Genomic DNA, 72,089 nt, shown 5'->3' with positions numbered 1-72,089 from the left:
TTCATTAAATTTAACCGAGTTAGATTAATCATATATGTATGTCATAGTTTTTTCTTTAATGTTCTTTGTTTTGGAGAAAAATATATCACCTTCTTTCTACATTTCTCTCCCTATGTATCACCCTCTCTTGTTCATGACATTGTCTCTAGTCCAAGAATACTTTCTTCAAGCTCTCGAGGTACGCCCTTAGACTTAGACAACGTACTTTACATGCGTTTTTATTTGAAGGTTGTAGTTGTGGCTTTGCATCCTTAATTATTTGGAATTTCAACATTTTTATAGATCTCTCATTTCCATCGTATTGATATAATGTGAGGTTTCGTTTGGTCACCATTTATGGTTCTACTCTCACAAGAATTTTTTAGGGAAAATATCTTTTTATTTTTATTTTTTTAACTTTTATATATAATGAAAATCAAGAATTGAAAATATTATTGGTAAATAAAAAATTTCCATTTTTTTTATCTTACAACCCTTTTGACCCATTTGACCATCAATTTTTTATTTTTTTACTCAAACAATATTAAAATGATACCCTATCCAAACTCCATCTCTCTCTCACGTCACGCTCCACCCTAACCCAAACCCCATCAAGGTCCACCCTAACCCAAACCCAAACCCAAACCCAGAGAACCTAATACCATGCAGCTAGATCCAATTTTTGGACCCATGCCGGACCCGGGTCAAGTCCTAATCCCCTGCTGCGCGCGGTAGAGAGAGAGAGGTGTAAACTCTTCTCAGGCGCTCGCTGTACCCTACCATCATCTCATCTCCGTCCCTAACACGAGGAGAGAGAAACTGTGAAGGAAACATGGCATAAATGGTTTGATTTCGCAGAAGAACAGAGGCTAGGTCACCATGGCCATGTAAATAGAAGAGAGAGAGTAGATTTACGTGTAACCGTATGAGGCCTCCATGTGTCAATCCATGAAGCAGGTGTCACTCTTCTCGCAAAGAATCCTTCCCCCATATTTCAAATTCCTCTCTCTTCCCTCTCTCTCTCCATGGATTCTCAGACCATGACAAGCCCCACCTGTCTTTCTCCTCCCCCACAAGAGAGCGACCCCCTCTTGCTCAAACCAGTGGATTGGCTCATCGACCTTCTCTCTATACACCTCAACTTCATTTCCCATTTCTTCTCTGTAATTTCATCCACATTCTATGCCTTCTTATCCATGGTTCTCGAGTTCTTTCACTCGATTGGTGAGGCCAAACACAAGGCTGACGAGACCGCTCACCAGGAGCTCGAAGCCATTTCAAGAGCTCCCTTGGCCGTGGCTGAAGGCGGGGGTCGATTGGCTCCTGGCTTTTGCTGAACTTTTGGGAGTTGGGTTTGTTAATCTTTGGGTTGAAGAACCTGTGGTGGTTAAGAAACCTCCATTTTGATTATACTCAGCCTCACCCTGTTGTTGTTCTCTTTTGATGATTTGGGGAATTTCAAGAGTTTGGTTCGTGGGAAGAGAATTAAACCAGCCGGTCACACCTTTGTGTCTGTGGTTCTAGTAAACTCATCGGCTAGTTTTTCCGGCTATTAGATCAGGCAGAACTAGTATTGGGCGATCCCCTTGGTGAATAGAACTCATCCTTGGATTCGCCAGATTCTGTCAAAGACCTACCATAAAATGCCACGTTCTCGCCGGAAAAAGCCCCATTATTGTTGGGAAAAGCCACATTCTCACCACAAACCGGCCTGGATAGAGGCGGCAATGGCTTGATTAGGAGTCTTCTTCACAATACCCAAGGAAGAGAGATAAAGTCCACATGTTGGTGCTTTGACAGCAAAAAGAAGAGTGAGGACTGAGTTGAGACTTGAGAGTGTAGAGAGAGAAAGAGAAAAGATGATGGGAGATGAGAGAAAGACATTGTGGGTAACAGAAAGGTAGAGTAGGCAAAGGCATGGAAAGGTCAGGAATTAATTGAGAAAGATAGCAAATTGAGATTTCTTTTAGAAGAAACTGGAAAGGTGAGGAAGGGAGAGAGAGCACCGAAAATAGAAGAGAAAGTAGAGAGAGGACGATGAGGAGAGACGACGATGACCAGAAGTATGGTTTTAGAGAAGCTAAGAGAGAGTCTGTAATGATGAGGAGAGAGATAGAGTTTGGATAGAATGTCATTTCAATATTTGTTTGAGTAAAAAATTTTCGGACAAAAGGTAGAGGGGATTGTAAGATGGAAAAGATAAATTTATTTGTAAGTAATACTTTCAATTTTTGAGTTTAATGAGATTTGGAAGTTAGAAATAAAAAAAAACGATATTTTTCCAAATTTTTAACAAGGAGAATTAAATTGGATCTACATTATGTGTTTCTGAGTTTGTAAATAGCTTTTTTTTTTTCAATAGTCGAAATTTGCAACGGTAGGCATTTGAATTCTGCATCCTGCATTTTGAACTATTACGATTCACATCATGGATGAATTTTATTTGTTTAAACTTGCATGCTTTTGTTGCAGCCATATTGTTAACCCACAGATTCAATGAGTTGTTGGGTTTTCTTATTGTAGTTAGAGTCATTCACCTTTTGAATTAATGGGCCATATGCTATAGAAAACGGCTAATTTTTTGTGCTTACTACTGGATTTTAGTTGAGATATGGAAAATTGTTTGAACCCATCATCTACGTATTTTCGACGGGACATATGTGTATAAGGTTAAAGTACTACTTCTCCTCTGACTTTCTCTTGCTATTTTCCATTTTGATCTCTTAAAATTTGAAATAATAGTTTTGTTTTTATTTCATAAGGTATTACCCTCAAGTTTTTTTGATAATCATTACTTTTATTGTTGAATATTTCTAATTCTTTATTTATTTTATTTTACTATATAATGTTTTTATAAATTTATCAAAGAGATCAACCATTTAATATTTTACCAATATATTTCAATTTAATTTCAAAACACATAGGAAAATAAAAATAAACATGAGATGAAATAATTAAAAAAAGGTAAAACGTTAAATAGTTTAAAACTTACGTGATTTTTCCTAAATTTTACTCTTTTTTTATATCAATGTGTAGCATATTTTTTATTAGCTCTCGTTATATTTCATCGTATGCATGTAATCCAACTAGCTAACATAAAAAATTAGAAAACATTAGAATCTCAAGTTCCTAAGTTATGGCAATTTGGCAAAAACACAAATTTGCAAAAAAAGGGTACGAACATAATATTAACATTTTCTAGGGGGTTTTCTTAATAAATTTCTCAAATTTTTAATATATAAGTTTTATTTATTAATTAAATTATTGTATAGAATGCATTTTCAACCAAGGGAGTTTCTAGCATATGACAATCCCTCCCTCTCATTCCCACTCCCACTTCCAACAACCACGAAAAACACTATATTATAAGTTTATAAACACCTCGTCAAATACATGTTGTCCGCTTCTAGTCACACTCCAGATGAATATGAATATCCCTATGGATGTGTTCCAACTGCATTACATCCAAGACAGCTTTCATGCTTATCTTTTCAAATGGATCACCCCTTCTAAATTTCTCAATAATAATAATACATATATAACAACTATTTTCAAGGCTCACAATAATAATTATATAACAACTATTTTCAAGGCTCACAATAATAATTATATAACAATTATTTTCAAGGCTCACAATAATAATTATATAACAACTATTTTCAAGGCTCAGGCAAGTCAAAAAAACTCCCATGTACTGCTTCCGATTGAATGTATTAAGTTGTCGAGTTGTATACTATGTATCGCAAGTGATATATACTTTATGCTCTCTTCATTTATATGATATCGAAATTTCATCATTGACAATTAATCCTTGTACATACATTAACCATTATAATATAAATTGTATGTGTTTGAGGAAAAAAATACAATGAAACCGTGATTTTTACAACCATTTTTCTCATGGATCCCTAGTGTTCTCTATTTTACATATCATTCAACTAAGACCAGTCAAACCATGTGGAATGTGTCTTTTTTTGTCTCTTATTCTAGATAATTACTTTCATTCTTACATTATTACAACCAGTTTAACCATATTAAGAGTGGGCTCTAGGCACCTGCCTTAACTGCCTAGGCCTATATTAGGCATGAACATTGAGTTCGATTCCTCTACTTTTGAGAAATGACAAGGTTTGTTAGCCCGAGAAAAGTTGTTGATTCACTTGTGAGACAAGGTATGTGCTGGATTTGTTTCTGATGCATTTATGGAAATGACAACGGAGAGTGGTGAGGTTTTCTCATGGATAGTGTGCCTTCATCTTCTTGCAATAACAAATTATTTCATGGTGGTTTTGTCCTTCACACTCTTGATATCATCCTCAGCAGACCAATAGAAGGTTGTCCAAGTTGACATGGTACCGTAAATGGTTATCACTATTTGATTTATAAGATATTACACCTCATAGAGGGATTTAGATGACCAAATGGAGGAAAAGAAAATCAGATACTCCATAAGGAAGCACACAAGCAAGACCATGGGGGATAATAGGTCGCAAGCTCCTCCATAAAGTTGTACGCTTGGTACGGCACTCGTCTCTTGTAGATTACTCGTGATGATTTTGCTATGGCATGCTTGACGTGGTAAAGTTCAGCATTACCTTAGGATTAGGATTTTGTTGCTCTACTTGATTCCAATAGTTTTCTTAGTCACTGGCAGGTTGTAACAATGTAAGAACGGAAGTAATTATTACTTAAAATCCGAAGAGACACATACCATATGGTTAGACAGGTCCCAGTTGGATGAGATAGGTAAATTAGATAACACTAGAGCTTCATGAGAAAAAAAGTTGTAAAAATCACAGTTTTATTGCATTTCTTTCCTCAAACACATGCAATTTGTATTATAGTGGTTGATGTATGTACAAGGATCAAGTGTCAATAATGAAATTCCGTCATCATATGAATGAAGAGAGCATAAAATAGATGACTTGCGATACATAGTATATAACTCAACAACATTGTACATTCAATTAGAAGCAATACATGGTATTTTTTTTTTCCTTGCCTGATCCTTGAAAATGGTTGTTATATAATTATTATTGAGAAATTCCGTCATCATGTGAATGAAAAGAGCATAAAGTAGACATGACTTGCGATACATAGTATACAACTCAACAATATTGTACATTCAATCGGAAGCAATACTTGCTTGATCCTTGAAAATGGTTGTTATATAATTATTATTTTTTTAAAAAAAGAAAATAAGACCGACACTTGGTCATTACATAAGGAAAATTGATCTATTTTGATTTTTATTATTTTGAGTAGTTGGTTTCCTTTTGTTAGACTCTTAAACCTCCTTAGGATAGATAGATCAAATATCTTCATTTTAATGAGTTGAAGTGCTGGGCATTTCTTGTTCACATCCCACCCAAGTTAGAGGTTTGGAGCTTCAAAATTATATAAATCAATGTAAGGCCCTAGGTCAAATGTGCAGAGAATGAAATAAAAATTATACAATTGGAGATGCTGTCTATTATTGGCGTTGTTTCCAATGGAGAGTTTGTCCATTATTGGTGTTGTTTCCAATACGAGGCATTGATTCCTCTATTTCATGTTGTTGAACGCCACGATTCCTTACCTTGTTAAGTGCTCCCTCCCTCCCATGACACTTTTAACATATTTAGCTCTCTTAGCCACCTGACGTGAACTAAACTCTAAATCACCACCCCTGCAACCTTCCTCTGTTACAACTGGCCTATAAATTTCCTACAAGGTTTTTTTCCTCGCCAACCAACTACTCCACTTTAAACCCTACTTTCCCTTTTTTCTTTTCTTATTGTTTTTTTTTTTTTTTGAGTGATGAAGCTGACTGTAATCCATCCTAAACCTTCATGGTACTGTTGAAAAAGCAGATTTGGCATCTGGACTAGTACTAGTTACCTAGGTAGCCCAAACATAGAGGACAGGGGTTGGGGGCCTCAAGGATGTTGGTGGGGGTATTGGGATGGATACCAACAACCCACCCCACCCCCACAGCCCCCACCCTCCGCCAAAAAATAAATCTGAAAAATCATCTCGTGACAACTTTTTTTAAGGTGTTTTGTGTGTTGTACTACTTCAAAATCATACATAAATCAGTCTGAAACTTAAAATTGAATGAGAGTTGCCCAAAATTCACACAAAACCAAAACTACAACCAATATTAAACAATTTATCAAACCCTAAACTAAAATTTGGTACGAATCAATGAGCTTTGCAAGCCGAAAGACCTTGTTTGCCACTTGTTTAAATCTAACAAATAATCAGATTGTATAATTTTGGGTCATTTTCCTGGTCTGAGAATTTCAGAGTATTTGTTTCATCATATATTGCCTTGAGTAAGTTCATAATCATCCCATCCAAAGCCTTATTCCCTAAACACCCAACCCTACTTCATTCTTCATCAAAAAATCTCTCACCAAAGCTTCCTAATCATCTGCTTCTCTCTGTACTGATAAAATCCATCGGGCCTTAAAAGTAAACAGTTTAAAAAAAAATCCATCGAGCCTTTCTTCCCAAAAAGTCTTCTTTGTGCGCCAATTCCATCCAAACTCTATTTCCCTAGCTTCTTCCCTCTACACTTAGGCATCCTTTTACTTCTTCCTCCCTTCTAAATTTCAATTCGCTTGCCACCAACCCGAACTTAATTGCCACATCAAACCCAGACTACTCAAGCCCACCAGATAATGTTTAGACTTGTGTAGGAGCCACTAAATTTACACCGAACCATGAAAACTCAACTTCCAATAAAAGTCTAACATGACTTTCAATGGAACTCGTATGAGTTTATTTGAACTTCAAAATGAGTCCCATTCACCTATCACTTCCTGAATGCTCAGTCAAGTAATAACCTTCAAGTGAAACATAGAAGTCAAAGATACTGTGATATGCAAGTATTTTCAGAGGTGGTGCACCCAAGAAAAGTACCAAACTTATGCCCTTGACGTTATTAGAGAAACTAATATACTTTGTAAACACATACGGATTTCCTTATGCAACAAAAGTCAAATATTCTTTTTTGATGTTTAACATAGCAAAAAATCAAGTATTTTCTAAGAATTCTTTTTTGATGTTTAACATAGCAAAAAGTCAAGTATTTTCTAAGAAAAGAGAAAAACAAGTTGACAACCGAGGTCAAAATCGATGTTTGATAGGCAAACTAATCTACATCATCACACCTCCTGACATTGACTTTTGGATACAGTTTTATAAATGATCCTAGAAAAAACACATCTCGATGATATGCATCATATGCTCAGTTATAACAATGTCGATCAGGACAGATGCCCACAAGAAAGAAATCCACCATGGGAGAGAACATAGTTGTAAGGTCAATTCAAAGAATTAGGCAATGGATTTGACAGCAAGAACTTATCTGGCTAAAATGCCATCCAAGACAAAGGAATTGAACGCAAGGAACCAATGACATTACATGGTGAGAATCACCTGACTATTGATATTGCAACCAATTCTACATTTCATGAGAGATCACAGCACATCCTGGTGAACTGGTTCACGAAGAAATTGCCTTGGGGCTCATTTCAACACCCATTGTAACAAGTAAATGGTCAAATTGCTGATCTCTTGAGCAGAGGTTTAGCGAAAGAGGAATCAGTTTTAAATTTTAATCCATGCTCCTATGACGCCTGACTTTATTTTATGAAAGTTGACAATCCTAAGTAATCAGAAATACTTTTATTGTCCAAGTTGATTAAAACATACCACCAATCGCAATCCGTACCTCAGTCACAGAGTGAGACACCATAAATACTTCTCTATCACTGTCCAAACTTGACAATCAATTATGGGAAAATGGTGGATGTGCACCAAGAAGCATAGCTACAAATACACTCCCTAGTGAGCACAGTAGATCGATAAATGGCGGATGCTCGCTAGGCAGCATAGCAACAAATACACTGCCTAGTGAGCACAGTAGTTTCCCTTTGAAAACAAATATCCATCCTTAAATATTATGGAAAATTAACTGGCCAAACTAGCCCCAGTATCCATGCAAACCCAAAACCAAGCAAAACACAGCTTACAGACGATAAGTAAAAGAAAAAACAAATTTATTTCTATAGAACAAAAGCAATTTTCTAGAGAAATACACATTTCACAAGGAATACAAATGGCAAAAAGAATCATGCACGCATGCACATGAGTCCAGATGATACACTCAAATTAGGATTTCCAGATTAAATTGTTGGATGAAAAGCTATTCTTAGTTCAAATACATGGTTTCAACTTTTAATCAACAAAATATGTTGGTTATATCTTTTGGGTATTTTAGAAACACGAAAATTTCTTGGATTATCAGAAATATCATTGCATATGCAAGTGAAATTACAAGATTTCCGTCATTTTACAAGGCCTGTCATGAATGTTGGAATGGAAATCCTGGTGAGCCAAAACTTGCCTTAAAGAGAGTTAAAAAGGAAAAAAGACAAATCTGTAGGCACTTTAGTACAATTCAATTTACGAATCAAATTATTAGGAAATAGGAAGAAATGGGTACCAATCCCTGGAAAGTACACACAATTGCATGATTAACCGAAGATTATACTTTCTTGGTAAGTGACATAGCATAAGATGCAGTTCAGTTCCTCACAAAATAGATATCGACATATGGTGCTCTAGATGTGGTAGCTGTGAGACATAGCTGGTAGTTTGCACATGGGACTTATTCAGCCATGTCAGTAAAACCCACAGAGGAGAAAAATATTAATCCTTTTTTAAATTAAAAAGTTCTTGTAGCCGCTAGAAGGTTGTAATAATGTAAAAATGGAAGTAATTATTATCTAAAATCAGAAGAGACACATGCCATATGGTTAGACTGGTCTCAGTTGGATGAGATAGGTAAAATAGAGAACACTATGGATTCATGAGAAAAATGGTAGTAAAAATCACGGTTTCATTGCATTTTTTTCCTCGAACACATGCAATTTATATTATAGTGGTTGATGTATGTACAAGGATCAAGTATCAATGATGAAATTCCGTAATCATACGAACGAAGAGAGCATAAAGTAGACATGACCTGGGATACAGAGTATATAACTCAGCAACGTAGTACATTCAATTGGAAGTAGTACATGGGATTTTTTTTGACTTGCCTAAGCCTTGAAAATGGTTATTATATAGTTATTATTGAGAAATTTAGAATGCAGTGGTTCATTTGAGAAGATAAGTATGAAAGTTGTCTTGGATGTAGTGCAGTTGGAACACATCCATAGGGACATTCATATTCATCTAGAACATGATACTATGTATTTGACGAGGTGACTATAAACTTTTAATAGAGTGTTCTTCATGGTTGTTGGAAGTGGGAGTGGCAATGGGAGGGAGGGAGGGATTGTCACATGGTAGAAGCTCCATAGGTTGGAAGTGCATTCCATACAATAATTTAATTAATAAATAAAACTTATATATTAAAATTTTGAGAAATTTACAGAAATATCCCTTTAACTTACCATTATCAAGAAAACCCCCTAGAAAACTTACCAGTACTTTTGCCAAATGCCCCACAACTACAATTGTCCCCTCAACTAAACACTAAATTTATCATATATAATGCAAAATCATAAATTCATAAAACACCAAACCCCCAACCTCCCAATCCCCCCACCCCTCCCTTCAATCTTTTTTGTAACCTTTTCCGTTTTCTTGAACAATGTATTCAAGAGCAACACAACGGCCACCACAACTTGGTTCCTTAAAAAAAAAAAAAAATTCTTAAAAATAAAAAAATATGGTTCTAGTTCATCTCTTTTTCCATACAAAATTGAATCTATGAACAGAAGACTCTAGACATGGACCTTCTATTAGAAGAATGCCATTGTCAACTCAATTTGGGAGACTCCCATCTTTCGCAAGAGAATCAGCTTCTTCATTGGACTCAGGCAATATGTGATGAAACGTGGTTTCCAACCTCCTAGCCCATGCCCATATTTCTTCAAAACCATTATGAAGACACCAAGGACAGGTCCTTGGTCCACTTCCCCAAGCCATAACACTGGCAGACTCCCTCTATAACAACAACATTGTACAACTTCTGGTCAATGTTTCTAAGCCCACTGAATAAAGCCCAAGCCTTGGCTTCATTCAAGTCACACTCATGAAAAGGCCCCGAGAAAGTAATCAACACTTTGCCTAAGTGATTCCTCAAAATGCCTCCTGCGCTTGCAGGTCAAGGACTTCCATGGAGAAGAGGCATGCAATAAGGGGAAACCCGAAAAGAGGGTTAAAATCCAAGATTAGTCCCTTTGTGAGATACCTAGGGATGCCAAGGAGGGACAAATTATTTTTTAAAAAAAATGAAAAATTAAAAATTAATAAGGCCCACAATTGGTCATTAAATAAGGAAATTGAGTCAATTTTGATTTTTATTTTTTTTATTCTTTTGAGTAGTTGGTTTCCTTTTGTTAAACTCTTAAACCTCCTAAGGATAGATAGATCAAATATCTTCATTTTAATGAGTTGAAGTGTTGGGCAATTCCTCCTAGCCCATGCCCATATTCAATGATTCAAAAAGTGGGACTGCCTAGCGCCTAGACGGTCCGGAAGGCTTGGGCGCATCACCCAGGCCTAGACGGCTGACCCTGGGCGGCAGACTAGGCGGTACAGTACCCACCTAGGCGGGCGTCCAAGGGAGAAAATTTTTTTGTTTTTTTTAAGTTGTATTGATTTTTTTTGAAATATAAAGGGTTTGAAGGATGGGTTTTAGGTTCATTTCAAACCTAAACCCACAAGAACCCATTTTAGAGAGAAAGAAACCTCAAGAAAACTAAATTTTGTGACTTTCATTGGATCGAAGTGCTTCTCAAAGTTACAAAAAACGAACCCAAACATCACCCAAGTAGATTTGATTTAGTTTTGGAGATTTATAATCCTATTAGAGGGTGTTTTTTATTATTTTAGCAACAAAAAACATCTCAGAGGTGGTAGTTTAGAGTTCGAGCAATCAAAATAAGTGCAAAAATTTATTTTTTAGATTGCTTGTTTTATTTTGAGATGTCTTCTTCAGGATCTAATCAAAGTGGAGATCCGGGTTGGAAATATGGATATAACCCGAATGCAAATGACAAAATTGTATTAGATGAAATTTTGGTGAAAAAGATACGAAAGGGGGAATAAACCGGTTTAAGAAGCATATTGCCGGTAGTAAAGGGGATTTTGCCCCTTGTAAAAATGCTCCTGAAGTTATCAAAGAAGAGATTAAGCAATATATGAGTTTTGTAAAACAAAAACGGGAACAAAATCCTTGTCATTTGAATAGATCTATTTCTGCTACTTCTTGAAGAAGTGATCCGGGTTGGAAGTATGGTTATAACCCAAAACCAAATGATAAAAATTATATAAAGTGTAATTTTTGTGAAAAAGATACCGATGGGGGTATTAACCAATTCAAGAAACACCTTGCTGGCATTAAAGGGAATGTTGCTTCTTGTAAAAAGGTTCCTGAAGCTATTCAGGATGAGATTAGACAACTTCTGAATTTAAAAGAACCAGAAAATGATGAAAATGAGCCTTGTTCTACAGAAATATCTTCTCTAGGTTCTTCTAGAAGTGATGATCCAGGTTGGAAGTATAGTTATAACCCGAATCCGAATGACAAAAATCGTATTAAATATAATTATTGTGAAAAAGATACTAATGGGGGCATTTACCGGTTTAAAAAACACCTTGCCGGTATTAAGGGGGATGTTGCCCCATGTAAAAATGTTCTTGAGGCTACCAGGGAGGAAATTATATAATATTTGAGTTCAGGGAAGCACAAAAAGATAGAAAAGGGTAGAGTAGCCAAGACTCCTAGGGCCTCATCTACACATACTAGTAAGAGGGAGGTAAAAGAAGAGGAGGAAGAGGCAGATTCAGAAGAAACAGATGAGAACGAGTCTTATATTGAAGAGGGAGGTGACTCTGATGATGATGGCCTCGATTTTGATGCATATGATGAAGCTGACCCTATTCCTTCTGATGATGATGATGATGATGACGACTGAAGACTCTTGGTGTTGAGTGTTGACTATTAACTATTGTGTTGAGTGTCGACTATTGACTGTTGTGTTGAGTGTTGACTATTGTGTCTGTATATTTTCTGAATTTTTGCATATTTTCTTTTTCTTATTTTTAGTTTCTACTTTCTAGTTTCTAGTTCTACAATCTAACTTTTGTGTGTGGAGTCTACAGCGTATCAGACTATCAGTGTATGCTTGTATGGTTTTACTGTTTTAGTATTGTATGAAAAATATGAATTATGGTCTAATGGATTATCAAACTACTGCGATTATGGTCTTAGATTTTTTATTTTTTTTTTTTATTTTTTTATTTTTTTTTTTTTCAACTGGGCCACCCAGGTTCTGGGCGCCCACCTAGGCGCTAGGCGGCCTGAACCCCCATGGCCACTTGGGGACCGCCTAACGCTTTTTGAAACACTGCCCATATTTCTTCAAAACCATTATGAAGACGCCAAGGACAGGTCCCTGTCAACTTCCCCAAGCCATAACATTGGCAGACGCCCTCTATAGCACAACATCGTCCAACTTTTAGTCGATGTTTCTAAGCCCACTGAATAAAACCCAAGCCGGGCTTCATTCAAGTCACACTCATGAAAAGGCCCTGGGAAGGTAATCAACACTTTGCTTAAGTGATCCCTCAAAATGCCTCCCACGCTTGCAGGATGAGGACTTCCATGGAGAAGAGGCATGCAATAAGGGGCAACCCGAAAAGAGAGTTGAAATCCAAGATTCATCCCTTCGTGAGATACCTAGGTTTGCCAAAGTGGAACAAATTATTTAAAAAAAAAAAAAAAGGAAAAATTAATAAGGCCCACAGTTGGTCATTAAATAAGGAAAATTGAGTCTATTTTGATTTTTTTTTTTTTTTTTTTTTGAGTAGTTGGTTTCCTTTTGTTAGACTCTTAAACCTCCTTAGGATAGATAGATCAAATATCTTCATTTGAATGAGTTAAAGTGTTGGGCAATTCTTGTTGACATCCCACCCAAAGTTAGAGTTTTGGAGCTTCAAAATTATATAAATCAATGTAAAGGCCCCAGGCCATCATCACACCTGACATTGACTTTTGGATACAATTTTATAGATGATCCTAGAAAAAACACATATCCGATGTTATACATCATATGCTAAGTTTCAAGGCAATCTAGATATAACAATGTCGATCAGGGCAGATGCCCACAAGAAAGAAATCCACTATGGGAGGGAACATAGTTGTAAGGTCAATTCAGAGCATTAGGCTATGGATTTGGCAGCATGAACTTATTTGTCCAAGACGAAGGAATTGAGCGCAAGGAACCAGTGACACTAACCTAACTATTGATCTCGCAACCAATTCTACATTTCATGAGAGATTAAAGCACATCTTGGTAAACCGGTTCAGGAAGAAATTGTCCTGGGCTCATTTCAACACCCATTGTAACACGTAAGGATCAAATTGCTGATCTCTTGAGCAGAGCTTTAGCAAAAGAGGAATCCGTTTTAAATTTTAATCCATGCTCCTATGACGTCTGACTTTATTTTATGACAGTTGACAATCCAAAGTAATCAGAAATACATTATGTCCAAGTTGATTAAAAGATACCACCAATCGCAATCCGTACCTCAGTCACAAAGTGAGACACCATAAATACATTCTTTATACACCGTCCAAACTTGACAATCAATTATGGAAAAATGGTGGATACTCACCAAGAAGCATAGCTACAAATACACTCCCTAGTGAGCAAAGTAGATGGAAAAATGGTGAATGCTCAATAAGAAGCACAGCTACAAATACACTGCCTAGTGAGCACAGTAGTTTCCCTTTGAAAACAAATATCCATCCTTAAATATTATGGAAATTTAACTGGCCAAACTAGCTCCGGTATCCAAGCAAGATGTTGTACGAATCTATCATTCTAGGGCATAGATGAGAGAAAGAGAGAGAGAGAGAGAGCTCAAATTATTTGTTTCTCAAAAAGAAAGAGAGAGAGAGAGAGACAGAGAGAGAAAGAGAGAGAGAGAGACAGAGAGAGAGAGAGAGAGAAAGAGAGAGAGATGGCTCATATCTGCTTCAAACACTCAATAACCAATAAACCAATAAAAAGGAAAGGAAAAATCATACACTCCATGAGTATAATTTAGAGAGTGTGTAGTGGTGTGTGTGTCTGTGTGTGTGAGAAGAGAGAGAGAGTGGGATTATCTCTGCTTAAAGTTTCAATATGGAAGAATCTAGACTGACTCTGATAAAAGCAAGGCAAAATCAATCACTCTGTGAGTATTAATTTAGAGAGTGTATCACTGCAGATAAAAAGGGAGCAAGAGAGGGCTTATCTCTGCTTTACAGGTACAAAATTCAAGAATCAAAAGTGTTTATCCCCGATAAGCACCAAGACAATATTATTCACTCAATTAATATAATTTATAGAGAGAGAAAAAGCTTACTTTTGCCTGGAATATTTGAGATAAACCATGAAAGCAGCAGCAGCAATTGTGCCCGTTGATGCAGCAGCAGCAGCTAGCCATGGGAACTTTATCCCCTTTTCCTTCAAATCCGCTCTGCTCTTTTCCAACTCCAGTGCCCTTTTCTCCACTTCAATTCTCTCTTCTTCCATGTTAAATAACTTCTCTTCCAACTCCGTCTCTCTAGCTTTTGAAGCCATAAGCAAATCATTCAGCCTCTTCTGCTCCTCTGTCCACCCCTTCTCAGCCTCAGCACCATTGCTCCTCTTCTCCTCCAACTGCTTGAGCAACCTCACAACCTCTCCCTCCTTCTCACTCTTCTCTCTCTTCAGGTCTCCAACAATGCCTTTAAACTTCAGAAGCTCTTCTCTCTCTTTGCCATATTGCTCCATCAATGAATCATTTTCCTTCTCCAAGTTCCTAATCTGAGCATCCTTCTCTTGGCTACTCTGATGAAGCTGCTGGTATGCATCCTTTGCCTCCTTCAACTCTGCAACTATATCATCTCTTTCAGCCATGACTTGTATGAGATCATGTTGTAACCTAGAGACCTCGATCTCAAGCTCCGATGCCCTAGCAGTGATGATATGAAGAGCCCTATTGCTTTCCTCTTCGACGAGCTTTGAAGCCTCAGAAGATCTATCCATCTCTCTATGTAGTTCCTCCAATCTCGCCTTCGCTGCTTCCTCGGCATCTCGGACGTTCTCAATCGGCTTCTTCTGGCCTCTGTTCTCGGATTCGAGCGTTTCGATCTTACTGAGCAAATCAGAGACCTGTTCTTTGAGCCTTTTCGTGGATTCACCGTTTTCCACTGGCTTTGCTGCTACTTCATCTTCCTCGTATGCTTGTTGATCTTTTTCTGAAACTGTTCCATTAACCTGAACCTCGTCCGCCATGTCACCCTAACAGAGCAACAATGGATGATGGATATTCGCCGCTCTGTTCTTTCTTTAAAAGTTTGGAACGTTTCTGAGGAGAGAGAAAAATGGGAAAGCAAAGTAAAAGAAGAAGCCTTTTAAGGCGAAAAACCCTCTAATTGATCATATAAAGTTATAAACCAGCGTTTTAAAAAACGCCGCGTCGAACCGGACGAGTCCGGTTCGAATCGGAAATCGTAAAAAAGGGATTGGATTGGTGAAAAAATCAGAAATCATCCGGTTCTAGAGATAACCGAACGATTCCGCACAGTGACTCGCCGATTCACTGTGCGGAATCGGCGAGTCCGTGAAGAACACGGGTTGCACAGTGTTCTTCACGGATTCTTTGAAATTTGTCATTTTTTTATCATTTTTCTTCTTTTTTTTGGCATATGATCTGATTTGCAGGCTGTAAATAGCTTTATTCAGCTTTTTCAAGGATTAAATGGTGGAAAAATTTGTTGTTTTTGGATCACGAAAAATTCGGTGTTTAGGGTTTCTGCCTTTTCTGAAATTTCATGCCAAATAGGGCATGAATCTTTCAAAATTTGTAGGCATTTTGATCTTGAAGCTGTGAATCAAAACCTTTTGTTACTAATTTGTGATAATCGTTGAGAAAAACAGAGTTTTTTGGAGATTGAAGGCTTCGGTTCACAAAATCAGGTAAGAACTTTGGGTTTTTTTTTTTTCCGCCATTTGATTTATTTCACGGCATATTTTGAACATAATGAGTTCAATAATTAGGGTTTTTAATCTTTATTGTGTCTAGTATGATTTAAAATTTTCAATTTTACGTAATCTGGTCAATTACAGCAAGAAATTTGATATGAACACTGAGATGTCTGCGGAACCAAATTCCGCTGTTTTTTTTTTTTTTTTTCCGGCTTTTGATTTTGTTTTCATGATATATTAGAAATAATGTATTAAAAATTTAGGGTTTTGATTCCTTATATTGTTGTTTATCAGAAAATATACTCAATTGGATGTAATTTATTCACTTAGAGGTGAATTTTTGAGTTAAAATCGCTTATGTAAAACGACTCTGTGAAGAACAGAATTTTTTTTTTTTTTTTTTTTTTGTAGCCCATGATAGAATTTTTTGTAATCCATGATCGAATTTTTTGTAATCCATGATCGAAATGTTTGTTTTTTTTTCTTGTAATCCATGATCGAATTTTATTTTTAATTTTTTATTTTTGTAACCCATGATAGAATTTTTTGTAATCCATGATCGAATGTTTTGTAATCCATGATCGAAATGTTTGTTTTTTTTTGTAATACATGATCAAATTTTTTGTTTTTTGTTTTTTATGTAACCCATGATAGAGTTTTTTGTAATCCATGATTGAATTTTTTGTTATCCATGATGTAATTGTTTTTTTCTTTTTTTGTAATCCACGATCGAATTTTTTGTTTTTTTTTGTTTTTTTTTTTTGTAATCCATGATCGAATTTTATGCAATCCATGATCGAATTTTTTGTAATCCATGATAGAATTTTCTGTAATCCATGATCGACTTTTTTGTAATCCATGATCGAAATGTTTGTTTTTTTACTTGTAATCCATGATCGAATTTTTTGTTTTTTTTTTTTTTTTGTAACCCATGATTGAATTTTTTGTAATCCATGATCGAATTGTTTTTTTCTGTTCTTGTAATCCACGATCGAATTTTTTGTTTTTTTATGTTTTTTTTTTTTTTTTGTAATCCATGATCGAATTTTATGTAATCCATGGTCGAATTTTATGTAATCCATGATCGAATTTTTTGTAATCCATGATCGAATTTTTTGTTTTTTTTTTTTTTTTGTAACCCATGATTGAATTTTTTGTAATCCATGATCGAATTGTTTTTTTCTGTTCTTGTAATCCACGATTGAATTTTTTTTTTTTTTTATGTTTTTTTTTTTTTTTGTAATCCATGATCGAATTTTATGTAATCCATGATCGAATTTTATGTAATCCATGATCGAATTTTTAGAAAATTTGTGATTTTTTTTTTTTTAATCCATGATCGAACTTTTTGAAAATTTGTTAATTTTTTTTTTTAATCCATGATCGAATTTTTTGATAATTTGCTGTACTTTTTTTTTTAATTTCTTTTTATCCATGATCGAATTTTTTGAAAAATGATGATTTTTTGAAAAGATGTGAAAATCGTGATAAAGTTTTGATTATATGATGTATTAAACCCAATTTTTAATTTTTATTGTTTGAGTTTGCTGTAATTTTTTTTCTTTTTTTTCCATGATCGAATGTTTTGAAAAATGAAGATTTTCCGAAAAGATGTGAAAATCGTGACAAGGTTTTAATTATCATGAGGTATTAAACCATATTTTAAATTTTTCTTGTTAAAGTTTTTGTTGAAAAAATTATATGTTGATGGATTATTTATGCAAAAAAATGCATGTTATTATATTTTTAATACAAAACTGTATTTTTTTTATCTGTTGTTCATGGATTTTTTAGTTGGAATGACTGATGTTAGCCGGCTCTTTGAAGAATTGTTTTTATTATTAATTTTTTAATGCAAAAAATGTATGTTCTTGATAATTGAGTTGTAGTCATGTTTGGAGCTTGCATTTTGTATTATTCTAAATGTTTGTAATTGATATGTACGAAAATATTATTGTCAAAAAAGCTATTTTGTAATAACAAATAACAACGAATATGACTACATGAACTACCGCAACATATTATCACTATATATGGTAATTATTTTTCTTTTTGAACTGTCAGGTTAATTTAAACTTTTTACGTCTTAAAACAGTTGAATCATGTCAAGATCTACAGAAGACCCTGCATGGCAACATGGGGTCAGACTTGATCCCAACAAGAAAGACAAAATTATTTGTAATTACTGTCAAAGAGTGATAAGTAGTGGGGTACATAGGTTCAAGCAACACTTAGCAGGGGTTAAGGGAGAAGTTTCTGCATGCACTAGTGTCCCTAGTAATGTAAAAAAACAGATGGTGGCAATTCTTAATGCTAGCAAAGGTAAAAAAATTGCCAAACATAGGATGAATGAGGAGATAGCTAGTTTATATATACCATCAAGCAAGAATGATACAGAAGAGCAATATAATTATGACCTAGAAGAGCAATATAATAATGAGCTGAACATGGCCACAAGATTGAGTTTACATGAACAATATCAGAGGGAATGTGGGTTTAGAATGCCTGGTGGGTCTAGCTCAGACATGCATGGTGGGCCTAGCTCCGATATGCATGGTGGGCCTAGTTCAGATATGCATGGCGGGTCCAGCTCGAGCATGTATGGCGGGACTAACTCAAATATGTATGGAGGGGTTGGTGGCAATATGTATCAAGGAGAATCAGTTGTTGAAGAAATTGTTTCTAAGTTACCTAGGAGTGCCAGTATTGCAGGTCATGGTCGTAAAGACCCACTTCTCTCAAAGCCTAAGTCACAACAGATAACCTTAAAATGCATGGTTAAAGGTACAAGAAACATGTTAGGGAGATATGTTGGTAAATGGTTCTACGATAAAGGGATTCCCTTTGATGCAGCCAATAGCCCATATTTTTCACCTATGATTAGTGCAATCTAGAGAGTCGGGCCCGGGGTAAAACCCCCGACGGCATATGAGCTCAGTGGGCCAATATTAGATGAAGAGGTAGAGGAAGTTAAAAAGTGGATTGAAGAATATAAACAGAGTTGGCCAAGGACAGGAATTACTCTCATGAGTGATGGTTGGTTGAATAAAGTTAGCAAAAAAGAGTTTTTAAACTTCTTGGCCCATTCCCCAAAAGGTACAGCTTTTTTGTCTAGCAAAGACGTATCAGGGACGAAGAAGGATGCAAACTTTTACGTACGACTATATGATCAGATAGTGGAGGAGGTGGGAGATAAGCATGTAGTCCAGTTTATTACAGACAATGCGCATGCATATGTTTCTGCGGGCAGCAAGTTGATGGATAAGAGGAAGCATCTAGTATGGACCCCGTGTGCTACACACAGCATCGATCTTATGTTAGAGGAAATCGGTGAGATCAAAATTGTGAAGGAGACTCTAGATGAAGCAAGGTTAGTGTCGAGATTTATATACAACCACTCTAAAATATTATTTCTGTTTAGAGAACACTCTAAGAAAAAAGAGATAATCAGGCCTGCCATAACCCGCTTTGCGACCGATTACTTAGCTGTGGACTCCATTCGACAATCTGAAGGTGCATTAAAGAGATTGTTTACTTGTGAAGAGTGGTTAAATGACCGCCTCTCGAAGTCCAGTACCGGTATAAAAGTGGATAACATAATCTCAAATAGGCTGTTCTGGTCTCGATGTTAGAGTGTTGTAGAGGCCACTGCCCCTTTGGTCACGGTGTTAAGAATGGTGGATGCTGATAAGAAAGCTACCATGGGTATCCTTTATGAAGGTATTGAGAGGGCGAAATCAGCTATTGGGAAGAAGTGTAATTTTACTAGCAAAGTGATCGAGATTATAGAAAAGAGGTGGAACACCAAATTTGGACGTCCAATTCATTATGCTGGTAAATATATATTTATATCATTACAATGTTTCAGTTTAAATCATTTTTTTATGAAATTGTAAATGACATTTTTCTACCTATATATTTTTTAGGTTACTACTTCAACCCAAAATTTTTCTATTTGACACCTGAACAACTCCACAAGATTATGGAAGGGGTCAGATACATTATTGCAAGGTTGGAGAGAAGCCATCGAAACCAAGTAGCAGCAATACAATAGGTATTATTTAATGTTTGGGTAAGAACTTCATTGAGTTGTTATATTTGTGAGGAATGCACTAAAACGTAATATATTTGTTTTAGCTTGCTATGTATAGGGATGCTATAGGATCCTTCGGAATTAGACTTGCCAGAAATTCTCGAACTATGATGGATCCAGGTTATTCCCTCGCTAATATTTTGTTTATTCATATATTTAATCTTATGAATTGTTCTTGCCCTTACAATGCTTTTTACATTTTAATGCAGCTGAATGGTGGGAGATATATAGTACTGATGCACCTCACCTAAAGAAGATAGCAATCAAGGTGCTCTCCCAAACATGTTCTGCTACTGGCTGTGAGCGCAACTGAAGTACGTTCCGATGGTTGCACACTACTAGGAGGAATCGACTCGCTTCATAAACTAGTCTACGTTCATTATAATTTAAACCTCAGAGAGCGACAAATAAGAAGGAAGCTTGAAGACTATGGGCCGATAGACTTAGACACAATATTTGTCACAGACACAGCAGACCAATGGGTAGTAGAAGAGGAGGAGCCAGTGTTGCACAAGAGAGCGTTCCTTGAGGCTATCGGTGATGAAGATATTGAAGAAAGTGATGAGCAGCATGAAAGAAGAAGCAGCCAGCCAATGTATCCACAATATGTCGGTGATATTGCACCTAATGAGGGAGAGTGGGAAGGGGGTCTAAGAGAAAATAAGAGAGTTGATTCTGAGGCCACCCTATCCTAGCCATATTATTCACATATCGAGTCCCAACAGCAACAATGTAGGGATGAGCACGACAGTGCAGGTGAGCATGAAGGATGGACAAGCTTCGGGGATTTTGGATTGGGAACACAACAAAACACTAACACTCAGGGATTTGGGAATAGTTAGGCGCCCGCTAATATCGTTGATTCGTTTTTAGATCGAATCAATGAATTGTCAAACGAATTCAATCAATGGCACCAGTGTGACCAAGAAGAACAACAACGTCGTCTATCATTTTATTTTTAGATCGTATGTTACTAATTTTATGCTTTATTGTAGTCCATGTATATTGATATACTTATTCCATGATAATTCTATGTTTATCTTTTTGTGTGATGTAAATTAAATGTTGAATGGCGGTTCATGCAGGGAAAGAACATATCAATATTCGTAAATTCATTCAAAAACATGAAAATTCTTAATGGAGTACCCTCATTTCTTATTGAATTCTTAAAAATAATATTTATAATGAATTTTAATAATTTTTTCGGATTTTTTTGAAGCCTTATTCTGACCTATTCACCCGATTTCGGATCCGTATCGCCGATTCGCCGATCCGGATCGATTTTTTGAAAGCCCGATCCGAGTCACCAATCCGATTTTTAAACCATTGTTATAAACATAGAGATGTATAAATATGAAAGAATTAAAAAAAAAATAAAAAATCATGTCCTATGATATCTTGCATCACATTATCTAAACCGCCCATTTTCAAGATTTTCATATATTTATAAAACTACTTGATTTGAACTATTTTTTAGAGTTTAAAATTTATAATTAGAAATAGAAATAGATTCTCAAGCCATCTTAAAAAAAAATTTGTATTAAAATTACATTTATGATAAAATTTAGAGGTGCGCCGTACTTGAATTGTTTAACATTGCAACCTTATGTAAACCACACTTTTTTATGTTCTTTTATGTCTAGGGCTACCAACGGACCAGGTACAAAACCGCCCGGCCCTAGGTCTCGAAAGCCCGATTAGACTCGGCTCGAAAACTATGGAAAGGCCCTGCCTAGAAGCCCTGCCCGGAAACGCCTGGTTGTCCAGTGCTAAAAAAACCTTGATCTGCTTCTGCAACTCCCTAGGATTCTATCTCTCTCTTTTTTTTTTATAAAAACCATTAAAGATCCATTCAATTTCAAGACCCAACCATGAATTTCTACAAAGTTTACCATATCACAAGCTCTCATACCATATCACAGAGCAAATCTCCATTAGAAATACAAAGAAGAGAGGAAAGAACGCACCCAACAAAACGTATCACAAACTAATCATTTATCTCTCTAAAATTACGAAAGTGGAGTGAGAAAGGCTTCAAACTGGACTTGGGTCGACTCTATCAGAAACCTTCTCTGGGACTTCATGAGCCACTGGTTTGGTTAACATGAGGGGGCTATCTTTGCCTCTTCCTCGTCTTCCTCCATGTCCGTTCTGTTGAGGTTTATGGAGAAACATCTCTTTAGAGAGGTGAAGAAAGCAGAGGCCACGCTTGTTCCCACCTAGTTCACTATTCTATCGATCTTTTCGCAGGTGAAGAAAGCAGAGGCCACGCTTGTTCCCACCTAGTTCACTATTCTATCGATCTTTTCGCAGTTGAGGAAGCTGCAATTTTCCATCAATGAAGGGCTAAATCTCTACAAAACCTAGAGAGAGAGAAAGATGGAACGCTAAGAATGGGTCGGAAATTGGAGAGAGCAGAGAGGCGACAGAGAAAATTAGATTTAGAAAGTTAGGGTTTAGAGAGAGAAAGTTACTTTATTTGGGTAAAAGTAAAGTTCGCCAGAGAGAACGAGAAGGCTCTTTTTTTTCCGGCCGGCCCGAATAGGTCCAGCCCAAAAATAAACTATAAAAAGGCCCTGCTTCGAAGACCGACCCGGCCGGAAAAAGCCCAGTTGTCTGCTGCTAAAAAAACATTGATCTGCTTCTGCAACTCCCTGTCATTTGGGTTCTCTCTGCCTCTTTATTTTTTTTTTTATAGAAACCATTAAAGATCCATTCAATTTCAAGACCCAACCATGAATTTCTACAAAGTTTACCGTATCACAAGTTCTAGTATCATATTTCATAGCAAATCTCCATTAGAAACACAAAAAAGAGAGGAAAGAATACACCCAATAAAACGTATGGTACACTAATCATTTATCTCTCTAAAATTACTAAAGTAGAGTGAGAAAGGCCTCAAACTGGACTTGGATCGACTCTATTAGAGGCATTCTCTGGGACTTCATGAACCACTGGTTCGGTCAACATGAGGGGGCTATCTTTTGCCTCTTCCTCGTCTTCCTCCATGTCCGTTGTGTTGAGGTTTATGCATGAACATCTCTCTAGAGAGGCGAAGAATGTAGAGGCCATGCTTGTTCCCACCTAGTTCGTTATTTTATCAATCTTTTTGCAGTTGAGGAAGCTGGAATTCTCCATCAATGAGGGACTAAACCTCTACAAAACCGAGAGAGAGAGAGAGATGGAAACCTAAGAATGGGTCGGAAATTGGAGAAAGCATAGAGGCGATAGAGAAAATTAAGTTTAGAAAGTTAGGGTTCAGAGATAGAAAGTTACCTTATTTGGGTAAAAGTAAAGTTAGAGAGAGAGAACGCGGCTTTTATTTTTAAACAAAATATCTTCATACTCTATATTTTTAGGTTTCATTTCACAATAGATTTGAAATTTTACAAGATAGCTTGACGTATAAAAATTGTAGATTTTTTTTTTCTAACCCCTGAGTTAATTTAAACGGGTTTTTTAGGCCAAACAAATCTAAAAAGACATGTTTTTCTTAAAAGCCATCATTCGTAATTTTTAGAGAGAGAAAAGCTTCATGGAGGTGAGATATTATCGAGAGGAGAGAGAGAGGTATTTAGAAAAACATAGGAGGAGAGAGAGAGTGAGATAAACACGTAAAGAGGGAGAAAAGAGAAGTTTGGGGTATCCAAGTGAAGAGAGAAAGAATTGAGTTTAGAAATAGCACGTCTTTCTCATATTTGTTTAGGTTAAAAAATGAGTTTAAAGTAGCTAGGGCATTCAAAGATATTTTTTGATACCTTGGGTTTATCAAGAAATAAAACCTAAAAATAAAAGATATGATGATATTTTTCCTTTTTTTATTTTAGTGGTAAAGGAGAGATAGACACGACTGGAGTATACCGAGCATTTTTGGGTTGAAATATTTTTTAGCGAGTGAAAGAGAGATTGGGTTTTTTTAGAGAGAGATGTTTAGAGAGAGAATAGGTTTCTAGAGAGAGAAAAAATGAGCTTAGAGAGAGAAAAATTGGGTTTTTAGAGAATAGATTTTAGAGATAAAAAGAGAGAGGTTTTTAGAGATAGAAAGAGGTATTAGATTTTTAGAGAGAAATAAATATTGGATTTTTAGAGAGATAATGAGTTTTAGAAATATATAGATTGGTTTTAAATTTTTTAAAAATATTTTAGTATATATTATTATTAGTATTTGGCATACTATAAATAAAAAAAAATTGAAGAGTGAATATTAAAATTGCATAAATAAATAAATAAATGGGTTGGGCCGGTCGGGCTGGTATGGGCCATATTGGGCCAACCCAAGGCATTTTTGGGGTGCTAGGGCAATCATGCTTGTTGGGCAAAATTGCTTAGCCTTTTCCGGGCCAACCCGTTAGAAGCACGATAACAACAGTGGCCCACCCATTAGAGGCACAGAGCCCATTAGCAGCCCGTCAGCTAGCCTTTAGCAGCCCGAAACTTAGCCCAGCCTAGAAGCCCGAGGCCCGGCCCTGTCCATTGGTAGCCCTATTTATGCCTAAAAACCAAAAACCGGATTCTAAACCGCCTGACAGGTGTTGATCGGTAATTTTGAAGGTTTGAAAATTCACCGTTCTGGATTGAAATCTCTGATCCAAAGTAAAATAATTTATCGATAGCGATCCGGATGATCCACCTTATGGATTGGCAATTCCTAGCATTTGGATCGGCGATTCTCTGCCATGATTCGCCGAGTCAGCTCCAAGGGCGAATAGTGGAGTAGTTTTGCTCATGTGTTCCTTTTGGATGCTTTTTTCACAGCTTTTGAAGCTTTTTTTCAGTGCTTTTCGGTGCATTATTGAAGTGAATGATTGTGTATTACTGTAAAAGCATGACCTAACGATTGAAAAAATTATCTAAAATTTTTCATGTCGAATTTTTGAGCGTTTTACTAGGAGTTCTAAAAACTCTGCCAATTTTAGCCTCGATTTAGAACCATTTTGTGTGAGATTTTAGGCATCATGAAACAAATCCAGTTCTTCACGCGATCATTGGGTCCATTTATTCAAGTGCACAAAGATTCGTGGTCTTTGAAATTTTGTTCCTGAAAAGCATGACGGCGATCCAAATTTGAACAACCCGATCGATAATCAGGTTGATTTCGATCATATCAAGGTATGATTTTTTTATCCCCATAGCTTCAGTTCCCAAATCCAAGTTGATTTCTCATTTCATATTTGTTTTTTATGAATTGTTTCTTGCTTGAAAATGGGGTGAATGTTAGGGTTCCGCCATTCCTTTGATATTTATCTCAATTTTGAATCTAATCTGTTGAAATTTGATTCAAAATATTCACAATAAATCTATACATCTTATAATGGATCCAATTTAGTAGATCTAAATAAGATATAATGGATCCAATTTAGTAGAACTAAACAGAAAAAATCAAGAATTTTTGCCAAAATACATCTTGATTATAGGGTTTTTTTAAAAAATATTTTATAATTATTTTACTGAATAAAATTAGGGATTTTAATGAATATAGCCTCATGTTAAATATAGTATGAGAGGAAGTATTTTTTTGCAATTTTTTATAATTATCATCAATTTTATCCGATAAATTTGCAATTTTCATGGGAAAACACTAGGATTTTTCGAATTTATCTTCAATTGTTTTAATACTATAAAATCTAAACTTGTTGCATGTATGTTTTTTTTTGTTTATTGACTTATTTAGATAATATGGTAGTATTTTTTATTATCTTTTTTATCAAATTTTTTATGCAATGTTATTCTGATTTTTTCTTTATTATTATAAAATAATTGTTCATTTACTTAGATGCATAAATGTGCAGTTATGTCTTATATTTTAAAAGAGACAATAAACATATCTATAGCCAATTATGTTTTGTAGGCAATATGTAAGTTATATTTTTTAAGGAATATATCTCCTTATCCTTTAATTTTAACCTCTCTATCTCTTAGGATCTTAGGACCAAAGGATGAAAAATATTACTTATCTCCAATTTTTCTATCTCTCAACCCCCCGAATCTTTTTTGAAATAAATTTTTTACCCCAATAAAAATTAAAATAACACCATCACCCCGTTGTTGACCTCTACCCCACCATCTCTACCAACCTTTTTTGCCGCCTGCAACGAGGTTGCTATCCTCGCTCAGCCACACCACGACCCTGCAACTACTTCCCCTTCCCTCCGCTGTCCTCATCTTCTCCACCTGCAACCAACCATCACCTTAATTCCCCCTTTCTCCTCTATGCAATCAGCCACCATTTCCGCCTTCTCTCTCCATCCTTCTCTCCCATATTACCTCGCCACCCTGTCTCTCTCTAGAAAACACCCAAGACAGTCACCCCGACATCCTCCCTGTCGCTCTCGTTCTCTTCCTCACCACGCTTGCCCAATAGGAGATCTCTCTCTCTCTCAGCATGCTTACTAAATGGTTGATTTCCTCCTGTAAAATAAGCAGCTCCTCTCTCTTCTGCTCTCTGCTGCAACCCTTTCTCTCTCTCTGCTGCCGCCCTCTTTCCTTGCTGAAATCTCCCCATCTCGTCTCCACTGTGTTCCCCTTATCTCCTTCTTACCTGCAACCAGAGGCCACCGCCTCGTCCCACTCCCCCTCTTCTTCTGTCTTTGCCCAAAACAGGCGGCAACCTGAGGCCGCCACCCCTTTTCTCCCTCGCTCCATCTTTCCTCTCCCTGTCCTCTACCCACATGGCAGCTACCTGCCATGCCTTCTTCCTCTCTTGGCTTTCCCACCACCTGCAAACAGGTGGCAACCTGAGAATGCCGCCACCATCTCACACCATCTTTCCTCCTATTTCTCTTACCCTCTTTTGACGCCCCGACCTTCTCGAGCCACCTTCCTGTACTTCTCCAACCCACCTTGTTGCTCTCTCTCTCTAAAATCCCAACAACAATCCCTCCCTCTCTATTTTAATTTTGTCTCGTATTGCCCCCTTTCCCTTCTCTCAATCTCTCTTGCTCTCTAGCCCATTTACAAGCACCCCTTTGCAGCTTCCCTCTCTCTCTCTCTAAAAAAACCACAAACGAAGCTTTTGCAAGATAGGACGTCATTTTAATTTTTATTGGGATAATTTTTATTGAGGTAAAAACTTTATCTCAAAAGGGATTAAGGGGGTTACAAGATAGAAAAATGAAGGTTCTTTGCTTTCAAGTATTATTTTTCATCTTTGGCTCCAAAAAGATAGAGAAGTTAAAATTAAATGGTAATGAGATATTTTCTCTATTTTTTATATGTAAGTTATGTTTTTTTTTTAATCAAATAATATGACAGTATTTTTTATTATCTTTTTTTATTTGATATTTTATGCAATATTGTTCTGATGAATTTTTTTAATGTCACAAAATATAATAGTTCATTTACTGATAAGCATTAATGTGCAAGTGTGTACTGCATTTTAGGAGACACAATAAGCATATCTCTAGACAATGTATTTCCTTCTATTAGTAGTATGCTTTACTTAAAAATCCTATTACCTGCATATTTTTCTTAAAAGGTGCCGTTTGTATAAGGCTTAGGCCCTAAATAATCAAAGTAAAGCGCATCATCAAATAATATCAAAAGATGTCATTTTAGTATCAAAAGTATTTATGATGACATGAAATTTTATTTTTATCACCAATTATAAAATTTAAAGCTTAAAAAATAATGTAGATCAAAGAGATCTATAAACACTTGATCTTGAAAATTGACGGTCTAGATGATACATTACCTTATGCATTATTCCAAGACTTGAAGTCTTTCTTCTTTTTTTTATACGTCTATGTATCTCAAGGTCGAGATGATCGGACTCGAGGGTCTTTCGGCATCGAAAAAACTTTTTCTATTGAATTTTGAGGTGCGCCTTAAGTTGATTGTTTAGGGCCTCAACCTTATTTAAAATTTTGCCGTTCTTAACTCCCATGTACATCTCATGTTTTTTATTATGAATTCCATTTTAGAAGAAATTCCATATTCGTTTCGTGCTTCGCTCTTCATTAGCAGTTCCCATATCTCCTCCAAATTGTTACGAAGGGTTCATGTGCCTTATATATATGCCCTATGCACCATGAAATGACGTATTGTGAGAACTTTCATCATTGTAATGAGCAAAATTGTCATATTTTAGAAGGTGGGATGCATTTACAAAGTGGGAAAAGTAAACTAAAAATAAGTTAATTTTAGGAAACAAAAAGAACAAAAAAATGCAAAGAAAAAAAAGGTAACCCCTCTTTTAAAAATTTTGCCATTTTTAGTAACATTCAAATCTTGACTTGCTCCAAAGGTATAGTTGACATTAATTTACGCAGGGGGCGGCCCATGATCTTGTGAAACACATTAATAATAAAATAGAAATAAAATAGTTATTTTGTTAGGGCACATTATTTATAAAATAGTAATAAAATTATCTTTGCACATTAGTAATAAAATAGTTATTTTTACTATTAGAAGGGAAAATCAATATTCATGTCGAACATTATGTATGATTTTATAACCTTTTGCATAATCAACAGTTATCATCATGTCCAAATCTAAGGAAGACCTTGAATGACAGTATAGAGTTAGAGTTAATCCAAACAAAAGAGACAAAATAAATCTAATTATTGTTAAAGGGTCATAACTTGTGGAGCGAACCGGTTCAAACAGTATTTGGCAAGAGTTGGGGGAGGTTGCTCCATACAACAATGTACTTGCCACTGTCAGGAAATAGATGTCACCTCTTCTCAAGGGTTATAAGGGTAAGAAGATAGCCAAACAGAAGATGCATGAGGAGCTTGCCAGTTTATATGTGTCATCAAGTGGGATGGATCTAGACTAGCAATTTGACCACGACATGGAGCCTACGACAAGAGCCAGCTCAAAAGAAGTGGACCGACAGATGAGCAGGATGGGTACTCATAATGGTTACGGAATGGGCATGTATGGAGGCCTCGAGCCAAACATGTATGGAGGGTTTGGGCCAAGCATGTATGGAGGGCTTGGCCCGAGCATGTATGGAGCCCCTCGCTCAAGCATATATGAAGGGCCCAATCTGAGCATGTATGGTGAGAGCCCATCAGAGGAGCACCTGGTGCCAATTCAGTTGCAGCAGAGGAGTCATCTAGGGTAGCCTCATCTCTCATTTCAAATGAAGAGGAGATTACTTATGACTTGTCTAGCAATGAGAGGAGCACACAGTAAATCAGTGAGGCCAATGGTTGGGGGTCGCATTGATTCATTCCCTCGAAGCCTAAATCACAATAGATGACTCTCAAAAGCATGATCAAAGTTGCAAGGCATTTAATGGCAAGGCATATGAGGAGATGGTGGTATGATCAAGTCAACAACCCACATTACCTCGCGAAATTAGTAGATAAATTCCAAAAAACTAGGAAAAATACTTAGATAAATCCTATAAAATTTAGAAAAATAGGAAAATTCCCCAAAATATCAGAAAATCCAAAAATTCATAATAGAAAATAGAAACCCCAAAATCTGTTAGAAAATTAGGGAAAACCATCTCCAAACCCTAGGAAAAATTAGGTTAACCTTACCTCAAAAATCCCTAGTACACTCTAAAGCCTTAAGAACCCTAGATTTAAGTGAAAGAAGCTTATATCTATTAAATTCCAAAAATCAGAGGCATTCAAAAAAGAGGATATAGTGGCACAAGAAGAACGACCTGATCCAAGCCCGAAACTTCGAGTTTTGAGTACCTAAAGATAAGTAATTCTTCTTTTATCTTTAATTGAGTTATTTTTTTTAATTTTAGTTTATTTTCTCTGTAATTTCCTTATCTTAGAGTTTGTAAAATTTTAGGAGTGTTTAAAAGGTCATATACATAGATTGGTGCCGCCACTAAACTCAAAAGAGAACTGAATTTGTATAGATATGCGACGTTTATGAGCTTATAATTTGAGTAATCGCACTCTCTTTACTATTTCATAAATTTAATTCGTTTCGCATGGTATTTGAGTTGATCTCTTTCTAAGATCGGTGCAAATCTGAGTGTAAATAGTTTGGCACCTACCGTGGGGACGTCAAGCTTCAGAACTATGTATTTTTGCCTTGAACACACTTCCTGAAATTTTACAGTAGATTTTTTCCAGAAAGACAGAAACCATAGATGTCAAAAAATGCCAAAAATTGCCCAACAAGACCCTGAAATTTGATCTAGGGCTCTTTGTTTCGCATGACGTAGAGTGTGTCAGGCTGTGCGACATGGGGACACACCCTATGTCATGCGGCGCGATACTCCTTGTGTTGCGCAGTACGGACTATCGAAAAAATTTATGGCAGCCCGTTTCTAGTAATTTTTGACCTCCTATGAATTTTTGGGCTTTCTGTCCCCCTGTTTTCTCTTCTGTAAGTTCTCAAAAAAAAAAAAAAGAAAACAGAAAGAAAGAACTTAGGTCTTTCTTTCCCTTATCTGACTTGGTCTTATATGCTTTTAGTTTTATTTGCATAATTAGTTATTTTTATCTTATCTGTTTGAAAGGATCTTTATCTTTCACGTGATACAAAAAAAAAAAAAAAAAGCAAGAGAAAAGAGAAAAAGAGAAAAGATAGACCTAGGTTTTCTCTTTTCTTTTCTGTTTAGATTAGACTTGATCTTATTTGACTTAATCTTATCTCTTTGATATTTTTTTTTTTAATGTCATATATGCATAGCCTAGAATTATTTGACTCTATCTCCTTCAACGTATCTTTATCTTTTAAATAAATATAAAGAAAAAAAATAAAAATGATAGGGCTTAGGTTTTTCTTCACTCTATTTGTCAAGATTAGATTTAAAGTTGTTTGTTTAGCCTGGAAATATTTGATCTTATTTTATTAGATTACATCTTTTATTTCTGTCTTTATCTCTTGCATGAGTAGATAGGCTTGTTTGCATGTGCTTGTTTGATCACATTTACCATACACATCACCGAGTGTCGTTCTTACACGCTTACCTACACATGTTCAAACATACCCAAAGATATTCAAATTTTTGAAAACCCCTACAACAACACTTAAGTCGTCTGGGAACCCAGTTTCATGCAAGGAGAATTAGGAATGTGTTAAATGATTAAGAAAAGCATCCCTTTGGGGAAACTCTGACCATGAAAGAAGCCCACAATAGTAAGGACCGGCCTTCGCAAACAATTGTAGCCAAACCTTATGTGGGTTCCTATCAAGCCTAGTCAATTTTAGCTTTTATTTAATTTGGAAGCCCCCCCAGAATCGGCCTACCTGTAGTCTAGGTCAAGTCATTTCAAACTGTTTTCAATGGCTTACTTTGTTGCATCCTAGGTTTAGTAGTCATGTCTATGGTACCCGATGACTTAGATAACGTGTCCACTGCTTCTTCTAACCCCCAAAGGCTGGCTCGACCTATAGGATCTTATGATTCAATTCATGGGGCCTATCCTACTTCAAGTCAATCCAAATCTGGTTCCAACGGGTCCATAATCCCACGACCCAGGTCTAGCCCAGATGGCCTATCCAGTTGAACCTGTCAGTCTAGAGGTCTGCATGGCCCTACTTTAAATAGTTGTGGCATTTGACCCGAAACTAAAGAGATGGGGTTGCACTCTCCATAGGAGTCAAGGTCTAGGGGAAGGACAATCGAATTAATACCATCACTGAGCCCTCAGTTCCTGCAAACTTACTTGAGTGACATGGTTAACCCAACCTGGCATGACCTACCCAAGATGAAAGTCCGGCACAACAGGGTCAGGGTCCCTCAAAAACCCGCTCTAGAAATTAAAACTCAAACCATCATCGTTCAATCAATGGGGGCTTGCACCCTGACTTCCCTATGAGTGATTTAGAATCTAGTCCTGAGTTTTAGGAGTCTTTCTCGATTGAGTGTTTGAGGAACTTATCATCAGTCAAGATCTTCCTGAAGCGTTTTGACATGCTTGAGCCACACAACCCACCTCGGGTCCCGAGCTGCCACTCAAGTCAAGGTCAGGGGACCTCTCTTGTCCTTGAAAACAGACTGATGTTATCTCTACCCTATTGGCATGCCGACACCACCAAATCTCTCATCCCGAACCCTCTATAGAGGTGGCTCGACCAAGGGACCATCCATCTCACAATCCCCATCCTAGGCCTACCCTCCTTAGGTCACACAACCACCCACCAGGTAGTCTTACCAATCTGCCCTAGCTCCATGCCATCACTTGCAAGTGGCCTATTTAGGCCCTGCACCAACCCATTATCCCAATCAGTCGTACCACTCAGATCTACCACTCTCGGACCCTGCATCGGCCTCTAGTCATCCTTATTGGGGGCACCCTGCACACCATACCTTGGTAGTCCATTTTCAGTCCCCGGTCTTGGCATATCAACCCTCGGCTCCACCATTTCAGGTCTCCCTAAAACCTACCAATACTACCCTTTGGCTGAGGCACCTTCGTCTGCCCACTACTTATCCAGCTTCAGCCACCCCGGCCTAGGCCTCTTCACCTGTGCCACTCCTTACTCGGCTCTAGCTGTGTCGCAAGCTCAGTCTGACCCTGTTTCTAATCATGTGCAGCCCATATCAGCTGCCTCTCCTACAACCCAAACCATGCCATCAATTTCAAGCAATCAGCAACATACTGAGGCTAAGACCTCTAAGTCAGTTGAGCTTGCCCAACTGAAGGGCGAACTATCAGCATCTAAAGAAAATTTAGCTAAGATTGGAGTTCCAAATATACTCCCACCAAGGCTTTATGTTAAAGATTCCTTTGGGGATGTCGACCCCAGGGCTTGATATTTCTCAAATTTGAAAACAAGTTAAATAGGAAAGGTGACTGGTTGGACCTGATTTTTCTTTATGCGGACGATGAAAAAATCCTCTCTTAAACAGTCGCAGAGGGTCCACACACGTTGGGTGTGTGCTCTACTACGTGCGGATAAGAACCAACAAAGAGAGAAATTTTACGATAGGGGACGTTTTGGTGCTTACCTCGTCGTTTTTGGGGTTCGAGACACACCCAGGCAGTTTGCCCTCTTGGAACAATTACGAAGCCCTCCGGCTGTCAACCAGCACGGGTTGGACACGGACTCTCCTCAAGTTTTTCAACTCGCTGCTTCGTTCTTTCTCGCTGGAAACTACAATATAAACTCGGTTGTACTCCTTTGTAGTGGCTCGCTCGAGCAAGGGTAGGCTGACAAAATGAAGGGACAAAGGAGAGGGGTGATGAGGACTCCCCTCTCCGCACGAACGATGTACGCTCAGGTGATTAGAGTAATTGAAGGATTAGAACCCTCTTGACTTATCGGTTCAGGAAAACTCCTCCCGAGTGACTGAGGGAGAAAGCATATGCCTCTCTCACGGCTCAACTCGACTGTACAAAGAAGAAGTTAGAGCGATGATCTGATGGTTGGAATCCTTAGGCTGATTTCTGAGAGGTAAGAGGTCGAGCATATGTCGGATAGCAGGGTGCTATACGGTACCACAGGCTTGCTGCGCCTACACTAGAGATGAGAGGGGAGAGAGATGCGACCGTGCGTCCTCCAGTAGCACGGGTTACTGCGCGGAGCAAGTAACAAATGAAGAGAGATAAGAAAGAAAGAAGAGGGGGAGAGGGCTTTGAGCTGCGCGGTTAGCAAAGACTAGAGGTAATTTCTCTATCTAATAAAGTTTTCTCTCTCTTTGGCGCTAGATCCAAGGGTTATGAGCAAATGACAAGCAGAAACGAGCTTAATGCCTCTATTTCATTAATGAATGATCCGGCCCTTTTACAATTTCCCTAGGCTTGTATTTTAAGAGGATCCACAAAACAGGGGTGGATTCTCAAAACTAAACCTAATTACAATTAAAAGAAATTACAATAAAATCCTAAATTTTGAAATAAAGACCAAAATGCCCCTAAAATCTTTTGTGCTAATGACGAAACCATCCCTCTTTGAGGGGCCTTTTACCATTTCCAGATCTTGGAAGCTTTTTCAAGTGGTGATGACGGTTTTTGAAATGATTGATCATCGTAGTCTTGATGCTTATTTGATTATGAAGAGTTTGACTTCTTTTTATTGTCTTGCGACAGACTCTTCTCTGAACGGTGGAAACCTGGCTAGGTCGTGAACTTTTTGGCCTTCAATGCAACACAATCTATGGTGTTTCGAGTCTTTATTTAGATTGCAGATAAAAGAGGAGACTTCCACAGTCTTTTTGTACCAATTTTTATCCGTTTTGGTCCTTTTTTGAAGTACTTTATGTTTTCGGGAGATCGTCGGAAAAAGGGATTCCGGTGACTGGGCGATCATATTTTATTCTTCCTTGGAATTTGTGATTTATCCGACCTTGGATTGAATGTAACAATTATACTAGTTTGTAGTCCTTCGTGATACGGTCCCATCGGCCCTATCTTTTCGATGATCCGATGTACAATTCTTGAGTTTATTGCTTCACGAAGTTCGTGATACTTTTTTCTTCAAAAGCTCTATTTTTCATGGTTTTGGGCTCATCTTCTCTCTAGAAAAACTTTGATTCTGGGTCATGTCACGATACGTGCCATATGTCAAAATGACCGGGTCGTCGAGACCTATCTTGTGTCTGAATTTGAGCTTGATCCGACTTCAATCGAGCAACATGTGAGTGCTTGCAGGTCATCCCGAGAGGTGAATATCATGATCTCCACGATTGGGGACTGGTTTTGGTGAGGCCCCACCACAATAGCGTACGACTTACCCTTTCGAGGTAATCTGGGCATAAAATGTTCCTGAGAGGTCTGATTGAGCCCAAATTTGGTTCCTAGGGGTTTTATGACATTTTGGATGCAACGACAATGGTATGGTACTGTTTTGAAGCCTTTAGCATATGGTTGTTGTTGTAAGTTCTCGTTGTGGCATGATGGTACTCTTTCCTAGGTTGCCTAGTGTTAGGATTATTCTGCAGTATTCCCTTGCTTTAGCAGTTTCTTGAGCACCAGCAGGGCTAGGTTGTCACTGGAACTCTTCTTATTTGTGTCAGGGATGTAGGCATGTAAAAAATGACGTACAACAATTTGTCTCGATGGTTGTTGCACTTCGAGAGAAATGAGAAGTGCAACATTCGGAATGTGATTTTGTTGTCGAAGTTCATCTTTTGAATCCTTACCAAGACGTGTTTATTTCCTCTCAACGAAAAAATTTTCTTCTTGATCACCGACGTCACCATGATCCTTGAGGGGGAGATCATGGTAAGCGTCTTCCTGAGGAGCGACCGAAATGAACTCTTAGTCAAATGGGCATTTCGCTTAAGGCTCCCTTCCCAATGCTTCTGGATTCCTTTTCTTTTTTGGGAGAGTGCACTGATAGGCTGCCTCGTAAAGGGCTTACCACTCCATGTCGACAATGCCTCCTTAGTGGATCAGCTAGTGGGTTCCCTTGGTGACCTTTGCCCCAATCTAGCTGGTAGGAGATTTTTGGCTCTAGGGCCGGGGGATTTTTTATTTTTGGCTCTATGGATGGAATTTGGATTTTGGCACTGGGGCCAGAGATTTGGATTTGGCATTGGAGCCGAAATTTTGATTTTAGCACTGGGGCCCGAATTTTGGATTTTGGCACTAGGGCCGGAATTTGGATCTTGCCGCAGGGACCAGAATTTGGATTTTGGCACTAGGGTCAGAATTTTGGACTTTTGGCACTGGGGCCGGAGTTTGGATTTTGGCACTGGGGTAGGAATTTGGATTTTGGCACTTGGGCCTAAATTTTTTATTTTTGGCTCTAGGGCTAGAGTTTGGATTTTGGTGCCAGGGTCGGAATTTGGATTTTGGCACTGGGGCCAAAATTTTGGATTTTAACGCTGGGGCTGGAATTTGGATTTTGTCATTGGGGCCAGAATTTTGGATTTTTGGTGCTAGAGTTGGAGTTTGGATTTTGGCGTTGAGGTCAGAATTTGGACTTTGGCACTGGGATCGGAATTTTGGATTTTATGGGGCCAAAATTTTGGATTTTAGCGCTGTGGTCGAAATTTGGATTTTGGTGCTGGGGCCGAAATTTGGATTTTGGCACTAGGGCAGAAATTTTGGATTTCGGCACTGGGGCCAGAATTTAGACTTTGGCACTGGGGCCGGAATTTTGGATTTTGGTACTAGGATCGGAATTTGGATTTTTAGCGTTGGGACCAGAGTTTGGATTTTGGCGCTGGGGCTAGAATTTGGATTTTGGTACTGGGGCCAAAATTTTGGATTTTTTGTGCTGGGGCCAAAGTTTGGATTTTGTAGTCAGCGCCTTTTGTGATCTTTCTTTCTTTGAAGTTGGTTGGGGTCTTCTTCTTTTCAGGCGGTAGTTGCATCAACCTGCTTATTTTAATCCAAGCACCCTTACCGGTGTTCACTCGAATTGGATATGAGCGATGCCACAAGCGTGGTTTCTGCCAAGTCCTTTTTTCGGCATATTTACTCATGACTTTGGGCTCATGTCTGCCTTGTTTTCCATTCTTACTCATGTCGCTCTTGCGGGTTTTCGCCATGCCCGGTTTTCTTGTTTTCAAGACACTTTTGCTCATAGCTTCATGGCCATGCTCGCTTGTCTTTTTTACTCATGGCTTGTGGGTTTCACTATGCCCAATTTTTTTTTTCTTGTTTTTCAGGGCTTCTTCTCTTCGGAGGGATCCTGCTTGGATGGGGTTCACTGGAGCAATGAACACCACAGATGAGATGTAAGGGGATAGAAGTGCCTTTGTCCGCATGTAGCGTATGGGCACGAGGAGCGCTTTTTCTTTTATGATCTGATGATGGTTGAAGTGGGACTTTGTGAGGCGGGATGCATTCGCATGGAAGCAACATATTGCTTGGGAAGGCGGGTCGTTTTGATGATGAATCCATTTGCTTTTAGGAAGCGTTGCCAAGAAGGCAGAAGATTTTCTTGTAATCCTGTGAAAGTGATGCCTGGGAGGCGAGGCAGTGAAGAACTTTGACTTGCAGTAGATCAAGGCGTTATCGTAGTTACAGGTGTCTGTGTGGTCGAATGAAGCATTACTTGGGAAGCAAAGTGCTTTTATGACAGGCCTGTGGCATTTATAAAAAGGGGCTTAGGCCAAGAGAGCATGAGAGCAACTCCTTCTTTTTTTTCGAGAAGCTTCTTATTTCCCTATTTCTTTCTTTGTAAAGGGAGGGGGAACAAAAATCTCCTTTCTTAAAGCCTTCATTTGGGATGCCATGCCTTTTGCTGAGGCCGGATTTTCAGTCCCAGGTCTTGGAGTGCGTCCGAGCACTGGGATTTTGGGTGAAGATGTTCGATCCTGTGAAAGTATTGATGGACCTACGCTGGATGGTGGGTTTGTGTCTTAAGATCCCTACTGTTTGCTCGAGATCCCGAGAGTAAGGTTCGAGGATGTGCGTAAGGTTCTAGGGGATTGTGATGGTCTTCGCTTGCCCATTATATTCTTCATGTTGTTGGGACGAATGGATGATTTGGTTCACTTCAACATTCAATGTTTGGGTGGACTACCAACATGTCAAGCGGGAAATTTCCTGCTTGGCCTTTTGCTTGTTGCTGCTCCCCTAACCGCCTCCTGGTTCTTTGCATTCACTCGAGGGTAGAAAGGAGCAAGAGGGTATTTTCATTCTTTTAAAGCTCCCTTTTTAGAAAAGAATGACTGCTCGTCTTAAATGACACTACCTCCCTAGAAGGCGGCGGTGGATTTGGAGACCCCGTCTCTGGGTGAGAGACTCATTTCAGAACGAATTTATTCTCATCCATTTTTTTTGGGAGTTACAGATTCGTTGCAACCATAGCTTTGTAATCACTTATTTGTTCATTAAATAAAAATCTTCTTTTCTGGCTTGCAACCTCCTTCTCTTGTGGCTTGCACTTCTTTGTCTTTTTTGTGATTTGTTTTGCTCTTCTTTCCCTTCTGTGCTTGGTTCTTATCCCTCTTTGATGGAGGGAATAAGAAATGAACTAGGAGACTTGTTTCTACCTCGAGGGGGTTGTGCAGAGCATCTGGCTTGAATGGTTCGAATGCCTTTTCAGGTTTTCATTAGAGCCCTTAAGGTACGTGCCATTTTTTTGTTTTTGAGAGGACCTTATTTTTTTTTTTTTTTTTTTTTGAGCACTTTGACCACCGGGGATCTCGTGTGTGCGGATGCGTAAGGAAGATAGGTCGCTTGGCTATCTGGTGTAATGGTGCAAGAGTGTGTGCTGAACCCCTGGGGAAAATCCAAGAATTTTTGGGTTGAGAGGGAGTCTTGCGTACATGAGATGTATGGTGTCGTCACCAAAAGTGGGCGCTCTGTTTAGGTGAATAGAGACATGCGCGTGAGGTAGTAAGTGTTGAGCGAGGGGTCCGCACAGTATTTTTATATTCAGCTGCATTGGGATTGCGCGGCATCTTGATTGCATGTCCTCTATGCTTTCTCGAGACGGAGAGTGATCATTTCGTTCATGTGACATGTCGCTTCACGTTCCATTTGTACTTTCGTACCTCTGAATCACACGATGTTTCGCCTCGCGTGCCGCTCGAGCTTCTTCGTGATTGGGCCACCTGTCACCCCATTGGGTTTTACGTGATACGCTGTATTTTCTTCAGTTATAAAAAGGGGGTAGTTTCCTTTGCCTTTTTTTTTCTTTGAGTGTCGTTTGACAGCAATGGTGAGTGCAAGCTCTACTTCTCATGATGGGGAAAGATCTGCACAAGAGCAAGGAAAGATCTGGGTAACTAAGGGTCATAGAAGCCAATTATGCTCATGTGAAGGGCGAAGCATTTCAGCAGAACTCTCACCTTGCATCTTTCAGTGCTGCTTGCGTCTCAGAGTTGATGACCTTAACGCCAGCCATAAGCGCTTTATTTCATGAATTTAGTGAGAAGTGCGTCGAGCTGGATGAGTGCCATCAGGAGTATTTTGGACAACGTCGTAGCTTTGAAAGACCTTGAAGATCGTATAGCCGAAGTGAGAAGGCTTATCAATTGTTAGGCCTAGTAGTGGCTACTGTAAAAAGCTTTTTTCCAAAACTTAGCTCAACTTTGAGAAAAACACTTCTGCCTTGTTTTTTTTTTTTGCATCTTTTTGGGGCAATAGGCTCTTGTAACCTGTAGCCTCTATTTTTTCCATGTTTTTCTTATGGAATGAAATATATTTATTTATTTATTTATTATTATTATTATTTTGAAGGCAGATTAAAGATCATGCCGTTGGGACCATGGGTGGCATAGTTTTATTGTCGTATCGTCAGGACATGCACTAACAGTTTAGCAGTTGTGTAGCTTGGACCTTAACTTAGGGATAATACTTTTCAAATATCTTCCATTGATTAGTGGCATGACCTCTTGACCAGCACGTTGGCTCCATTGGGAAATGCCATTTTCACCACAAATGGACCTTCCCATTTTGGTTCGAATTTTCCCTTAGTTTGACCATGAGCGATGATAGGTCTCCTTACTGCTAAGACTAGCTCCTCTTTCACGAATGATCTTATTTTGGTCGATTTGTCAAAGGTTCGCTGCATACGATTCTTGTAAATCTGAAGGCTCTGTTGTGCTTGCAACCTCTTTTCATCAAGCGTGTCTAGTTCTTGATAGCGAAGGCTAGCCCGTTCTTCATCCGTCATTCTGTAGTGGAAGGCTATCCTGAGGGAAGGCAATTGAATCTTTAGAGGCAACACAACTTCACCCCCATATACCAGAGAGGGCTGTAATGCAGTTAGCCCATAGAATTTCAGAGAGTTTTTTGTGTCAATCTCTTTTAGTACCGGAGACAGACTTTCTCAGAGTGTTACAAAGAGTCTTGTTAAAAGCTTCGACCAGACCATTGGCTCTAGGATGGTACATGATCGAGTATTTCCATGTAAGCTCGAATTGATCAGCCAGCCTGTCAATTTGATTACTTCAAAATTGGGGACTGTTATAAAAAATGATTCGCTCAGGCATGCTGAATCTGTATATGATATGGTGACGCACAAAATTGGCCACTGCGAGCTCGAGGACTTTCTTGAGAGGGACTGCCTCGGCCCATTTGGAGAAGTAATTTGTGGCAACAAGTATGAATACTTGCCCCGAGGAGGAAGGTGGGTCAATAGGACTTATGATGTCCATGCCCCATTGAACGAAATGCTAAGATGCCACTGTTGGGTGAAGAGGTTCGGGAGGTTGCTGAATGAAGCTTGAATGAGTTTGACGTATTGGATAGCTTTTTGCAAACATAAGGGAGTCAGCATTCATAGTAGGCCAATAGTAGTAGCCTATCCTGACGATCCTGTAGTATAACTTAGGACTAGACTGGTGCATTCTGCAAACTTCAGAATGAACCTCTTTTAGCACACTGTTCGCTTCTTCTTGATCAATGCATGTAAGCTTCATATCGTTGTAGAAAGTTCGGAACAGGGTATCGTCACGACACACATATCATGTGGCTGACCTTCAGATCTTGTTTCTCTCTAAAGGATCTTTGGGGAGTCGATTATGCTGGAGGTAATATTTGATAGGGGCAGGTCAGTCAGTTGTCACCTCTATTTCCCCACATGTGTAGTCTGGTGGTGCTGATTCTTTTTCATCTTCTTTTTCCTCTTTGATCACGGGGGATTTTGGTGAATGGCATGAAGTTTGCGCGTCTCCCTCATCAACGCTGTCTATTTCAAATGGGCATTGTTCGTATGGTTGTTCATTGCCTTTTTCGTCGAGGTCTTTAATGATTTCAATGTATCTCCATTCTGCTACCCATACTGGTGTGGCCCATTATAGCGACATTTGAATAGTTACTGCTAATTTGGCTGGTGCATCAGCTTGTCCATTAAGCCTCCGCGGTACGTGCTCAAGAGTAACCTCTTCGAATTCGGCCATTAATGACTTAACAATATTGAAGTAAGGTTTGAGATTTTCTTTTCTTATGTCATATACCCCTTTGAGCTGTTTAATTACCAATTATGGGTCCCCATAAACATCCAAACACTTTAGGTCCATATGGGAGGTGATCTCCAAGCCTATGATGAGTGCTTGATATTCGGCTTCATTACGCGATTCTATCATGGGGAGGGAGAAGGATAGAGGAAGAAAGCCCATCACGAGGGGTAGAGAACACTACGTCCACACCTCCTTTCTCAGACTGGAATGCCCCGTCAAAATTCATCTTCCATCTGCCTGACACTTCTGCGTGGAAGACCTCTTCGTCTGGTAGATCATCGATCAAGGGGGTACCGGCTGATAGAGGATGGGCAGCCAGAAAGTCTACGAGGGCTTGGCCCTTGACAGCTTTTTGTGGCACATACATGATGTCAAACTCCATGAGAAGTATTTTGCAAGTTGGCCCGATAAGCAAGGGCGAGACATGAGGTATTTTATACGGTCTGCTCAACAAATGAGCTGAACTGGGTGAGCGAGCAGATAGTGCCAGAGCTTCTGTACGGAAAAGATGAAGGTTAGGCACATCCTTTCTATCGACGAGTAATTTTCCTCAGCCCCTTGTATCCTTCGACTCATGTAATACATAGCAATTTCTTTTCCCTCGCCATTATTTTGGGCTAACAGTGCTTCAACTGACTCGTCCAGCACCATAACATATAGAATGATTCCCTAAAATTGGGGTAGAAAGAACTGGGGACATCAGCAGATAACTTTTGATATCGTCAAAGGCCTTTGGACATGACTCATCCCATTCGAAGGGTGCATCTTTCTTCAAGAGATGGGAGAAGGGCTGGCATTGCCCTGATAGGTTAGAGATGAACCATCGTATATAGGCCAGCTGGCCTTGAAGCGATCTCAGCTCCGGTAGATTTCTCGATGGTGGAATTTCCTGAATGGATTGTAATCTTAATAGGTTCTATTTCCAGGCCACGATGCCTGACAATGAACCCTAAGAATTTTCCAGATCGTATGTCAAAGGAACACTTCAAAGGGTTCATCTTGAGCTAATGGAGGCAAAGTCTCTCGAAGCCTTTCCCCAAATTTTTTATATGACTGCTTCTTCTGTTAAACTTGACCACAAGGTCATCCACATTGCATTTTACCTCCTCATGGAGCATGTCTTCGAAGACAGTGGTCATGGTCCATCATTATGTAGCAAAAGACTTCCTTCGGAGTTAGGAAAGCAATGGACTCTTCATCTTCTGGGGCCATCCTTATTTGGCTATAGCCAAAACATCCATCCATGAACAGGAATGCTTGACAGTTGATGCTCAAGTCAATCAGCAACTCCGTAGAGGGGAGTGGGAAATCATCTTTGGGATAGGCTGAATTCAAATCACGGAAGTTGATGCAGCTCTTGATTTGTCTGTTGTTCTTCTTGATTGGCACGACATTAGCCAGCCATTTTGGGTATTTGACTTCTCGAATGAAATGTGTAGCCTTAAGCTTGTTGACTTCTGCTTCGAGCTGGATTTCTAAATCTGCTCTCAACCTTCGCGATTTTTGCCTGACGAGTTTGGAGGATGGATGAATCCCTAATTTGTGGACTGCTACCCAGGGATCAAGACCCGACATTTCTTTGTACTGGCAGGCCAATACGTCTCGATTAGCCCTCAAGAATTCTATGTATTCCTTCTTTTCTTTAGGAGGCAGATGGCTGAGATAAAAGTAGGCTTTGGGTTAGTTTCGTCACCCAAATTTACTTCTTTTAAGTCATCAACTGTAGCTTAGCCACCATCTTCTAAAACCTCTGGGGCTTTGTCTATCTCCTCTTCAACTAAGGGAGGTGGGTCGACAGTCTGCTGTTGAGTTTCGAGTACTTTGACCGTCTACTTGGTGAGTGATGTTTCTTTCTCTATTTCCTTTGTCTCCGTAGCGGTACATTCTCGATCAATCTGGTTAACCCTTGTCATCACTTGAGGTTCTTGAGGAACAACTTCCTCAACGGTAAGTTCTCGTGGGGACAGTGGCAGCTCTTGTGAGACCGTCACATGGGAAATCTCAGTGAAGAAGAGGCACGAGGGTAGGCATGGGTGCCTTGGGTAACTAAGACCTTCTTTTTTATTATGCCGAGACCCCGTAGTTTCGATGACGGCGAAGGGTGCTATCATTCCCTTTCCATCATTCAAACCTAGGTTGTTAGCTGGCTCGTAATCCATCTTCCTCATGATTTGATGGGCTTCGGGGCCGTATAAATTCCATTGAGGTATGACTTCGACATTTAGAAGAGGATTAATTCGTGAATATATCTGGCCAACTATTTTATGAGTTTCTGGGGTGAAACCTGGTAAAGGAGCGGGAATGGATTTCAGGGGGGAAACTTCCTCCATCTTAGCTTTTCCTTTTCTTATAGCCTCTGTTTGGTCAGACAAATCATGTGTCTGTTCCATTAGCGCTATAATCAGGGCCCGTCCTTGAGACTCATATTGCTAATCAAAGGCACCCGTGAAGTCATGAATGGGGGAGGATGGTCCACCTCTTGCCTCTTGGCACGCAATTCGAGTTTCCAACCCGAAGGTTGAAAAGTGCAAGGTGTTTTAGAGCCCTGCATGTGGTAAGCTTGGTTTGTGAGGCTGATGTCATCTCCTTCCTTTTTAAGGACTTTGGTAGTTAGGACATTAGGAATTTGTAGGACCTTGAGGTAGTCTGGGTGGTGCGTAGGGAAAGAGCGAGACCAACTTACACTCTCTTCCCTGTGAAGGACTTTAGGTATCTGTAATACCTTGACCTAACTTATGCGACAATCGTCCGGAGGAGTGGGAGAGGTGTCATCCTTTCCCCTTAAGGGGAATGGAATGTGCAAGACTTTCTGGTCGGCTTTTTTATTTTCTTCAATCATGCACGTCGTTTCAGCTTCGAGAAAGGGATGGGGATATGCAACACCATCAAGCCATCATGAGTATGAATGACCATAGGTGTCAGCGGACTCGAGTTTGTAGCTTTATTTTTGCCGTGCTCACTATGAGTTTCCACCGACAAGGATTCTCGTGTAAAGGGCATAGAGGGCGAGGCTTCCCCTTCACCTTTCTGACACGGTATGTCTTTCGGGATTATGGGGAATTCCCCTCGATGGGTGTCAATGGGAATATTTTTCCACATCTCTTCTCCACTTGAAAGAGATAATTGAGTGATCGTGTCATGTCTTCCTTGTCTTCATGAGAGGTTGATGCAGTCTCTCTCAAGTTTGGGTCCGTACTGATTCTCATAGACAATGTCAGCTTTTTGAGAGCGTATTGGGTCCGTAAAATAATATTTTGTGTCAGCATAGAATGACTCAACTGGTCAGGGCTTGATTTTTGCTTCGGTCCTCGTGCAGATGGGAGGTGAGTGCGGGGGAGAAAATCCTCTCTCAAACAACCGCAGAGTGTCCGCACACGTCGCATGTTCGTGTACTCGAGTTCTTCCGAGCACTGATCGAAACCAACAACGAGAGAGATTTTTATGGTGGGGGTGCATTTAGACGCTAGCCTCGCCACTTGGGGTTCAGGGGACACAACTAAGCAGTTCACCCTCTTAGAATAATAACAAAGCCCTTCGGCTATCTGCCAGTGCGGTTTGGACAAGGACTCTCTTCAAGCTTTCAAACGATTTATTCTCTCTCTCTCTCTCTCTCTCTCTCTTTCTCGTTCTTGTAATTGTGATGGGCTGATCGTCCCTCTCCGTGACGATCCCCTCAAGGATGATGACTGGTGAAAAGGATAGGATGCGGAGGAAGGGCGGTGAACCTCTCCCTCTCTGCACAACCGCTGAGCGGTCGGGTGGTTGAGGTAACTGAAGAGTTGGATCTCTCTTGGCTACTGGCTTAGGTTGACTCCTCCCGAGTGACTGAGGGAGAGAGCGTATGCGTCTCTCAGCTCAACTCGACTATACAAGAGGAAGTTAGAGTGGTGGCCCGAGGGTTAGAACTCTTGGGTTCGCTCGTGACTACGCCTTCGTCACGGATGGGGTTGCTGCACGGGGTAGGTGGCAATTAGAGGAGAAGAGAGAGAGGGTTCGAGGTGTAGCCTGATTTAGGAAAGAGAGAGAATGAGATCACACACTCAAGGGTATTTTCTCTCTCAAAAAGTTTTCTCTCTCCTCTCGATGGGATTAAAGGTTTAAAAGCAAAAGATGAGTGAAAACAAGCGTGATGCCTCAATTTGAGTGATGAATAATCTGCCCTTTACAAGTTACTTAAGCTTTTTTATATAGAGAACTTGCCAAACAAGGATGAATGCTCAAAAACTAAGCTTAATTAGCATTAAAAAAAATTAAAATAAAATCCCAAAATTAGGTACAATGACCAAAATGCTCTTAAAACCTTTTATATTAATGATGAAACCATCCCTCTCTGAGGGGCCTTTCGCCATCGCCAGATCTTGGAAGCTTTTTCGAAAACTTGTAGTGATGGTTCAGACTATTTTCCATTATATCTTCAATGCTTGTTCGATTTTAAGCATTTTGATGCCTTTTAATCATGCTGAGGCAGCTTGTTACCCACAGAGTGGAAGTCTGGCCAGATTTGTGAACCTTGGTCACCAATGCTATTCGACATGTGATGCTTTGAGTCTTTATTTTGTTTGCAGGTAAAAGATGAGATTGTCACAATCGTTTTGCACCAAGTTTGGTCCATTTTGGTTTGTCATCGGAAAAGGGATTCCGACAATCGAGCGATCCTTCTTCTTCTGCAACCTTGGGATTTGTGTTTATCCAACCGTGGAATAAGTACAACAGTTATACCAGTTTGCATCTCTTTGCGAGGTGGTTGCATTGAACATGGTTTCGTGATGATCCGATGTGCAGATCTCGAGATGTGCTTCACGAGGTCTGAGATGCCTTCTTCTTAAAACTCTGATTCTTTTGGTTTTGTGCTCACCTTCTTTCTAGAAGAAGTTTAACTTTGGGTCGCGCCACGGTGCAAGCCCTAGGTCAAAATGATGGGGTTACCTTGATCTAGAATATGTCCAAGTTTGAGCTTTTTCTGATTCCAGACGAAGGTTCTGTGGGTCCTTGAAGTCCCTCTCGAGATGTGATGTCACAGTCTCCATGCTTGGGGACTGGTTCAGTGATGTCGTACTGCGATAGTGTAAAACCTACCCGTTTTGAGGCAGTTAGGGCATTGACCCCTTTTGGGTGGTCCAATTGAGCCCAAAACTGGTGCTTGCTGGGTTTTTGACGTTCTGAATGCGATGACAGTAGTCTGGTGGTGTTCTAAAGCCGTTAGCACAGATCTACAGTTGTAAGGTATTTCTTTAGTACGATATCACTCTTCCTAGATTATCTATTTTGAGGCTTATTTCTCAGTACAACTTTGGTCTAGAAGTGTTTCAGTACTAGTAGGACCGAGTTATCACTAGATCTCTCTTTATTCATGTGAGGGACATAAGTACGTCAAAAATGACGTACAACACCTTGCCTCGATGGATGTTGCACTTCTAGAGAAGCAAAAAGTACAACATTCGAAATGAAAATTTTGTCATCGAAGTTCATCTTTTGAATCCTCACTAAGACGTGTTTATTGCCTCTCGACAGATGTTTTTCTTCTTGATCACTGACAGCGCAATCCTTGAGGGGAGACCTTGCTGCGCTTTTCCCTGGGGGGTGACCAAAGTGGTCTCTAGCGATCTGGAGCTTCACTTAGAGGCTTTTTCCCAATTCTGTTAGAGTCCATTTTCTGGGAGAGCATGCTGATAGGCTGCCTCATGGAGGTCTTACCATTCCATGCCTATAGAACCTCCTAATGGCCTAGCTAGCGGGTGCCCTTGGCGGGCATTGATCCCAATCTAGCTGGTAAGAAAAGAAAATTGGTTTTGGCCTTTGGGCCAGAGATCTTTGTGTTTGCGTTGGGGCCAGAGATCTTTGTGTTTGCGTTGGGGCCAGAGATTTTTGTGTTTTGGCACTGGGGCTAGAGATTTTTGAGTTGGCATTGGGGCCGGAGATTTTTGTGTTGGTGCTGGGGCTGGAGATTTTTGTGTTTGGCTTTAGGGCCAGAGATTTTTGTGTTTCGGGGCTAGGGCCAAAGATTTTTGTGTTGGCACCGGGGCCAGAGATTTTTTTGTTTTGGGGATGGGGCCAGAGATTTTTCTGTTTCTACGTTGGGGTCGGTGATTTTTGTGTTGGAGCTGCGGTCAGAGATTTTTGTGTTGGCGTTAGGGCCAGAGATTTTTTTATTGACGCTGGGGCCAGAATTTTTGTGTTGGCACTAGGGCCAGAGATGTTTGTGTTTTAGCGCTGGGGCCAGAGATTTGAAGATGGCGCTGGGGCTAGAGATTTTTGTTTTGGCACTGAGGCCAGAGATTTTTATGTTTTGGCATTGGGGTCAGAGATTTGAAGTTCGCGCTGGAGCCAGAGATTTTTGTGTTGGTGTTAGGGCCAGAGTTTTGAAGTTGGCACTGGGGCCGGAGATTTTTGTGTTGGTGCTGGGGCCAGAGATTTGAAGTTGGCATTGGGGTCAGAGAGTTTTGTGTTGGCACTGGGGCCAGATATTTTTTTGTTTTGGCGCTGGGGCCACAGATTTGAAGTTAGCACTGGGGACAGAGATTTGAAGTTGGCACTGGGGCCAAAGATTTGAAGTTGGCACTGGGGCTGGGGATTTGGAGCTGGCGCTGGGGCCGGAGAGTTGTTTTGTTTGGCTCAAGCGCCTTTGCAGGTTTTCACTTGAACCGGGTGGAAGTGGCACCACGAGGGTGGTTTTCACCAAGTCATTTTGTTGAGGCATTTTTGCCCTCGACTTCGAGGTCACGTCCGCCTTTTTTATTTCCATTTTTCTGATAATGCCCTTGCGGGTTTTCTTCATGCCCGCCTGTCATTTTTACTCATGGCTTCATGGCCATGCTTGCTTGTCATTTTTACCCATGGCACCTTTGCAGGTTTTCACCATGCCCATTTTTTATTATTTTTTTGGCGATTTTTCCCATAGCATTAGTGGCTATATTCACCTGAAGCTCTTTTTCTTTTACTCAAGATGATTCTCATCGTGCCTAGCTTCTTCTTCTTCTTCGGAGGCTCACTGGAGCAGCGAACCTCATAGATGATGTGTTGGGGGAGGTGAGTGCGACTTGGTCACGCTCCCCTGTGGGCGCGTGAAGTGCTTGTCCTCGTGGGCCGCCGATTGTTGAAAACAACTTTTGGTGAAGACGAAATGGATCAGCAGGGAGGTCCCTTGACGCTGGGAAAGCGGGTCGTTCTGATGACTGGCCTGCGCACCTGGGGAATGTCGCCTGAAAGGCGGGATTGCTTGTGGACTAATGTATGGATGGGAAGATGACACCTATAAGAGGAGTCGTTTGAAGATTGACACGTGGTTAGAGAAAGTGACGCCTAAAAGGGAAAGCGGAGAGAGATCCTCTTGTGATCCGTTGATGATGACGCCTAGGAGGCGAAGCGGCTGAAGAGTTGACCGGTGATTCTTTGAAAATGATGCCTGGAAGGTGAGGGGGCAAAAGACTTGAATGACGATCAAATGAGGTGCCATTGCAACGACACGTGTCATGTGGTTGGACAAAGTGTCATTCAGGAAGCGAAGTTCTTTGATGACAGGCCTATAAGAAGGCCAGGCAGAGTGAGTGGGAAAGCAATTTCTCTTGTTGTTTTGAGAAACTTCTTATTTCTGCTTTCCTGTGTAGAGAGAACATACCCTCCTTTTTGAAGCGTCCTCCCGAGAGGTCATGTCCTTTTCTGAGGCTAGCTCTTGGGTCCCGAATCCTGGAGTGCATCCGAGCATTGAGCTTCTGGGTGTAGGAGTTCACCAGTGTGAAAGTGCTGACGGACCCATGCTAGGTGGAGGCTCCATGCCTTCAGGTCCCTTTTGCTTGCTTGGGCTCTAGAGCGCAAGGTTTAAGACTGTGCGTAAGGCGTTGAGGGTTGTCTGGCCTGAACCCATTCTCGTTCAACTAGCCATGATGATGGATTGTGACGGCGTTTGCTGGCCCAACATCCTCCTCTTGATGATTGACCAATCGGGTGATTTGCCCAATTTCACTATTCAGCATTTGGGTGAATTGTTGCTATGGCTGGTTGAAGTGCTCAGGCTTTCATTCGTGGCTACTCCTTTTAACCAACATCCGGCTCTTTTCCTTCTTCACCGAAGGCAGGGGAGAGCGAGGGGTTACGTCAATGCTTTTCAGGTTCTTTTTAGAAAAGAATGGCCCCTTCTCTTAAAAGACACTACCTCTCTGAGAAGTCGGCGGTGCCTTAGAAGGCAGGAGACTCATTTCAAAACAGATGTATTTCCCTATAACTACTGATTGTTTTAACCACGTTTCTGTAATCCTTTTTTTTTATGACATAAGTCTCCATTTGATTTGAATTCTCCTTGTCGCTCTGTGTATTCGCATTTCTTTTCTCGTTCACGGTTTGCCCGCCTTTCTTTTCTTGGTTCAATTCTTACCCCTGCTGATGGTGAGGATAAGAAATGGGTTGTAGGACGCTTGTTTTGCCCATGGGGCAATCGCCATTTGCCTTGGTTTGGATGGTTGGGACGGCCTTGCGGGTTTTTGCCCTAACCCTTGGGGCATGCGTCATTTCTGATTTTCGTAAGGACCCCCTTTTTTTTTTTTTGGAGCGCTGTGTCTGTGAACGGCGCAAGGAACATGGTTTGCTTGTCCATCCATTGTAGCAGTGCATGAGCATGTGTTGAGCTCTTGAGTGGGCTCGAGGCATGTGTGGGCTGAGGGGAAGTATTGCGTACATAGGTAGTGCTTCACCGGCAATGAGTGCGTCGTCCATGGTGAACAAAGTCACCCATGCAGGGCTGTAAATGTTGAATGAGGGGACTATGTCGGGATCTCATGACATCTTGATTGTGTCCTCTGTGCCTCCTCGGGACAGGGCGTGATCTTTCACACGTGTGACACGTTGTTTCGCGTGCCATTCGTGCTTCCGTACCTCTGAGTCATGTGAAGTTTCGCTTGTGAGGTGCTTTAGTTTGCATGCTGGTTGAGCTCACGTGCCTCGTTTTACGCGACGTGTTGCTTCGTGTGCCGCTCGTGCTCCCTCATGATTGGGCCATGCATCACTCTGCCGATTTTGTGTGATACGCCATCTCTTATTTCGACTTTATAAAAGGGATGCGCAAGGGTAGTCTTCGTTTTTACTAGGGATTTTTATTTGGATTAAAACCCTAATTTTCTTTTTGTCTTCTACCTGTGCCCCCTTTCATTTTCTCTCTTTGACCAGAGCCTTCTGCCGTCGAGCGCTTATTGTTGATAATGGCTGGTACAAGTTATGCCCTTCCTTCTGGTAAGGCTCTTCTTCTTTGATTTTTCCCTTGGGCGTGTGGCTGTCTTTCGACTTTTTGTTCCTTTTTCTTGGTGCTTGCTGAGGTCCGCGGTCTGGGTTGCTCACCCCTTTTCTTTTGTTTGTTTGCAGTGAGAATTCTTGACGTGAACCAGTTACCCCATGAGGGAGAGCTGGTGATCGATTCTTATACATGTGCCTCTCTAAATAGGGGCACCTCACTCAGGGACCTTGAACCCAGCCGAAAGATAAAATGGCCCTCAAGCATAACATATGTGGGAGAAAGCACCGAAGTCTGCATGTATGGGGATGCCGACGGGGGGCCTCTCATTCAGAGGGGTGGCATACCACTCTATCATGCCCTACACAAGGATTTTGCTTCCAGCGAGGATATGCCTACGCTAGGGAAGAGGATGTTGGCCAAGCCGGGCCTTCAATGGGCCGTCGGTCCTCTTCGCTTTGAGGGAGATAACAGTTGGCACTTGGAGGGTGGTGAAGCATGAATCACCCTTCTAGATCTGTACTTTGTTTGTGGCCTGCCCCTGTTGGGGGAAGAGTATGAGGAGTTCATACCCAACAACCCCGCTATTTTTCATCACCAAACTCATCAAGGGTAGGTCGACTCCTTCTGATCTCAGCGAGTTGTTTGAGATTTATCAGCTCTTGCTCTCGGAGACCAAACTCAAGTCCGGCGGGGTGCATTTTGAAGCATGGAGGGATTATTTCCACGATAACCACCAAGACGGTGAAGACACTAGCTCGAGCATCTCGTGGAGTGATGTTGCATTGAAAGCGGAGGCCAATAAGGCTTCCAAGAGAACAATTACTCCTCCTAGGCAAGAGGGGCATGACCGCATATACTTAGCTGCTTACTTGGTCCTTTTTCGGTGCAAGTTTGCCCTGCCGAGGCCGAGAGGTTGCATCATCTGCCTAGGTTGCTTCTCCATGGCCTGCATGACGGTCCAAGGGACGAGCTTCACACTAGCTCAGCCTGTTTTGTGCAGCGTTGGGGGCTATTGCTTTTGGTAAAGCTCCTTCGAGGGACAGTGGGGGTGAGGTCCTTGTGGACGAAGGCTTTCCCTTTTCATTTTACCACAAGCTTCCCGGTGCATTAAGTCTTTGGGTGGCTCTCTGCATATTTCCCGGGGACATATTAGATTAATGGTAACCTAACAGAGGCTAGCTGTCCTCATATGTTAAAGATTGCCAGGATGAAGGCTGTGCCTAGGGAGCCGGAGAGAGTCTGCGAGCTCCTGATTAATACTTATTTCTTCACCAAAGGAAGTCTTTTTCCAGTAGGTGGCCCTTTTGATAACATCTTTATTGACGCTTTCGGAAGGGTGCTCGATGGGGCAACCACAAATACGAAAGAGGCCATGTATCTTGTGAGTGTATGGGGTTGCATTCTTCCGTACATAGGTGTAGGAGACAAAAAGCTAGAGGGTTATTTCCCTCACCACTTCACGCGTCAGCACGATTTGGACTAGGGATGCTGCACTCCCATATTCTTTGAGAAGAAGTATGGGAAAAAGTGTGGGTTGCATGACCCTGAGGCCCTAGGGATGAGTCATGAGGCCTGGACCAACCTTGACATGAGGATGGCGTGGGAGACTTGTCTCGACCTCCTGGGGCTATGCAATTTTGTGGTCCCTCATTATGGTTGCATGGGTCATGTGACCGAGGACTACCGATAGTGGTGGGATTCTATCAACTGTACATATTGGTGCCTAGATCACCCATGACAAGATATCAACAGCTCTAAATGGGACGGTAGGGCTGGGAAGCGATTTACTCCTCGTTCTCCCAATTTTTCGATTTAGACTATTATCCTTCCGATTAGAGAGAGTCTGCTAAACCTTGTTGTTTGGACAAGGACGAGATTGGTATGAAATATTTGTCATTGTGAGGTGAGACAAAGTCTCTTTTTGACAACCTCAGCCTCATTTTTTGGGGGACTAGGGAAGGTGCAGTCTCAGGTAGTGAAGAAAGACCTGCCCAAGGTTTGACTGCTCCGAGAGGAAGTAGGTCGCGTTTCGGCCCAGTTGATAGGCCAAAGCGTGGCCCGAGGGTTGTTGCGGTTGTAGAGTTGATGAGTGCTCCCCTTAAAGAGAGGGAAGATAGAAGGGGGGGAGAAAGAGGAAAGGGAAAAAGAAATCAAAGTCCGCTTCCCCAGGATTGGCAGGATGGACTCGTGTGAGCAAAAAAGGCTCGCTCACCGCAGATGCATCTTCGACGTCACCTCCTGTGAAATGTGCACAGGTGGGAGTTCGTATAACCTTGACCCCGCCTCCTGTAATGCCCATTCTGGCTCTGGTAGCAGAGTCAGGAACGACTATGGCTTGACCCGGAGGGTTGAGTCCATCCTCATCCAGTTCGAGGTGTGAATCAGAAGGTCTTCCCTTAGAGGTTGAGGTGGAAACAATGCCTCCCATCAACATTCGTGTTGTGTCCTCCACACGCCCTACGGTTCCTGCTTCGACTGTCTCTGTAGTGCGACGACAAGAGACGCCCTCTTCAGGAGTCCCTCTTTCTAGGTCGACAGTCGCGTCGGCTCTAGAATCGTCAATCCTATAGTTGCATGTGGAAGACCCTTCCTCCGAGCCCGTTGCTGCCTCGGGAGAGCCTTTGGCTATCATTGTTGAGGACCCTGTCCTTGAAGTCCCTCCTCTCAATGTAGTCGACTCTTCAGCTCCTCCCCCATCACCCTTGGATGCTAAGGCCCTCATGGTGAGATTAATGCTACGCTTCGACCTTCAGAGGATATTGGGGTGTCCTCTTTCGGATTTCAAGGAAAGGGTAGAGGCTTCAAGGGCTTGCGCAACTAGTCTGTAGGTTGTGTACCCTGATGAAGAAACCTTTGGCTAGTTTGAAAGACTGCTACAAGATCTCGTGGATTGGGGAGCTGATGCCCTTTCATGCGAAACTGGAGTGCAGGCGTCTCATGAGGAACGCTTGGCCATTTTGGAGAAGAGTTTGGCTAACTAGTGGGTTGTTATGTAGAAGCATGAACAGTCAAGCGCTCGGCTTGTTTCTCATCAGGATCGCCTCACGAAAGAAATTGCGGGTCTGTCTAGTGAGATCCAGATCTTGGAGGACGAGATAGGGGCACTGTAGGTTCGCGAGGCTACCTTGAAATCTCAGCAAAGTTTACAGCAGGAGACGGTGCACCGGTAGTCTCGAGAGTTGGAGCGGCTGGGCTCTGAGACAGCCGCAGTCAGTGATTTGGTAGATGTAGTTGTCAAAGATATTTCCTGACTTAAAGAGCAGAAGCAAGCTGCGATGTGGCGCGGGGAAGAATTAAGAGTGAAGATCGAAGACGCACTCGATCATTTTTTAGGGTTTGAGGGCTCCCCATTTTTTTATCCCTTTTGACGCATGAATAAGGTGGTTCTCTTTCTCCTTTCTTGTTCTCATGCTGAGTTCATTAATGGTTTGCTTCTTGAGCTCCTGCCTCAAACCTTGTCTCTCGCCTTCTTAAAGAAGGGAAATGAGGGGATGAACTCAAGGGCCTATTGAGAAGGCATTTGAATTCCTTCATGGTTGTCTTGAACGCCCAACAAGGTTTTTGTTCAAGACTTTGCATTTATTTTATTTTTTTGGGGAGGTAACTTTAAGGTCATATCGTCGTGACCATGGAGAGGCATGTTTAAAGCCTTGCATTTGAGACCGCTGGCACGGTGTGCTTTTAGGGTTTCTCACCCATATAGGGTCCACCCTGGATGGTCCTTGCAGTGATGTATTGACCTCCTCCCTCAGCAAAGAGAACGTGCCTTGAGATGAAATCATGCAAGGTAGGTGGAGGGGGGAAGGATCCTGCCTCGACGGGGTGTCGAGGGGATTTGAAATTGCGACCTTGCACCGCTAAGCTCTTTTGATTTTTATTCCCTTCCTCATTTGGAAGAGGTCCCTAAGCTCGGGGCGCGGGTGCCTTATCTGCTTGATGAGCAGCCTCCCTTCTAAGGCGTTTCATCTTGTTGCGAACATGATACACCTCCCATTGTGTGGGCGTTCTTGCAGGAACACGGGGAGTGGGTGCTTCTGAACTGCTGGGGATAAGACTTCATGCCTATTCGGCCTCCTTCTATTGTGGGGCTTCACCTTCATGAGTTTCTCTCAGAGGCAGAGACTATCCATCTGTTAGGACTATCTTACCGCTTCATAGATACCTTTCTAAGATGGATCAGAATCAGAAACAATGGGACAAGTTGTGCCCTTTTAGTTGATGATAACGACACCAAGAGTCGTGATTTCTTTCAGTAGTCTATCTTTTTTTCTTGGGTGCACATGGCGCTGAGATAGTTCAGTCACATGGACATTGTCCGTCGGCTCCTCTTAGGCTGTGACCATATGGGAAGCTTCCGGAGTCTCAAAAGCCTTCTTAAGGTCTTCCAAGTTGATTTGCCCTTTTTTGATTAAGGCCTCAATATGCTCCTTCAGCTGAATACAGTCTTGAACCGGGTGACTTAGCGTTTGGTGATAGGCACAATAGTTGGGGTGGTTTACAAGTTTCGCCTATTTCGGCCTTTTGATGGCAGGAAGAACTACCATATCTTGTTCAACTAGCGTCCTCAAGAGATTTGGTACCCACGCCTTGTTGAAGCTGTATTGGTTATTCAGTCTCCGTTTGAACTCTTCGGTTCGATACTAACTTTGTGGTGAGGACACTTGATTATAATTTTGTTTTTGAGGCTGCTGCTGCTACAGTCCCCCTATATTTTTGGGTAGTAGCGCCCATGAGGTATCTAATGTTGGCAAAGGAGAAACATTAGCTAGGTTTAGAGGTGGTCGTGACCACCGCATTGATTAGATTCTTTTGTTGGTTAGAGCGGGGGTTAGACCTGTGGTTACAAGCTTGACCTTGATTTCCTCCATGATATCTCAACAAGCTTTCAATCTTAGCTACTTTTGTGACCATGTCGGAGAAAATGGTGGGGTTGGAGGATTCAACATGTAAGGACATTTTTTCCTTCATGTTCCTTATATATGTTTGTACAGCCTCAATCTCACCCATGGGGTTGCTCTGGCATATGGCAAGATCTCTCCACCTCTGGAAGTAATCACCCACTGACTCATCCGCATCTTGAGCCATTGTGAGGAGCACTATAGCTTTGACATCTAGCTCTACTTTGTCGAAGAGTTTATAGAACAACTGTTCCATTTCTTGCCAAGAGTGGATTGAGTTTGGTGGCAGGCGAGCATACCACTTGAAAGCGGGCCCAATGAGAGTTTCTACAAACTGTCAAAGCAGCAGTCTGGTGTCCGAAGCCGACTCTTGGCACGCGGACATGAAATGGGCCATGTGCTGTTGGGGCGAGCCCATGCCATCGAAGACTGGCAATCTCCCTTTTTGGTACCCTATAGGGAGGCGCATTTGATCAATAAAAGGCGGATAAGGCTTCTGGTATGAAACACTTTCTTGTGTTTTTTACGCTTGTAAGTCTTGGATGTTTTTATTGATCATCCGTTGGACGTCCTCTTGTGTGAACATCGATGGCATAGCTTGGGAAGCGACATTAGGCTGGTTCTGAAAGGAGACAGGACGGTTTAGAGGCCTCGGGGTTTGGGCCATAGGGGGAGGTTGAGGTCTTTCTTCCTCTCGGTGTTGCGGCTTGAGAGAGGAGTTTACCTCTTGGTGAGAGGACACTGCTGGCCGGGCATCTTCAAGTCCCTTGAGCCTATCCAATACGTTGTTCAGTATGGTCTCGAAGAGAGCCATTGGGTTTTCAAGGTCTTCCCGGTCATGGGTCACCACCATTACCTAGACTTGCTCACTAGAGTCGGGTAATTCTGTGGGAGGAGTGATCGTAGTCCTCTTCACGCCTTGATCTGACACTCCAAGCAGTAAGGGCTAGGCTTGCCTCGTTTGAGCCTAGGACTGTGTAAGGACCCGCACTTTTTCGGCGTATTGTAGTGCACCGACGAGTCATCGGCATGAGGGAGCTGGCTCGAGGGCGGCACTTGTGAGAGCGCTGACGGATTAGTGCGCAGTTAAGCGCGAGCAGGTGATTACACGCGGGTGGAGACATGTTAAAGCGTGCCCAGACAGGTGTGTGTGCACGCGTGAGAGCGCGAGTGTGTGTGCATGTAGTAAGGTGCAGGTGAATAAGTGCGTTGTTGAGCACAGCAGGCGCGCGATGATGCATGGATGGGTTGTGCGCTGGGGTGCGCAAATGGCTATTGCGCTTTTGTGAATGGGTGGTTGGCATGCTGTTGAGCGTGGATGGTTATGGTGCGCTGGTGCGCGAGGATGGATATGGATGCACGTTGTGAGTGTGGGGAGATGAGTTCATTGCTGAGAGTGTGGTAATTTGTGTGCACCATTGGGTGCGGGTGGTGTACGGTAGTCCAAGGGGAACTTTCCTCTCTTATGATTGCATGATCTCTCTCTCTCCATGCATGTGTGCCATGTGGCACAAGCATACTCCAGCATATAATGATGATGTCTCCCATGCTTTCTCCCTCTATCTCCTCTTGCACGCCACTTGTCAATTGCATGCTTCCATTCCATGATGATGCCTCTCATGCTTGCCCTTCTTTCTCACCTTATGCATGCCTTCTTGGATGCCATGTGGCAATTGCATGCTGCCACCATCTTTGATTATTTATATGCCCACCACCTATGAAATGGGGTTTCTATCTCTCACCCAAGTTCAACCCCTCTTGCCTTAAGACTTTCCTAGCCTGAAGCCTTTGAGCTTGAATCCATCCTTGTAGAGCTTGGTATTTGAGGTGAAACTTGTGGAGAACTTTGGAGTTTCATTTAATGCTGTAAGTGAATCTAGTTTCCATGTTTTCATGCTTTTGATTGATGCTTGTTTACTTAGTTTATGAAAGTATGAAATTCAAGAATGAATATTGGTGTGGATGTATGTTACTGAAATCCTGCTAGAATGTGCTCAATTTTTCAGAACTATGGCTCTGATTTGAGAATCCTATATATCTCCTTAGATCATGAACTTTTGTGGGGAAGTACCCTTTTTAGTCTATTTTAAAATGGAAAAGATCTCTTGTCAATACCTCTTTTGGTTTGAAAGTTATTAGCCGTTTTTTGAAGCATGCCAGATTTGTGAAATGAAATTCCAAGGATTTAATGTGTTTTTCTATAGAGATTTTCAAATAGGGAAAATATGTCAAAATGAGTCCAAACTACTTTTAAATGATAGATAAATCAGTATATTTTAAAAATAGTTATGGAATCATGATAGAATTCACTGTGACAAATCAGAAAGATAATCGGAAGAAGTCTTTTGAGCTAATGAGCCTGATGATATGTAGTATGCTTTGGACATATTGTTGTTTCATATGAACCTATCTCTATTATAATATGTGTGCATGAAAGCATGCTTCATTATAAATGAAGGTATAATAATGAGGCATACTCTGTTATGGAATGAATACATGCTCTGTTATGAAATAAATGCATGACAATGAGGCGTATTCTGTTATGAAATCAAAGTATGCTCAGTTATGGTATGAATGTATGTAGTAAGATATGCTCAGCTATGATATGAATGTATGATAATGAGATATACTATGTTATGTTACGAATACATGTAGTAAGACATGGTCAATTATGATATGAATGCATGATAATGAGATATGCTCTGTTAGGTTATGAGTGCTTGTAGTAAGACATGCTCAACTATGATATGAATGCATGATAATGAGATATGCTCTGTTATGATAGGAATGCATGCATGTAGTAAGACATGCTCTAGTATGATATGTGTGCACGATTATGATACATGTTCTATTGTGATATGCATGCATGATTTTGAGATATGTTAAGTGCTATGTGATAAGACCTGTGTGGTCAGATATGTGATAAGTGCTTTGTGATTCATAGGCATGCTTTGAGCATATTGCATGACCATACAGTGATATGTGATTGATTGGCATGCTTTGAGCATTTTGCATGATCATACTGTAATATGTGATTGATTGGCATGCTTTGAACGTATTGCATGGCCATATTGTGATATGTAATTGATTAACATGCTTTGAGTGTATTATGTGACCATACTATGATATGTGATTGATCAGCATGCTTTGAGCATATTGAATTGCCTGACTTGTGACGTCTCCGGCTCGCCCAATGATAGAACGGGAGTCGGGGTAGATGATGTTTGGATGGTCGCTCCCCCATTCATAGTGATTGGCCCCCAGAAGGTGTAAAACTCCTAGCCAAGGTGGTGTAAGGGGTAGGGGGTAGGGGCTGTAACAAACTGCCTTGCGGTCTGTGTGAGTACCGACTCTAGACGACCTTGGGGCTGGACTGCTATCGAGCCTGGCGCTTGAAAGCCTTGAGGCCATTGTTTGACTTGGATGGACGAGACATGGCCTTGGGGCCATGTCTTGTCTATCAGCTCTTGATGGCTTTGGGGCTGCAGATCTGGCAAAGTGGGTTCACCCACCTGTATTTAAACAACATTGCAATGAACAATGTCGTTCATCTCGGGTTGCTTTGTGTCTTGTAACGGGTGGAACCGATTTTGCTTTTGTAAGTCTTCTGAGGTAGAAGACTCTACTTTTTGTTGGAGGGGCGACACTTCCATCCCCTTTGCTTGTTTAAACCGCAAGCTCTAGTAAATCTTTTCCCAAAGACGAAAATGATTCCAGTTACCTTCCCGACTGGTACACTTGATGGAGGCATGATGAAAGTTGATCAACTCGGGCAAAGTATGTCACCTGAGAAGAAGGGAGCTCGCAGTAGGCCTTGTGAGCTTAGATTTGTCTAAAGGAGGGGGTGGTGACTGGTTGCCACTGAGGGCGTCCTCCTGCCTTGAGCTCTGCTCTTGAGGTTAACTCGTGTGTGGAAGGAAGGAGGAGTGAAAAGGTGTAAGGACCACAAATTTTCCTAGTTATGAGACGCACGCGACAATAATGTAGTCGAAGAGGCCTAGCGCTGAGTGTGTAAAAGAGAGAAGATGGAGCATTGCCCTGCGTGAAGTGGCCTAATGCCGTGCGTGAAATAGAGCATCACCGCGCGTGGAGTGGAGTAACTCCGCGCATGAAATGGAGCATTGCGGCGCGTGAAATGGAGCATCACCGGGCGTAAAATGGAGCATCGTCGCGTGTGCAGTGGGGTAACGTTGTGCGTGAAATGGAGGAACGCCACGCATGAAGGCGAAGAATGAGTAGCACCGTGCATGTCACTGCCGTGGGAGTAAGGAGAAGATGTGACTGCTGTTAGCGCCATACTTGTCAGCGCCGCCTTGTCAGTGTCGTACATGTTCGCTACAGTGGATCCCACCTTCTGTAGGTACTTAAGCCCTCTCCCCTCCCCTTCCCATGTTGTTTCCCTCACTTGCCTCATACTCTCTCTGTCTCTCTAAGGAGCAAAGTGAGAGTGAACTGCTGCCCTTAGAGAAGCCCTTGCTTGGAGCTTGAGGAAGGCCACGAGTGGGAGATTTGAAAACACCGTGAGCATCGAATAAGTAGGTTTAAGGCTCTTGCATCAATTAATTTGGTAATAATAGATTTCAAGGAATAAAGATGAGGAAAATGATGGAATAAAGGGAATGGACATAGTTGAATTAAAATGAGGATGAATAATTGATTGAGTATTGCAAACAAACTTGTTAATTTTATGGACTAGCTCACTTGCAAGTTTAGTTTAACATAAATGAGGTTTTACACCAAAGTTTATCTTGGTTTATGAAAGGTTTTATTTTAATTGAAGCATGTCAAACTTACAAAAAGTAAATTTCCAAGAACTATGAGGGTTTTTGCACTGAATTTTTCAATGACCAAATGATGTCCAAATGGGCCCAAATTGGTCTTGAATAAAAGATATGCTTGTCTAATACAATGTTTCTAGTTTCACCATGATAAAATTTTGCATAAATCAAGAGACATGCCCCAAAATGATAGGGTATATCACTACCCAGAGTAGCTGGAATTTCCAGTAACTGTCACCTATTTTGCATCGAGATTTTGACCTATGAAATAATTTCCAATCGCTTCTAAACAGCTACCACTTGAAATAACTATGAATGAGCTTAAAGTTTCATGCTATGCTCATTTTGAAATTCCCCATAGATCGAGAGTTATGCCCTAAATTACGAGGGTATGTCACTGTTCACAGTTGCAGGAAATCCTAATACTGTCACTCACATTGTGTCAAGTTTTTGGCCTACCAAATGTCATACAAATACCTTCAAACCACCATCATTTTAAATATCCACGTGTAAACTTAATATTCCATGTTTAAACCATTTTGAAATTCTCATTAGATTGAGAGTTACACCTCTGAGAAAAGGGGTACGTCACCGTTACACATCACAGAAATTTTAGTCCTATGCTCATATTGTGTTACCTTTTATGGATTACTTACTAAGAAACTCAAGTGGCACAATGTTATCTTTGATAAGCGATAAGCGTGAGTGCTATGTGATAATTTTCATATGATGACTACTAACTCCATAGCGTTATGTTAACGGTGCTATGCAGCTATGCGTTATGTGAAAATTGATAAATGCCATGCTATTGTGATAGTCCCATGATGAATGTTACATGACAAGTGCCGTAAATACAATGCGATAGCTCTCATATAATAGGTGTTTTATGCTTGGTGTCATAATGTTATGTGACTGCTGGATAGTTATGAGTAAGACTTACATGATGAAAATTTGAATTATCTGTCATAAGGAAAAGATTTAGCATGAATGAATTAAATGTTTGAGAATGATATGATGCCGTGATAATGACCACTACGCAATGGGACAGCCATTGGTAATGGGTATTGTTCTGTTATGGTACTATGATACTGGTCACTACGTGATGGGGCACCCATCGGTAGTGGATACTATTATACTGATATTACATGCTATGCAATGGGATACCCATCGGTAGTGGATACCGTTACACTAAGAAAAGTGATGCCGACAATATTCCCTAACTTGCTGAATGATAGGATGGGGTTAGGTGAAAATTGAATGGGAGGGTCGCACCCCCCCCCAAATTTATATGATGATACTAGTGAGTGATGCCTTGCAAGGTAAGTGCCTATCAAAAACCCAAGGGCGTGCTGGGGACTATGTGTGTGAGTTCGAGGGAATTACGAAGTGGATTTCCCCACTTTTCATTGCCATCCCTCCTGAGGGACGGTAGAGGTCCTAAGCAATGGGGTTGGCTTAACATGATGGATAGGGCCTTTACTTCAGGACTAGGTGAACTAAGGAGTGAGTGGGTAATATTTGAATATTGAATGTGAATGCTGGTGATTGTAATGATTGAATGATAAGTGACATTTGGATATGATGCCTGTAATTGATGCAGTAATCTGATTACTGATTTACATGATTGTTGCATTATGACTTCTTATAATTGGAAGAACTGCTTATGATGCATGAATAGACTCATTAATGATGCATAACACCTAGATCTATTTACTAGGCTTTAAAACTTGCCCCACTGTACCTCCCCTCCTTGTAGATTGACATCGACATGTCAGAAGGGCGTCAAGCACATGATTTGCGGCCAGGAGTCGAAGTCACATTCCTTTAAGAAGAAACCCATATTCTGTATGTAACTGGGCAGTTTAGTCCTAAATTTTGTTTATTTTGGAAAATATAATATTGGGCTCTAATGCCCTGAGCTCTAGTGTAATATTTTTGGAAGAAATTTTATGTAGTGCCCTTTTAAGGATGTATAGATTCTCCAAATTTTAAATACTCATATGTACTTAGAATTACTATTTTAATTCTTTTCATGGTTTGCTTTGATCACCGATATTAAAGCGTTGAGTCCACTCCGACCATAGTGACATACGCTACCTTGGGATCACGAACCCGCACTTGATCACCCTCCGTCGTGGACAGTAAAGGGGTCGAGGGCGGGGTCATGACAGTTATAGTATCAGAGCAGCCAGGATAGGATTCTTGGCCTTGGGGGAGTGACCTAAATGATGAAGGAGTCAATGCTAGCTCGGTCTACACCTATCCCAGAGCAAAATGACAGTAGCCTGATAGAAACATTCAGAAGATTGGCACCCGCAACCTTCTTAGGGCAAGGAGGGGTAGAGAAAGTCGAGAGGTGGTAGAGGTAGATAAAGAAGATCCTAGAAGTATTACACTGCTCGGATGAGTAGAAAGTCAAGTTAGGAACCTTCATGTTGGAGGGAGAGGTTGAATATTAGTGGAACTCAGTAAAGCAATCTTGGAGAGAGTAGGGAACCGAGACCACTTGGGATAACTTCTTGACCGCATTCGACAAGAAGTACTTCCCAGACTCCTTCAGGGAGAGAAAAGAAATGGAGTCTATTGAGCTTCAACAAGGGGGCATGACAATGGAATAGTATGCCACTAAATTTGCGGAGCTGTCTAGGTACGTGCCTCACATTATTAACATCAAGGCACAAAAGGTGGCCATATTTGAGAGGGGCCTTAGGCCGGACATCAAAGGAAGAGTACTTTAGGCCAACTTGAAGTCGTACGCCCCATTAGTAGACCTCACCCTAAAGATTGAGAGGGACTGTGAGGATCATAAGTCAAGGAAGGAAGGAAAGATGAAGCCTGCGTCATCGGGAAACTTTGAGAAGAAGCCCTGAAAATTTCCAAGGAGGGATGTTAGAGGAAGGCCTTACCAGTGTAACCAGAAGGCTCAGAAGAATTTCCTGAGCAACATGGAGAATGGTCAATGCCCGGTCTGCTCTCATTGTGGGAAAGACAACCACACTACCGCCGAATGTTACAGGAAGCAGAACATGAGCCTCAGGTGTGGCAATCCCGGCCATTGGGTTAAGGATTTCCCTTTGATGAAGACAGAGGATCGATCAAAGATGCAAGGATGAGAATTCGCCCTCACTGAACAAGAAGCCAAGGTGTCCACCTTGGTGATCAGAGGTACGCTCTTTATTTGTGGTGTTAAAGCTAGAGCCTTAATTGACCCTAGCTCCTCTCACTCTTTTGTTGCACCCCATTTTGCTGGTTATCTAAATGTTGAGCCTGCATGTCTTGATTATACTCTAGTAGTATGCACACCAGTGGGGGATTCTATGGAAATTGATAGAGTGTATAAACAATGTGGAATTACAATTGATGAGTGTGACCTACCTGTAGACTTGATCCTCCTAGAGATTCAGGATTTTGATGTTGTTCTAGGCATGGATTGGTTGTACACACACCATGCCACCATCAATTGCCATGAAAAGACGGTGACCTTTAGACCCCCTGACCTAGCTGAGCTACACTTTTAGGGCATTAGGGATACTTCCTCTCTGCACTTTATCTCTACTCTCTGTGCCTCTCGCCTCCTGGCTAAGAAGTGTGAAGGGTATCTAGCCTATGTAGTAGAGAATCGAGATGTCCAATCTCAGCTTGAAGGGATACCAGTAGTAAGAGAATACCCCGAGGTATTCTCAGAAGAGTTACTGTCCCTACCTCCAATAAGGGAGATTGAATTTGAGATAGATGTAGTCCCTGACACTGTTCCCATCTCCAAAGCCCCATATAAAATGGCTCCAGCAAAGTTGAAGGAGTTGAAAGAACAGCTGCAAGAATTGTTGGATAAGGGATTCATCCAACCCAGCATGTCACCCTAGGGTGCACGAGTCCTATTTGTGAAAAAGAAAAATGGGTCCCTGAGGCTGTGCATTGACTATAGGCAATTAAACCGAGTAACAGTGAATAATAAGTATCTCCTGCCTAGAATTGATGACCTTTTTTACCAGCTTCAAGGGGTCCAAGTGTTTTCAAAGATTGACCTTCGATCGGGTTATCACCAATTGTAGGTCAAGAAGGGAGACATCCCAAAGACCACTTTCAAAACTCGATACAGTCACTATGAGTTCCTTGTAATACTAATTGAGTTAACCGACGCCCCTGTTGTGTTCATGGATTTGATGAATGGAGTGTTCCAACCCTTCCTGAATGATTTCGTAGTGGTCTTCATTGACGATATTTTGGTATATTAAAAAAGCTGGGGACTATATGAACATCATCTGAGAATGGTCTTGCAAACTTTGAAGTCAGAATGATTGTATGCTAAATTGAGCAAGAGTGAATTTTGGCTCCCCAGCGTAGCCTTCCTGGGTCACATCATTTCTAAGGATGGGATCACGGTCGACCCCTTTAAGATTGAAGCAACACTTAAATGGAAAAGATCAACAAATTTGATTGAAGTTTGTAGTTTTATGGGGTTAGCCGGATACTACCAACGCTTTGTAGAGGGATTCTCAAAGATAGCTCTTCCCCTTACTCGGTTGACCTAAAAGAATGTGAGATTTATGTGGTTAGAGGATTATGAGAAAAGCTTTCAGGAACTTAAGAAGAGACTAACCACAACCCCGATACTGACCTTGCCTGAAGGAAATGAAGATCTTGTGGTTTATACCGATGTATCCCATAAAGGACTCGGAGGTGTACTCATGCAGAGAGGTAAGGTCATTACTTATGCCTCTAGATAGAGGAAGCCATATGAGCAAAACTATCCAACTCATGACTCAGAGCTTGTGGCCATAGTGTTTGCATTGAATATTAGGAGACACTACCTCTATGGGGCCCAATTTAAGGTGTTTACGGATCATAAGAGCCTCAAATACCTATTTTCCTAAAAAGAGTTGAACATGAGGCAAAAAAAATGGATGGATCTGTTGAATGATTACGACTGTACAATCGATTACCATCCAGGCAAGACTAATTTAGTCACCGATGCTTTAAGCCAAAAAGCCATAATATAAGTGGCACACCTGATGGTTCGAGAAATGAGATTACTAGAGGATGCAGTGGAATGGCACCCAACTCTATCCCTCGATGATGGGGTCGGAATCCTCTCGTGTATGAGGGTAGAGCCCCAGGTCTTCGAACAGATTGAGTGGAGTAAAAAGAAGATCCTCAACTTATGAAAATCCTTGAAGAAATAAAAGTGGAAGAAAAAGAGGATTTCACTATGAGAAATGATGAATTGTTAAGGTTTAAAGGCCGAGTGTGTGTTCCTAATGATGAAAGTGTAAAAAGAGCTGTTCTAGAAGAAGCACACCACTCCCGCTACATGGTACACCCAGGGAGTACAAAGATTTACCAGGATCTGAAAAAGATCTTCTGGTGGAACAACATGAAGAGGGAGGTGGCACAATTTGTCGCTAAATGCTTGATGTGCTAGCAAGTGAAGGTCGAACATCAGAAACCCGCTGGACTGTTACAGCCCTTACCCATACCGAAGTGGAAATGGGAACACATCACGATTGACTTTGTTTATGGGTTGCCAAGGTCAAGTGCGGGACACGATAGTATCTGGGTTATTGTGGACCGATTAACTAAAACCGCCCATTTCTTACCGGTTCGCACGACCTATACCCTGGATAAGCTGGCCCAGTTATACATCAAAGAAATTGTGAAGTTGTACGGTGGACCTATCAGCATTGTTTCAGACAGGGCACCATATTCACGTATAGGTTTTGGGCAAGTCTATAGTCAGCTTTGGGAACCAAACTTACATTTAGCACTGCCTTTCACCCCCAAACAGATGGGAAATAAGAGAGAACCATTCTGAATTTGGAAGACATACTAAGGGCGTGTGTCACTGATTTTAAGGGAAGCTGGGAAGACCATCTGCCTTTAATAGAATTTTCTTATTACAACAGCTTCCAAGCCAGTATTCTGATGGTGCCTTAAGAGGCCCTATATGAAAGAAAGTGTAGGTCACCCATCTACGGGGATGAGGTGGGTAAAAGGAAACTATTGGGGCCGAAAATCGTTCACATAACTTTTGAGAAGATTGCCTTAATTCGAGAGCGGCTCAAGACAACCCAAAGTCGATAAAAGAGTTATGCCGATAATCGCAGGAGAAGCCTCGAATTTGAAGTGGGTGATCGAGTCTTCCTAAAGGTATCGCCGACAAAGGGCATAATGAGATTCGGTAGGAAGGGAAAGTTGAGCCCGTGGTTTATTGAGCCTTTTGAGATTCTAGAAAGAGTTGGGAACATGGCATACCGGCTTGCCCTGCCACCTGAATTGGCCAACATTCACAATGCTTTTCATGTATCACTGCTGAGAAAGTATCAACCTGACCCCTCCCGTGTTTTGGAGTACGAACCAATCCCGCTCAGGGAAGACTTGACCTATGTTGAATGACCAATTGGGATATTAGACATAAGAGTACATGTTTTAAATAAATTTCTCTGGTCCAAGTGCAATGGCAATATCATTCAAGAGAAGAATCAACATGGGAACGGGAGAATGAAATTAGGGAGAAGTACCCCCACCTTTTTTATTAACATCAATATGATTTTGAGGATAAAATCCTTTTTAAGGGGGAGATGATGTAAGGACCACATATTTTTCCAGTCATGAGACGCGCATGACAATAGCGTAGTAGAAGAGGCCTAACTCCTTGTGTGTAGAAGAGAGAGAAGATGGAGCATCACCGCGCGTGAAGTGGAGTAACACCGCGTGTGAAATGGAGCATCATTGCACGTGCAGTGGTGTAACACCGCATGTGAAATGGAACATTGTCGTGCGTAAAATGGAGCATCGCCACTCCTGTAGTGGGGTAATGCCGGGCATGAAATGGAGGAACACCACGCGTGAAGGCGAAGAATGAGTAGCGCCACGCATGTCACTGTCGCAGGTGTAAGGAGAAGATGTGACTACTGTTAGCACCGTACTTGTCAGCACCGTACGTGTCAGTGCCGCATTTGTCAGTGGCGTACATGTCAGCTACAGTGGATCCCACCTACCAGGGGTACGTAAGCCCTCTCCCCTCCCTCTCCAACGTTGTTTTCCTCACTTGCCTCATTCTCTCTCTCTCTAAGGAGCAAAGTAAGAGTAAACTGCTGTCCTTTGAGAAGTTCTTGCTTGGAGCTTGAGGAGGCCTACGAGTGGGAGGTTTGAAGACACCGTGATCATCAGGTAAGTGGGTTTAGGGCTCTTGCATCAATTAATTTGGTAGTAATGAATTTCAAGGAATAAAGATGAGGAAAATGATAGAATAAAGGGTATGGAAATAGTTGAATTAAAATGAGGATGAATGATTGATTAATTATTGCAAATAAACTTACTAAGTTTATGGAGTATCTCACTTGCAAGTTTAGTTTAACATGAATGAGGTTTTACACCAAAGTTTATCTTAGCTTATGGAAGGTTGTATTTTAATTGAAGCATGCCATACTTGCAAAAAGTAAATTTTCAAGAACTATGAGGGTTTTTGTACTGAACGTTTTAGTGATCAAACAATGTCCAAATGGGCCCAAATCAATCTTGAATGAAAGATATGCCTATCTACTACAATGTTTCTTTTTGCTCTATAGTAAAATTTCGCATAAATCAAGAGACATTACCCAAAATGATAGAGTATGTCACTACCCACAGTTTCTGAAATTTCTAGCAACTGTCACCTATGTAATGTCGATTTTTTGGCCTACCAAACGATGTCCAATCACTTTCACACAGCTACCATTTGAAAAAACTATGAATGAGTTACATGTCAACCTCATTTTGAAATTCCTCATAGATAGAGAGCTATGCCTCAAATTACGAGGGTATGTCACTGTTCACAGTTGCAGGAAATCCTAGTACTATCATTCACATTGTACCGAGTTTTTGGCCCATAAAATGTCATCCAAATACCTTCAAACTACTGCCATTTTAAAAATCCACGTGTAAAATTAAAGTTTCATGTTTGACCATTTTGAAATTCTCTTTAAATTGGGAGTTATGCCCCTGAAACATCACCATTACACGTCTTAGAAATTGTAGTCCTATGCTTGTATTGTGTTACCTTTTTCTGGATTACTCACTAAGCAAGTCAAGTGGCACAGTGTTACCTATGATGAGCGATAAGCGTGAGTGCTATGTGATAATTTTCATGTGATGGATACTAAATGCCATAGCATTATGTGAACAGTGCTAAGCAACTATGCATTATGTGAAAATTGATAAATGACATGCTACTGTCATAGTCCCATGTCGAATGTTACATGACACATGCCGTAATGCTAATGCTGAATGCTAAGCGTAAATGCAATGTGATGGCTCTCATATAATGGGTGTTTTATGCTAGATGTCTTAATGTTATGTGACTGCTGGATAGTTTTGAGTAAGACTCAAACTTTACATGATGAAAATTTGAATGATCTGCCATAAGGAACTGATTTAGCAGGAATGAATTAAATTCTTGAGAATGATATGATGCTGTGATAGTGAACACTACGCAATGGGACACCCATTGGTAGTGGCTATTGTTCTGTTATGGTACTGTGATATTAGCCACTACGTAATGGGGCACCCATCGGTAGTGGATACTGTTATACTGATACTACATGCTACACGATGGGACATCCATTGGTAGTGGATACTGTTACACTGAGAAAAGTGATACCGGTAATATTCCCTAACTCGATGAATGATAGGGTGGGGTTAAGTGAAAATTGAATGGGAGGGTCTCACCCCCTTGAAATTTATATGATGAGACTAGTGAGTGATGCCTTGCAAGGTAAGTGCCTATCAAAAGCCCCAATGCACGTTGGGGACCGTGTGTGTGAGTTCGAGGGCATTATGAAGTGGATTTCCCCACTTGTCATTGCCTTACCTCCTGAGGGACGGTAGAGGTCCTAAGCATTAGGATTGGTTTAGCCAGATGGATAGGGTCTCTTTTTCAAGAGTAGGTGAACTAAAGAGTGAGTGGGTAATATTTGAAGAGTGAATGTGAATGCTGGTGATTGTAATGATTGATCTAAATGCATGGAATTGATGCATTGATCTGATTACTGATTTACATGATTGCTGCATTATGACTTCTTATAATTGGAAGAACTGCTTATGATGCATTAATAGACTCATTAATGATGCATATCACCTAGATCTACTTACTGGGCTTTATAACTCACCCCACTATACCTACCCTCCTTGTAGATTAACACCTACAGGTCAGAAGGGCGTGAAGCACATGATTTGCTACCGGGAGTCGAAGTCCCATTCCCTTAAGAAGAAACCCAAATTATGTATGTAATTGGGCAGTTTAGTCCTGAATTTTGTTTATTTTGAAAAAATGTATTATTGGGCTCTAATACCCCGAACTCAAGTGTTATATTTTTTGAAGAAATTTTATGTAGTGCCCTTTTAATGATGTATGGATTCTCCAAATTTTAAATACTCATATGTACTTAGAATTACTGTTCATGGTTTTCTTTGATCACTGATATTAACACATTGAGTCCACTCTGACCTGAGTGACATACGCTACCTTAGGATCACGAACCCGCACTCGGTCACCCTCCATCACGTACGGTAAAGGGGTCAAGGGCGGTGTTGTGGAAAGAAGATGGTGATCGAAGGAAACTTCTTTGAGTACCATGTAGCGAGTGGCTTCTGGACAGTTGGGAGCATAACGAACGCCTTTTCCCCTTTTTCACCGACTGTGTCCCTGGACCTGCATGTGTGTGCACGATCCATAGTAGTGTTTGGGGTGGCTCTAGGTCCTTCCCCTTGTGAAGCAGGAGGCTGAGTATTTGGTATACTCGCCCATTTGGTTTGAGAGGCCTTAGGACCTCCAGTTTGCATGAGCATTTGTTTGTGAGACCTTCGATTATCTAAAAAATCGTGTGCTCATTTGGTTACAGCCTTTGAGCTGCCCCAAGCTGCAGGATTAGCATGAATGTATTGGTGGCAATAGAACCACCTGTGTTGCGTCCGAGACGAAAGAAACCCGAAGCAGTTAAGGAGATCGGGGTGGGCTGTTGCCTGCCCTGTTCATCACAGCGACGGTTAGACCGTCAGCGATGACATGAGTGCATGTGTACGAGGCGGTTGCAGGGATGTGCGAACTGGCGTGGAAATTGCCAGAGCGTGGTGTGTGCAGTGATATGCTAGCGCTAGCCACGCCTTTGTGCGATATAGGTGGGGTTACCATGTGGCTACCTATAGAGACAGTGGTCTTGTTGAGACCCACCGAGCGAAGAGGAGTAAGGGTCCAAGGACCACGTTGAAGCTTGCAACTGTCGGGGTGCCCGCCTGTGATAGGGTGCTTATGTGAGGGGGTGACTGTGGTGCTACCCATGCAATTGACATCAATGGGTTTCCCTTTGATGCTAAAGGAGGAGGGGCAAGGGGTTTGAGTGACCGTGCCCCAAGTTTTCCTAGGTCGGACTAGGATAGCAGGGCCAATCAGGCCGCTTGAGTTGGATGTGGGGGAGGCAGGATCAGCTGATCCGCTCGCCACAGGCAAAGTCTCAAATATGGGGATGCATAAATCACCAGACTAGACAAAAGAGGGATAACAGAATCCCATTGCAATTTTAGAGAGAGACAGAAGATAAGTCCTCACCTGAAAATAGTCCAAGCCAACGATATGGTGGCATGTCCCCAATGGAGTCGCAAGTTGGTCAGGGCTTGATTTTTGCTTCGGTCCTCGTGTGGATGGGAGGTGCGTGTAAGGGAGAAAATCCTCTCTCAAACAACCACCGAGGGTCCGCTTGCATAGCACATTCGTGGGTGCCCATACCCGAGCTCTCTAGATTGTGGATAGGAACCAACAACGAGAGGGATTTTTACAGTGGGGGTTTGTTTAGATGCTTGCCTCATCGCTTGGGGTTCGGGAAACACATCCGAGTGGTTCGCCCTCTTATAATAATAACGAAGCCCTCCGGTTGTCTGTCAGCGAGGTTTGGACATGGACACTCATCAGGCTTTCAAACAATCTCTTCTCTCTCTCTCTCTCTCTCTCTCTCTCTCTCTCAATCGTGCTTGTAATTGCGATGGGGGTTCAATCATCCCTCGCCATGACGATTCCCTCAAGGATGCTGACTGGTGAAAGGGATATGATGTGGAGGAAGGGCGGTGAATCTCTTCCTCTCTGCGCGAGAGCTGAGCGCTCGGGTGGTTGAGGTAACCGAAGAGTTGGATCCCTCTTGGCTACCAACTCGGGCTAACTTCTCCCGAGTGACTGAGGAAGAGAGCGTATGTCTCTCTCAGCTCAACTCGACTGTACGAGAGAAAGTTAGAGCGATGGCCGGAGGGTTAGAACTCTTGGGTTCTCTCGTTACCGCACATCCGTCGTGGACAGGGTTGCTACAAGGGGGAAAGTGGCGATTAGAGGATAAGAGAGAGAGAGGTCTCGGGGTGTAGCTTGATTTAGGAAAGAGAGAGAATGAGACCACGCACTCAGGGGTATTTTCTCTTTTTGAAAGTTTTCTCTCTCTTATCAGCGGGATTAATTGTTTAGAAGCAAAAGATGAGTGAAAACAAGCATGATGCCTCTATTTGTGTGATGAATAATCTGCCCTGTAACAAGTGAGTTAAACTTGTTTATATAGAGAACTCATCGAATAGGGGTGAATGCTCAAAAACTAAGCTTAATTAACATTAAAAGAATCTAAAATAAAATCCCGAAATTAGGTACAATGACCAAACTGCCCTTAAAACCTTTTATGCTAACAATGAAACCATCTCTCTCTGAGGGCCTTCCGCTATTTCCAGATCTTTGAAGCTTTTCCGAAAACTTGTAGCGATGGTTCAGATGAATTGCCACTATATCTTCAATGCTTGTTCAATTATGAGCATTTTGATGCCCTTTAATCATGTTGAGGCTACCTTTTCCCATGGGGTGGAAGTCTGGCTAGATTCGTGAACCTTGGTCGCCAATGCTATTCGGCCTGTGATGCTCTGAGTCTTTATTTTATTTGCAGATGAAAGAGGAGACTGTCATAGTCGTTTTGCACTAAGTTTGGTCTATATCTTCATAATTTGGGAGGACGCCGAAAAAGGGATTCCAACAAACGACCGGTCTTGCTTCTTCTGTAACCTTGAGATTTGTGCTTATCTGACTTTGGATTAAGTATGCAGTTACACTAGTTTGCCGCTCTTTACGAGGTGATTGCATTGAACTTAGTTTAGCGATGATCCGACGCGTGGATCTCGAGCTATGCTTCACGAGGTCTGAGATTCCTTCTTCTTAAAATCCTGATTCTTCTGGTTTTGGGCTCACCTTCTTTCTATAAGAAGTTTGACTCTGGTTCGGGCCATGGTGCATGCCCTAGGTCAAAATGACAAATTTGTCGTGATCTAGAACATGTCAAAGTTTGAGCTTTTTCTGATTCTAGACGAAGGTT

General features: G+C 41.1%; 1 protein-coding gene and 1 long non-coding RNA gene across 4 annotated transcripts in view; one reads left to right on the top strand and one right to left on the bottom strand.

Moving 5' to 3' along the window:
• The window catches only part of LOC18422585 (peroxisomal and mitochondrial division factor 2), a 23,974-nt gene extending 8,639 nt beyond the window's left edge, over nucleotides 1-15,335 (bottom strand). Inside the window, exons 1-2 of one of the 2 annotated variants that reach the window (XM_020668458.2) lie at nucleotides 14,398-15,335; nucleotides 6,046-6,809 (exon numbers count right to left, since the gene is read on the bottom strand). In XM_020668458.2, the coding sequence (XP_020524117.1) occupies nucleotides 6,794-6,809; nucleotides 14,398-15,311 (930 nt within the window). In that variant the 5' untranslated portion in view covers nucleotides 15,312-15,335 and the 3' untranslated portion in view covers nucleotides 6,046-6,793. Of the gene's footprint in view, nucleotides 1-6,045; nucleotides 6,810-14,397 lie in introns of those variants that run through there. The other variant, XM_006827300.4, reaches the window with a different exon arrangement.
• A 9,294-nt stretch (nucleotides 15,336-24,629) lies between these two features.
• Nucleotides 24,630-69,109, top strand: LOC148782859 (uncharacterized). Of its 2 annotated transcripts, none has more exons than XR_016052195.1 (2): nucleotides 24,630-25,206; nucleotides 68,896-69,109. It is a non-coding gene; the product is annotated as an uncharacterized LOC148782859 (long non-coding RNA). The 2 variants fall into 2 exon arrangements; XR_016052194.1 differs by lacking the exon at nucleotides 68,896-69,109 and adding an exon at nucleotides 36,581-37,785.
• The last annotated feature ends 2,980 nt before the right edge of the window (nucleotides 69,110-72,089 follow it).

This window comes from Amborella trichopoda, chromosome 3, assembly GCF_054954075.1.
Source record: "Amborella trichopoda isolate Santa Cruz 75 chromosome 3, AtrichopodaSantaCruz75HAP2 v2.0, whole genome shotgun sequence".
Taxonomy (NCBI): Eukaryota; Viridiplantae; Streptophyta; class Magnoliopsida; order Amborellales; family Amborellaceae; genus Amborella; species Amborella trichopoda.
This window is presented reverse-complemented; position numbering and strand designations above follow the sequence as displayed.